This window comes from Candoia aspera, chromosome 4, assembly GCF_035149785.1.
Source record: "Candoia aspera isolate rCanAsp1 chromosome 4, rCanAsp1.hap2, whole genome shotgun sequence".
NCBI lineage: Eukaryota > Metazoa > Chordata > Lepidosauria > Squamata > Boidae > Candoia > Candoia aspera.
This window is the reverse complement of record NC_086156.1, coordinates 89,875,934-89,945,192: the sequence shown is the minus strand read 5'-3', so window position 1 is coordinate 89,945,192 and position 69,259 is coordinate 89,875,934. Positions and strand designations below refer to the sequence as shown.

Genomic DNA, 69,259 nt, shown 5'->3' with positions numbered 1-69,259 from the left:
GAGGACAGAATTACATTGCTTATCTTATTAAATGATTATAATGACTCAATATCACTTAGAACAGACTGACATTTTAAAGACGTTCAATACATGACCAGGTTCAGTTAGCAACGTATATTTCCTTTGTAACAACTTCCTTAAACTTACGAATGTAGTAAAGAAATAAGTAAATGTATTTCATAAGTTATACATTATAGAGCTTTGACTGAACTAGTAGGCAAAAGATCAGTTTCTGAAATACTGAGTTAGACTGCTTCTTCTTTCATTGTTAGGAAACTATATTCATCTTCATCTTATAACAATATTTTTGTTTACTTGTAACTTTGAGAAGGTCTTTTAAATTATGGGGAAATAATGTGAACATGAAAAATTTGCCCAAAAACATAGAGAAAAATTAACAAGACATTTGGGAATATGCATAAAGAGAATAAAAAAGGACATTTTGCCTTTTTTAAAACTATGATATTATTTTTAAGGCAAAAAAATATAGACCATGAAACTACTGTTCCATTTTTGTTAGTGTTAAGATTCATAGGGTGGTTTTATCCTAAATGTTCTATTTTGAATGTTAATGAATCAGAATGGTCATTTCTTCAAATACTTCTTATTTCACTAATCAGATATAGGGAATGAATTAAAATCTGCTTCTGTCCTACAGAGAGATCATTTCAATGTAGAGATGTGCATTTCTTTCTTCAATTTTTCACATGTGGAAATTTGATTCATATTTCTGGTTTGAAAACAAAACAAAACAAAATCAATTTTAATTATTTACTTGATTAGTGTATAACAACAGTATGACATATTTATTATAATCAAGTATCTTCAGGGGGGAAATGGTCCCTACTGATTTGATAGGGTAAGATAAATTACTATGTTTCATTAGTAATTCTGTATCTAACAAGGATCATCATTTTTTTTAATATATATTTTACATTAATCATTGATAAATATTCATACACATATTTAAATAAACATCATTTCAAATTTCTACCCTTCCATTATATACCTATTTTGTATATAATATCCTGGCAGGTTATATTTGGAATTTTTTTTCTCTTACTATCTGTCTTTCAGAAATATCAAACAATATTTAATAATTGTGTTTGTACATGCAATTTAAATTATCTGCTCCCACAACTGCATAATTTCTATGTGGATCATACTTTTTAATTATTCCAAATTATTTCATGGTCTTAGGTTTAAAAAGGTTGGAGTGTGATACAAAAAACAATGCACCATGATCCATCTAGCTGCAAACATGGTTTTTCTCAACTTTAAAACCTAAATTAAATTTATGGGTTGACTTTTATAGGGTGAAGGAATTATTCAACTTTCTCACACAACCAAAGGGACCACCATAATATGTAGCAGAATGAGAACAGAATTAGAACTAAGTTATTTGAGAGGAATATGGCATCATATAGCCATTATTGTACATCAGTAATGGAAGGGTTTGGTTTTTCAGCTATTTTTAATTCCAACTCACATTTATGCTTCGTCCTGATTGGACGAAGCATAAATTCTTAAGCCTTATTATAAATTAATGTGATATATATAATTTCAGATATCTATAATATTTGCATTAATTTGAGATAAAAGAGAGCAGAATTTCCATTAACTGGGAAGAACCCAGATCAAAGTAGAACCATTTTCTTCTACAAATTGATACAGTCTCCAGGTTACTAAGTAGGAAGGAAAAGAAATAATTTGAATTGTAGTCAACATATTTATTCAGTGACTGCATCTTAGATAACAGAAGTGGAGTACTTTTATTTATTTGTTTGTTGTGTTCAAAAGTCTCCTGAGTTATAAGGTTGGAGGCCACTAGGTGGATGAGATTGAGGATCTAGTGCTTGGGTCAAATACAAAAGTAAGTTGAGTCATTCTTTATCTGTCTCACAACTTTCTTTCTTTCTTTTGTCTATTTAACAACCTTTTCTATTTCCACTGAAGATGTTTCATTATCTTCAATTTTACCATACTTTGGATCCTTCTTTGCATGTTTCTCCCTCCCTCCCTTCCTCCCTGCCTATATATTACTGTATAAATTTTAAATGAAAAGACTGCTTTGAAACATTTGAAGAATTTTAAAATAATATCAGATAATTGCATGTCTATTAATCTGTTTCTTATTAAAATGCAAAGCATAATTCTTTTCCCATTATTTCTGACCTGGTCCCATTATCTATCACAACATTTTCAAATCAAATGATATATGCATATGTATGTATCTATGTATTTACACATACACAGACATGTACATATACAGACAAATATCACAAAAAAGGAATGAAAGATTTGTTGTGAATCAGTTGATATGATTTTGATGTCGAGTGAGTCTTTCATTATCCCTTTAATTATTACTAGAGAAGAAATGAGAAAACTTAGCCAATGAATATCCCTTCCCCGTCCCGCATAATACTGGAACCAGGTGCCATCAAATAAAATTAAACATGGAAGAGTTAGAATATGCTGTATGTCAGAAATAGTTCAAACAGGTGGATCATTACAAAACAAAACTAAACTAAAAGGGAAATTCAAAGAGTTATGAATAATTGTGCTTTCAATATCTACCTACTAATTGCTGTGACAATTTCTTCAGGATTGAAGATGTCTTGTTCCTGAACACAAAATTGGTGAAGATTCAAAAAGGAAATGAATATTAATCTCATGCCCTCTCTAACAACTTCCTACATCCATATAGCTAGGCTCTATAGAAAGAGAATATTAATTTTATTTTATTTTCTCTGCAATGATTCCCTTTTGATGAAACCTAGTTGGAAATTAACAATCTTCCTTAATGGCTTCCTGATCCTTTATTGAAAATATGTTTCACACACAAGAGACAGGGATCACTTCAGAGATTCAACCCTATTCAAGAGCTGATTATATCAAAATAACGCTTGCATGCATTTTGCAAATGCTTAGACCCATGGCTGGGAGATGGACATGCTTCGGATAAGACGACCAAAGAGTTTCCAGCTGCTATTACAGGTTTCATGCATTAGAGAAGTTCTGCAAAGACTTTTCTGTATACAGCAGAGTTAAATCAAAGCATACAGAATGGTGAAGTCAGGGGCGAGTTCTTTTTCATTCATTTTCCAGTAAGTATTCAAAAAGCTGTGACAGTTTCAAAAAATGATTTGGGCTTATTTAAAGACATCCAGATTCTCCAGATATACTTCTTTCTTTGTTTGTTTCTTTTTCTTTTTCTTCTTTTCAGATCCACCCTAATGCAGGAAGTAGGAGAAAATGAGACCAAAGTGACTGAATTTATTCTCATTGGCTGGTCAGCGAGACCCAAGTCAAGGATGGTTTTAATACCCGTTTATATTGTTTCCTATTTTGTAGCAATGGCTGGAAATGGCCTCATTGTCATTGTAGTCATACGTGATCCACGGCTGCACAATCCCATGTACTTTTTCCTATGTAACCTCTCATTCATTGACCTCGGATTCACAACAACCACAATCCCTCAATCTATTGCTAATTGCTTAGTGGAAAGGCCTGTGATGTCTCTTGCTAGATGTTCTATCCAAATGTATGCTATTCTCTTGTTTGGGACAACGGAATGCTTCTTTCTGGTTGTCATGGCTTATGACCGTCTCATTGCCATTTCCAGGCCGCTGCATTATACATTCATCATGAGCAGGACAATTTGCATCCTATTGGCTGCTGTTTCGTGGCTGACAGCCTTTATGCTTACAGTAGTCCCTTGCCTTGCAAAGCCAGCGAGATTTTGTGGAAACAATGAAATTGACCACATTGGATGTGAAGTTAAGTCTATCATTAAGCTTATTTGTACTGATACCTATTCAAGCCAAATAATCATGTATTTCAGTGGCATATTTGCACTCATCCTTCCCCTTGGCTTTATCTTTTTTTCCTACATGCGCATTCTTCAAGCCATCCTAAGAATGCCGTCTGAAGGGGGCAGAATGAAGGCTTTTTCGACATGTGGGTCCCACCTCTCAGTAGTGACTATGTATTATGCTGTTGCCATATTTACGTATCTTCTTCCTCCAAATAAGAAGATGCATGAGATTGAAAAAATACTTTCTCTCTTTAATACTGTGCTAACCCCTGTGTTCAACCCCTTAGTTTATACCCTCCGAAATCAAGAGGTTCTGGGGGCACTGGGAAGAATTCTAGTTAAGAACAATCCTGGAATACAATATTGAACATTGATGTAGCTTTTTCACCTCTTTTCTTTGTAATGTTGAATGGTCTTTCCCTGACATATCTGTTGTGTATTTTCTATATGAGGCATATTACAGATCAATGGTAGAGTTCTATGAAATCAGTTTCCATTTCACTTTACTAACTGCAGCTTTAAAAATTAGCTGCAGCATTGTGCTTATTGCTGTTACTTTCACCAGGATCATGACCAAATGTTACAGCCTGCTGAATAGATTAATGGACATAACATTGTGAATTGCGTACTATTTCTTAAGAATAGAAAATATTTCTATATTAAGCAGAGGCTGAAAATTTCCATTTATAATTCTGAAAAAAAAATCCCACAGAAAAGCACAATCACATGCTGCTATTCAATAATTAGGGGATTTTCAAAGTTTAAAAACACAATTCTCAGAAATACATACACACAAACATTAGATAAACAGGATTCCGATATTATTGCCCACCAGAAAATGCAATGTCAATTTGTGCTATAGCTAAAGAAAGCGTTTCTATTCTATGATTAGAGAGGTTCTCTTGCATGCAAAAAGCTCAGGATCTAACACAATATTTCAGTAAGTATAAAAAACATAATTTAATCATTTTGGTATGTTCTGAAGTCAACAATCACATAAATATATATGTCTATGTCCATGTGTATGCATTCGTATGGTTTTTTTTGTCATTTTAGAAATGTGTATTTCACCAACAGAAATATACTGTTGGGAAGGATGTATTTGTTCAATCTATTGGTCATGTCTGAACTGTATATATGAGCAAGAGAAATGATAAGGAAGTGCCAAAGTGCCAATATCTGATGGATAATGGAAAAGGCCAGGGAGTTTCAGAAAAACATCTATTTCTGTTTTATTGACTATTCTAAAGCTTTTTACTTTGTGGACCATAACGAATTGTGGCAAGTTCTTAGTGGTATGGGGATACCAAGTCATCTTGTCTGCCTCCTGAAGAATCTGTATAACGACCAAGTAGCAACATTAAGAACAGACCATGGAACAACGGACTGGTTTCAGTTTGGAAAAGGAGTACAGCAGGACTTTATACTCTCACCCTACCTATTCAACTTGTATGCAGAACACATCATGCGACAAGCTGGGCTTGAGGAATCCAAGGCTGGAGTTAAAATTGCTGGAAGAAACATTAACAGTCCCAGATATGCCGATGATACCACTTTGATGGCTGAAAGTGAAGAGGAACTGAGGAGCCTTATGATGAAGGTGAAAGAAGAAAGTGCAAAAGCTGGCTTGCAGCTAAAACTCAGTAAAACCAAGATGATGGCAACCAGCTTGATTGATAACTGGCAAATAGAGGGAGAAAATATAGAAGGAGTGAAAGACTTTGTATTCCTAGGTGCGAAGATTACTGCAGATGCTGACTGCAGTCAGGAAATCAGAAGACACTTAATCCTTGGGAGAAGAGCAATGACCAATCTCGATAAAATAGTTAAGAGCAGAGACATCACACTTAACAACAAAGGCCTGCATAGTTAAAGCAATGGTGTTCCCCGTAGTAACATATGGCTGCGAGAGCTGGACTATAAGGAAGGCTGAGCAAATTCTGAGAGTGCCTTGGACTGTAAGAAGATCAAACCAGTCCATCCTCCAGGAAATAAAGCCAGACTGCTCACTTGAGGGAATGATATTAAAGGCAAACCGGAAATACTTTGGCCACATAATGAGAAGACAGGACACCCTGGAGAAGATGCTGATGCTGGGGAGAGTGGAGGGCAAAAGGAAGAGGGGCCGACCAAGGGCAAGGTGGATGGATGACATTCTAGAGGTGACGGACTCGTCCCTGCGGGAGCTGGGGGTGTTGACGACTGACAGGAAGCTCTGGCGTGGGCTGGTCCATGAAGTCACGAAGAGTCGGAAGCAACTAAATGAATAAACAACAAACAACAGATCTGTGGTAGAGTTATATGAAATCAGTTTCCATTTCACTTTATTAACTGCAGCTTTAAAAATTAGCTGCAGCATTGCGGTTATTGCTCTTACTTTCACTAACATCTTGACCAAATGTTACATCCTACTGAATAGATTAATGGATACAACATTGTGAATAGTGTAATGTTTCTTAAGAATAGAAAATGTTTCTTTATTAAGCAGTGGTTGAAAATTTTTCATTTATAATTCATATATATATTCACATGCTGTTATTCACTAATTAGGGGATTTGTACAGTTTATAAAGAAAATTCTCAGGAACACACACCCACACAGAAACATTAAATAAATAAGATTTTAATATCATTGCCCATCAGAAAATGCAATGTCAACGTCTATAGCCATAGAAAGCTTTTCTATTCTACTATTAGAGTGGTTCTCTTGCATGCAGAAAAGCTCAGAATCTAAGACATTTTTTTCAGTAATTATAGAAAGACTTAATCATTTTGTTATGTTCTGAAGTGAAGATGTCTGTCTATATGTGGATGTCCATGCATGCACAATCACATACACATACAGTGTATTTCTATGCCTATGTGTGTGCATTCATATGGTCAAGTTGTCATTTTTTAAACATGTATTTCAGCAACCAAAATTCTATATAAGATAGGTCTTCAGCTGTTAGAAAGGATGTAATTGTTCAATCTATTGGGCCCAACAGAAGAGGATGCTTGCATTTCAAGGTTGAACTTTGGGTAGTGAAATGACTGCAAGCAGATAACTAAGCTCAGAGAACACCTAGGACTCCACAATCTATTGGTCATGTCTGAACTGTATATATGACCAACTGAAATGATAAGGAAGGTAGGACTTCAACTATTGGAAAATGATGGACTGCAACACCATTGTGTTAATAGGAATCACACACCTGTTAAGACAATGGTTGTCTAATGGTAACATGCTCAACCCTATACTATCCAAATGTTTTTGGCCACTTGAATGTCTTATATAAAGCCCTATAAAATAGCTGTTCTTTACTTTCAAGCTCACTTTTGTCTGAACTGTTAGATATGGATAAGTTCAGAAGCTAGAGCCAGTTTGGTGTAGGGGTTAAGTCTCCAGGCTAAATACAGGGAGAGTGTGAGTTCTAGTCCTGTCTTAGGCATTAAACCAGGTGGGTGACCTTGGCCCAGTCACACCCTCTCAGCCCTAGGAAGGAGGCAATGGAAAACCACTTCCAAAAGTCTTGCCAAGAAAACTACAGGGACTGGTCCAGGCAGTCACCAGGAGTAAACACTGACTTGAAAGCACACATAGACATTCACACAGAGACATACAGACACACAAACATAGGTTTAATTAGATATTGGGGAACATGCCTAAAAAGAAGAAAGTGTGTGAGTGTATCTATATTTGGGTATATGCATAAACATATTGCAGTTATGACTGGTTGACTGACAATATAACAAGTAGTGTACTTTGACCGTGAAGGAGAAATTGTCTCCTCTAAACATGAAAAGGTTCTGCTGCTTCCTTAATTTTCTTGAAATGGAATTCCAATATCAATTTTCTGAATTGCACTGGAAGTATAACTGCATCATTCAGCTAAGGTAAAGGTAAAGGTTTCCCTTGACGTAAAGTCCAGTCGAGTCCGACTCTAGGGGGCGGTGCTCATCTCCGTTTCAAAGCCTTGGAGCCAGCGTTGTCCATAGGACACTTCCGGGTCATGTGGCCAGCATGACTCACGGAACGCCGTTACCTTCCCGCCGAAGCAGTACCAATTAATCTACTCACATTTCCATGTTTTCGAACTGCTTGGTGTGCAGAAGCTGGGACGAGCAACGGGAGCTCACCCCGCCGCGCGGTTTCGAACCGCCGACCTTCCGATCGACAGCTCAGCGGTTTAACCCGCAGCGCCACCGCGTCCCTTGAAATGGAATTCCAATATCAATTTTCTGAATTGCACTGGAAGTATAACTGCATCATTCAGCTACTGAGAGGTAATTTGAATGAATTTCTGTTGAATCAAAAATGTAGTTGCTTAACATTATACACTTAATTTGAGATAAAATTAAAATATATCTGTAATTCTTATTAAAATATATTTATAAACTATTGTTTTCATTTTTAAAGAAGAGATTTTTATAGAACATCAATCACAGTAATTGTGAATATGATTTCAAGGTGCAGGGCTGTCTTTTTTTTCAGTTATACATGTTATTTGATAATATTTTAATCATACCTAATTGTGTTCATTATTATTTACATTAAACTGTATAAGTAGCACACTGAGATATAGTGCTAACTGCAGAAGCACAGAATTATATTGCTACTCCTCTTAATAACTTAGAACAAACTGAAATGTTTACATGTTCAGGATAGGACCAGCTTCAATTACCAACAAGTATTTCTTTCAAAGAACTTCCTTAGAATTGCAAAGTTAACAAAGGAAAGAAGTGAATGCTTTTCATAAATTACAAATTATGAAATTGTCACTGAAGTTCCATATTGACAATTAGCCTTCTGTTTCTTATTCACTGCTAGAAATTACATCTCATAGTGATATTTTTTTTCAGTTTCTCTTTGAAAATATTTTCTAAATTATGGGAAATAATATGGACATGGGAAAATAGCAGAAGTAACTGCATCACTACAAAATTTATGTTTAAAGCTGAAAGTAAAATAATAATAATAATAATAATAATAATAATAATAATAATAATAATAATAAATCATTTAGGAATGTCCCTATAGGGAATAAATAGTATATTTTACATTTTTAAAAATATGCTGATACTGTTTTTAAGTTAAAGGAAAAAAAAAACCTTACTGACAGTGAAACTACTGTTACTTATCCATTAGTACTAGTATTACAAAGATGGTCCTATTGAAGATGTGGCCTCATCTTCTGAATTTTATTGAATCAGCCACACCATTTCTTCAAATATCACATGTTGTATGAATCAGATATAGAATCTAAATTAAAATATGCTTTTGTTCTACAGGGAGATGATCTCAAAATAGTATTTTGCATTTACTTCTTCAGTTTTCTATATGTGGACTTTTGATTCATATTTCTCTTTTGAAAAAAAATGCAAATTATAAATGTCTAGTTTTAATTAATGTATTCTGTTGACTTCCAAACTGTAGAATGACCAATATAAAAGAAAACAAGGATCGTCAGAGGCAAAATGGTCCCTGCTGAATTTATAGGGTAAAGAAAGATGATTACTGCATGTTCTTACAGATTCTGAAGCTAAGGAGGATCATTGCTTTTAAAGAATATGTTTTTCATATTGATCAATTATATTCATTCATATATTTAATTAAACATCATTCCAAATTTCTTCTCTTCTCTTTTATACCTACTTTGTGCATCATATCCTGGTACGTTATATCTGGAAATGCCTCTTTCTTACTATCTCTCTCTCAGGGGAAAAAAAAAAAAAAAACCTTTAATGATTTTCTTTATGAAATAACGATTCTCACTCCCACAACTGAAAAAAAGCGGATCAGACATTTGAAGTATTTGATATTATTTTAGCATTTTATGTTTAAAATGATTGGACCATGATACCAAGAACAGTATCCCAGGATCCAGGTGGCTTCCAATATAAATTCGGTGAACTTTGCAAACAAGAAGAAAGGAGGTTAAAAAGAGCAACAGGACTGAAAGAATTCTCCAACATTCCCCAATTATGTCGATGAAGATTCTCAGTCATCCAGATGGAATTGTCTGTAGGTTGAGTCATGGCAACTGGATTTCTTTCTTTTTGGTAGAAATGTTTCGCTGCTTGTCCAAGCATCTTCTTCAGTTTGGCAAAGGTTGGTGAGGGAACCCCATATATGTCTTCCAGGTGGCTGCATTGTCCCTACGCCTCAATGGCTGTTAAATGTGCCATGGAGGTGTGGATTGCCTTTGGGATGTCTTACTCCTAGATCCTTTGTTCATCCCCAAGTGGATCATTAAGAGTGGCCTTCCTGGCGGTCTTAATCTTCCTGGGGACTGATGAAAGAGCACCATGAAAAATGGGGAACAGGTTGTGTCTGAGTCCTCTGCCTCTATTGAGGGAAGGATTTTCCACTTTGGCATGAATGGATTCCTTAACCCCTCTCTCAAACCACCTATCTTCTCTGTCCAAAATATGAACATTGTTGTCCTCAAATGAGTGTCCTTTTTCTTCTAGATGTAGGTAAACTGCTGATTCTGGTTCTGTGGTGGTAGGCTACCCTATCGACCACCATCTATATCCTGGAGAAGCCATCCCCTGCATCTACAAACTCCCTAAGATCCACAAGGAAGGGGCACCTCTCAGACCCATTATCAGCAGCATTCATTAACATATAACATTGCCAAAACCCTTGCCACCATACTAGCACCTCTGGTTGGATACACTGACCACCACATTCATAACATGGAAGAATTTGTTGCTAAAGCTAGGGTCCTGAAACTGGATACAGATGAAACCGTAGTCTCTTTCAATGTTCCCTCCCTTTTCACCAGCATCCCCACCACTGATGCCTTAACTGCAGTTAGGAAGAGACTAGAAGAGAACAGCATTGAACTTTGATGTACTGTAGCACTTTCAGCTCTCTGTTTAAGTTTTAATGTCAATATACAGTACAGCAATTAAGGCTTCAGATGGACTACCTACCAGATCCTTGAGGAAAACCCCAAGCTCCTTCTCAACCCAACTGGTTCATCAGGTACCTGGGGTAGGCGATCTAACAGGCCCTCTCTCTCCATGAGGTAGGGTAACATCAGTAAGCCAAAAAGCAGATAGGGAGTGATATGACCATGAGAACAGACTGATGAAAAAGTCCTCCAAAAGCTTACCATGTTGTAAGTGCACCAAGACAAAACCCAGGTCTATTGTGAGACCCCTAGTATGTGTAGGACTTGTGAAATATTTGGGACTCTCTCTGACAGGATGCAACAAAGATGTCTCAAAACAATTATGGAAATAAATAAAACAAGATAATAATATGTGGGGAAACCTAAAACTTTCTTGGCTAGGGCCTATTAAGACAGTAAAAAAGATTATTCAATAAATATACAGTAAAAAAAGAATATACCACCAAAGTTATTTAAAGAAGATAAATACCCTAAAGAGAAAATTCATTTATTTTGCATCATCTTCTCCTACTCCCCAAAGTTTCAGCTTAACCACACTATATGTCTTCCTGCCTGTTTTCCATACATACAGAGGTGCAAATGGAATCCAAGCCACATACTGTGTGCTATTTCACAACTTTTCTGAAGGGAGAGTTCTGTCTTTTACATAATGCATAAAACAAAGATGTAATCTGAATATTGAAACTGCCAGAGATATTGAAGACACACATAAGGAAAACATAACTTTTTAACTTTTTAAAAATTCTTTTTCTGCATATTCCTGTCCTTATTCATACATGCAGAAACCCACAGCTTGGGCAGTGATATAAATACAAGATCCCAGTGTGTGGAATAAATAATCTCCACCCATTTCTTCCATTTCTGTTTGACTTCCCATAAGCCCTCAAACCATGATAGGACTGGCAAAGGTTCATTGCAGCAATATTCCATTTTCCATTTTCCATTGGCCAGGCAGACAGAAGTGTGCATGAGTTGAATGGTGCAGCTAATCCAGTCTGTTCAGTAGACTGTCAGCTGTCAGACTTTCATAGTCAGTTTTTTTTTTTTTTCTGTTTAATGAAATAACAAAAAAATAATTACCTACATGTGGTTTACAACTCCAATTTCTTTCCTGAATGGATTACTGAGAAAGGCTAGAATACAGCTCAGTGGTTGACTAGGTTTGCTGTTTGCAGAAGACAATTCGATTCATGGGGGAGATGGGCGGGGACAAATTGAATAAATAGATAAATAAATAGACTAGGGAGGTGGTTAGCTTCAAAACTGATCAATATAGTTTAGAATTCAATCTCTCCCTTTCTTCTGCCATCCTAATTGGGTTAGTGTATTCAGACAACATGCTGTCCCCTGAAATTTGTTATATTCATTATGATGGAGTTAAAGTATTTCGATCCTATATAATATACCTAATTTAATAGCTAAGTCTTTAAAATTCTGTGAATCATCTTAAAGTTTCTTTTACAAAGACAGATCACCAAAGAACACAGTGGTTAAGAAAATGCATCTTCATGGTAATGTCTGAACTTGAAGTGACTGTAACTTAAAATATGTTAGGAAACCTAGTTAACAAATGAATTGTAAGCAAGGTTGTTGGATAAGAACTTGTCCCAACGATGAAGATGTACATGGAATATATTAAAAACACTTTCTCAAGTGCAACCATGTTCACACTTGAAAATAAGCCCCATTCAAGACAGTTGGATTTAACTTTGACATGTAAAAATATACTGGTCTCTCTATTAATCAACCTTCATAAGAACTCATTATAAGGTCAGTGGTAAAACTGTTTCCTCTTTATATCTAGTATGTTAGTGACTTTTAGGAAGCGTCATGAATATTTTCTTCACTGCTTCCTTTACTTCTTTGTTCCTTAAACTATAGACTATGGGATTGACCAAAGGAGTGAGCAGAGTGTAGAAGAGGGAGAGCAGTTTCTTCCAGTTACTCGTTGAACTCAAGTTTGGTAAGACATAAACCATCATCAGGGAGCCATAGAAGCAACTAACCACTGTGAGATGAGAGGAACAAGTTGAGAATGCCTTTTGTTTTCCCTTTAGGGATGGGATTCTCAAAATGTTCTTAATGATGCAAACATAAGAGGTCAAAGTTATAATAAATGGTGCCAGAGTTCCTATGAAGGAGATAACGAAAGCTGTAGTTTCCACCAAACTGGTATCATTGCATGAGAGTCTTATCAGTGGGATCAAATCACAGAAAAAATGGTTAATTTTGTTGGGTCCACAGAACCTCAACTGAGATACCAAGAATATGATAAAACTGATAAACAATGAACCACTTATCCATGACCCAGTAATAAGCAGGATGCAAACCTTGCTATTCATAAGCATTGCATAATGCAATGGTTTGCATATCGCTAAATAACGATCATAAGACATCACCGCCAGAAAATAGCATTCTGTAGTTGCAAGATACCCAAAGAAATAAAGTTGTGCAAAGCATCCACTCATAGTAACAGTGCTCTTTCCACTTAGAAACCTGGCTAGCATCCTCGGCATAATGGTGCAACTGTAACAAGTCTCCAGGCAGGATAGGTTTCCCAGGAAGAAATACATGGGAGTGTGAAGCTGTCGGTCCATGATCACTAGAAGGATGATGAGAATGTTCCCAGTCATAGTTACTATATAGATGGGTAGAAAGAGTATAGAAAATAAAGCCTGAAATTCCCCAGTGTTGAAATCAAGAAGAATAAACATCACAGGAACTGTCTGATTTTCTCCACTGGGATTGTTTTTTACAGACATCTAAATAAAAACAAACAGCAACAGTGAATTTCACAGGAATTATTTTAAATTATCATTTACTTAGGGTTTTTCTTGAAAATATCCAGATTAACTTGGAAGTCGTCAATAGTGATGTAGTTCACTATATTCTTAGTTTTTAGTGGAAGCCATTCCAATTGATATATACACTTAATTTAGTTTCTCAGCTTTTATTTATGTATTATAAGAATGAATGCAATTCTCTCAGGAGCTCGTAAACCTGGCATATAGCTGAGGACAAGGAAAAAGAAGAATGAATAAGTTGTGTATTTAGCGAAACAATTGCTGGATACAAGAATCACATCAAAATAATTCTCTGGCAAATTTGTTCTCTCAAAGTTTATTTTGCCATTTCTGACTGTTTCACAAGATGTACCAATTTGGAGCTTATCAGAGATGAAAGAATATTTTTTTAAAAAAAATATGCATATCAATATTTTGGCTCATTTTAATTATATGTCATACCTGAAAACCTGTGAGACCTTCAATGGTTGTATGTTGTATTGGTGCTAAGAACATAATCATGAGAATAAAAAAAAAAGCAAGCAAGAAAATTATCCACTAAACAAAGATGGACTTGAATTGGATATGTGGGTTTTAATTCCCATTATTCCTAATAATGGCCATGTTCACTGAAAAATCCTTGGAGCTGAAGTTCATGCTCCCGGAGAGCACCCGGCCTAGGAAATGAATGACTGAGATTGCAATGTTTTCCCTGAGTATTGTTCAGAAGAATCAGTAGGATCAGTACAATGTATGGGACATTGTAAGAAATAATATTTAAGCAGGGGACTATGCGGGAAAGGATAGGAGGATAGGAGGATAAGCCCTACTTACAGCAACATGATGTCTTGCAGAGTCACTTGGTGGATGGATTCAGGTGATTTTGGCAAAAATACTACGTTTTTAGTCCAAAAATATATGTGGGCAAAGTTTGTAGATACATATGCTACTCAAGTAGAATTTATTCTTTCACCTTTTGATGATGCCTTCAGTTGTTGAAATGTGAGTCCTAGGGAGAGAAACTTGATTCCTCAAATAAATAAATAAATTAAATTAAATTAAACACTTCATATATATATATATATATATATATATATATAGAGAGAGAGAGAGAGAGAGCGAGATAACATTTCAAAAGCCTGGAATGTTTCACTTAGATTATACTGAAGGCCATTAGCTTTGTGCTAAAGAGTGCAGAACAATTATTACCTTAAAATTAGTATGTCCTAGAAACTTGTTGATTTGATTTTTCCTTACCACAGGATATTCTGGTCATAGACAGAATTAGGGGAAAAACAGAAAACAAAACATTGTATGATGCCTCCAACACACGGTTGCTCACTATGGATGCTATTTGGAAACTATCCTGTTAATGAACATCCTGCATTCAATACTTCAGAACATCTATCCAGAAGAATCTTTGAAAATATGTACTTTTTATTAGAGTGTAGATGAGGATATATGTTTTCTGTGAATGAAATATTCATTTATGTTTTCTCAAAACAAACATATCTATTAATCTGTAAAAAAAGTCAATAACTAACAATGAGGGAGAAAATCACTTGGGAAATGATGACTTCCATATTATTAGTGTTAACTCCCAATGGTTTCATTACATCAAAAGCTATGAAATACCTGTCTGAAAACAAATAGTTCATCCATTTGAACGGAAGTTTTAGCTGTTTTCTTTCCTGTTTTCTTCTATTTCTCCAGATATCACTAAGCATGGGGACAGGCAATCCAGGTGGCCTGAGATAAGCTGAGTCTCACATACAGTATATCTAAGAAAGGAGTCTACTTCTAGCTTCTTATCTCCATCTCTGTATCCCTAACATTGTTGGGTCTCTACTCCTGATTTCTAATAGATGTGACATTCAAAAGAGTAGATACGCTACCAAGTTTTGCTCAGTAGTTATCTGCAGAAGAGACAGCTAAAGACAGCCAAAGACTATACAGAATGATAGTGCCAAAGACTATACAGAATGAATAGTCTCCTTAGAGTGTGTGTGAACTGTTCCAACTTCAATGTCAAGAGGGCAGACAAATAGTTTCCTATTTTTCTGTCTCTCCAGTGAAATGGGCTAATTACATTTTCATTGCCTGCATTCCTATTGGTACATATTTGGAAGTGAAGACTGTTTGATTAATTTTGAAATAGTCATGAACGGGAAAAAATTCTTATCCAGAATCATAAAGCATTCCTATGATGAAACGGAAGATACAGATACTTCTCCTTTTTTTGCAGAGTGTTAGCAAGTTCTGAGAAGCATCTTGAAAGCTTTCTGTACTGCCTCGTTGATTTCTTTGTTTCTCAGCTGTAGATGAGGTGATTGACTATCGGAGTAAGCATAGTGCAAAACGGTGCAATTTCTTCCACTCACTCCATGAATTTATATTTGGTAAGACATAGACAGTCATCAAGTAACCATAAAAGCAGGAAATCACTGAAAATAGTGTAGTCTGTAGTCTGTAGTTTAACCATGGCTTATTGAATTGAATTGAATTCAATTGAATTGATGTTCCATGCTGAAGGGAAAGATGGCGACCAGGAGCGGATTCTAGTCGCATCTCCAGGCGGCTCCAGGAGGAGAAATCCATGTTTTTAGGAGACTGCTCCCCTAACCCCTTTGTGTCAGTGTGGGGGTTTGTGGGGGAACGTTGTGGGCCAATTTGGCCAGTTTTAGGGGGATCCCAGCTGTAAATACCTTGGACAGTGGTGGAGATGCTGGACCCTGGACCTCCCCCTGGGTGGAGAAGCGAGGCAGCGGAGCACAGAGCGGTGAGGCAACAGGGCACAGAGCGGTGAGGCAATGGGGTGCGGTGGAGCATGGCAGGCCCCGGGGGACCTCCCAAGGGTTGGGTGAGTTGGCAACCCTCTATTGCCCCTCAAATGGCCCTGGAGGGATCCAGTGGCCTCAGAAACGCCGGCGGGCTGTCCATGAGACAGTGAATTGTGATAGACCCTGTCATAAGGCCCTGCAGAGTGTTGTAGAGCATGGCAAGGCCTAGTGGAGTGGAGGTCTGGTGGGCGAAGCACGGTAGGCAGAGGTGCAGTAAGCTGAGGTGTAGTGGTGGAGCCTAGCGGACCTCTGGCAGGCCTGGTGGACTTGGTGGTTGGGGTGGAACCTTCAACCGCCTCCCGCGGTGAATCTGCCTGCTGGATCCCCGCTGACACTGCTTCTGCCCGCCGTAACCTTGCTGAGATGGTGCTGCTAGCTACTGGAACCTCACTGAGATGGTGAATCCCAATAGCGGCTCCTAGCCTTGAGGAGTGGGGCATGCCAGTTTGATGGACTTCTTAGTGAACATCGCGGTGGAGGACTGGTTGCTCCCCAATTACTGGGGGGTGGCAGAGGGTTTTAGGTCCCCTAAGTGTGAATGGGGTGCTCCCCATTGGGGAGAGATGAGTGGGGAGTCCTGGTTTTAATTTATGTAAGAGTATCCCTCCTAAGTGAGAGATAGGGGAGGGTAGGAGTGGATGGGGTGCCCCCGTGATCAGTGAGAGGTTGGAGGGTGCAGTGAGTGTGTGTATATATGTATGGGTGGTGGCTAGGCCCAAACAGTGCTGAGAGCGAGAGCTGGTGCACTGGGAGGGCCTTCCATCACTTGCGGCCAGTTATGTGTGAGAGGCTGGGTATGTGGGGGAGGGGACTCGTTTCAACCTAGGGTTCCGGAGGTCTGGGAATGGAGGCAACTGGCTTGGAAACTCTGGGGGCTGTAGGGAAGGGTCACTTTATCGAGGTGGTGATGGGCCGGGGACGTTATGGTGGGAACCGGAGGCAGGCCATCTTTGGGGAAGACACCCCCAGTGTTTGTTACCAGTGGAATATTCTAGCCCTCCGTGTTCAGACCCAGGCCCTGGTCAGTGGATCCTTGAGGGCCCTGGCTTCCGACTGCTGCTGCTTAATGCCAGGTCAGTTAACCATAAAGCCCCCCACATATGCGATTTAATCACAGAGGAGGGGGCTGACCTGGCATGTATTACTGAGACCTGGCTGGGCACATTTCTTTCAGAAATGTGCCTAGCCAGGTTTCAGGTGTGGCACCAGCCGAGATGCCAGGGCAGGGGAGGAGTGGTGGCCATTTTGATCCTACAGCCTCTAGTGGCCTTCAGGGTCACTGCTCCACAAGTGGCTGGTTGTGAGACCCTGTTCTTCAAGTTGGGTGCCGAGAACAGTTGGGAGTGTTGCTGCTGTACCATCCTCCCTGCTGCATGGCAACCTCCCTGCCTGAGCTGCTGGAGGTCATCTCGGGGCTGGTGGTGGAGTACCCGAGGCTCATGGTTCTGGGGGACTTCAATCTGCCATTTCTGGGGCTTGCCTCAGAGGTGGCTCAGGAGTTCATGGCCACCATGGCGGCCATGGGCTTGTCCCAGATTATTTGGGACCCGACTCGAGACAGTGGCCTCACCTCAGACTTGGTTTTCTTGGAGCAGTGGCAATGTGATCTGAGGGGAGAGTTGGATCTGTCCCCATTGTCATGGTCAGATCATGCCCTGGTGGCCTTGAGATTCTCTGGTGCTGCCCCACTCTGCAGGGAGGCAGGACCCATTTGATTGGTCCTCCCCTGGTGACTGATGGACCCAGTAGGGTTTCAGAAGGAGCTGGGGGTTATACCCGAGGATCTACTGCATGGTCCAGCGGAGTCCCTAGCCGTGGCCTGGAATAGGGAGGTGGTAGGGGCCTTGGACAGGATCACGCCTGTGCAACCTCTCTTGCCTCATCTGACCCACCACTCCCAGTGGTTTACAGAGGAGTTGCAGGTTTGGAAGAGGATTAAGAGACATCTAGAATGCTGCTGGAGAAAGACAAGGAGCGAATCTGACCATACACAAGGTAGAGCCACCCTTAAGGACTACCTTGTGGTGGTAAGAGTGGCGAAACACCCATATTTCTCTGCTCTTATTGCATTCTTAGAATGCCACTCAGTGGCCCTGTTTAGGATTACCTGATCCCTCTTGGGTAAGGGGGATTCGATGATCTATTTACAGGGCCATGCAGAGGAGTTTTCTGAGCATCTGCAGGATAAAATCGCTCAGATTCATTCTAAGTTGGACTCTAAGCATGAGGCACAGTCTGCGGAGATGCCCAGGGAATATACTTACCCTATTATCTGGGGGTGGTTTGATCCTGTTAGGCCTGAGGAGCTGGACAGGATCCTCCGGACTGCAAATGCAACCACATGCCATCTTGACCCTTGACCCTCCTGGATTTTAAAATCAGCCCGGGAGGTGACTTGTGATTGGGTCCAGGTGATGGCTAATACATCCTTGAGGGAGGAGGAGTTTCTGGCTGCCTTCAAGGAGGCACTGGTACACACCCTCCTCAAGAAGCCATCCCTGGACCCTACTATACTGGGCAATTTTCACCCTGTCTCCCACCTTCCCTTTTTTGGAAAGGTGGTTGAGAAAGTGGTTGCATTGCAGCTCCAGAGGATTCTGGAAGAAACAGATTATCTGGACCCCTTTCATGGTATCCTTTTGTGTCAGTTCAGGGAGTTGGGAGTGGGTGGCATAGTTTTGTGCTGGTTCACCTCCTGCCTCCAGGGCCGGTCCCAATCAGTGGTGATAGGAGAGGAGAGATCTGCCCCTCAACCAGTCCATTGTGGGGTGCCACAGGGTTCGCTTCTCTCTCCTTTCCTATTCAACATCTACATGAAACTGCTGGGCGAGATCATCCATCACCACAGGATGAGGTATCATGAATATGCTGATGTTACTCAGTTATATATCTCTGTCTCGGGTGAGGTAAGTGAACTACAGTTAGCTCCAGGCCTTGTTAGTACCGACTGTACAGATGTCCGCCACCTTTGGCTGCAAAGGATGTAATCAATCTGATTTCGGTGTTGTCCATCTGGTGAAGTCCATGTATAAAGACGTCTCTTAGGTTGTTGGAAGAGAGTGTTTGTTATGCAGAGCGAATTGTCTTGGCAAAATTCTATCAGCCTATGTCCTGCTTCATTTTGTTCTCCCAGGCCATACTTACCTGTAATTCGAGATGTCATTTGACTGCCCACCTTAGCATTCCAGTCTCCTGTGATGAAAATAACATCTCTTTTAGGCGTGTTGTCCAGTATGTGCTGCAGATCCTCATAGAACTGCTCTACTTCAGCTTCTTCAGCATTTGTGGTTGGGGCGTATATTTGGATCACTGTGATGTTAGATGGCTTGCCCTGAATTCGAATTGAGATCATTCTGTCATTTTTTGGATTGTATCCAAGCACTGCTTTAGCCATTTTACTATTAATTATGAAGGCTACTCCATTTCTTCTGTGGTCCTCTTGTCCACAGTAGTAGATCTGGTGGTCATTTGATGTGAAGTGGCCCATTCCCATCCATTTCAGTTCACTGACGCCCAAAATGTCTATCTTTAATTTTAATTTAATTTTCTATATACACCCTTAAAATAATTGTTCCCCATTGTCATGTGTATACATTTCCTGCAACTCACTATTTTCTAAATTTTAGAAGTGGAATAACTTTAGAAGCTAATGAGGCACCGGGGAATATGCCTAAAGAGAACAACATATGTGAGTATATTGTGTATATACATACACATATTGTGATTTTGACTGATTATACTGTATAAACATCACATTTAAAATGGAAGAAAAGTTGTTTGCTACTGACCGATGAACAGATTCTGGTCCTTACTTAATTGTCATCAAAAGGATTTCCAATATTAATTTATCTACTACAACATAAAGTGTTTCTCCAAGATCCAGTTACTAAGAGGTATTTAAAATAATATCTGTTCAGTTAAAAAAAAGTCTTTAAAATAATACTTAGTTTGAGGCATAATTTGAAAAGGTCTCTATTTCTCATTAAAATGGATGTATATTGTATTGTTTCGTTTCTAAAGAAGAGAACTTGATAGGACATAGAACACAGTCATAGCAAACATGCACTCAAGGAAATTACTGCATTTCTTTGAATTATATATTTTATTTCACCGTATTTTTTTTTGTAATAATACCAACTTTCTTCAGTATTTTTCACAATAATTTACTCCATATGGAGCCCACTGAGATATACTGCTAACTCCATGAGGACAGATTTGCATTGCTTAGCTTATTAAACGATTATAATGACTCAATATCACTTAGAACACACTGACATTTTAACGATGTTCAATACATGACCAGGTTCAGTTAGCAACGTATATTTCCTTTGTAACAACTTCCTTAAACGTACAAATGTAGTAAAGAAATAAGTAAATGTATTTCATAAGTTACACCTTATAGAGCTTTGACTGAACTAGTAGGCAAAATATCAGTTTCTGAAATACTGAATTAGACTGCTTCTTCTTTCATTGTTAGGAAACAATACTCATCTTCATCTTATAACAATATTTTTGTTTACTTGTAACTTTGAGAAGGTCTTTTAAATTATGGGGAAATAATGTGAACAGGAAAAATTTGCCCAAACTATATAACTACAAATATAGCCTTAAAACATAGAGAATAAATAACAAGACATTTGGGAATATGCATAAAGAGAATAAAAAAGTACATTTCGCCTTTTTTAAAACTATGGATATTATTTTTAAGGCAAAAAAATATAGACCATGAAACTACTGTTCCATTTTTGTTAGTATTAAGATTCATAGGGTGGTTTTATCCTAAATGTTCTATTTTGAATGTTAATGAATCAGAATGGTCATTTCTTCAAATATTTCTTATTTCACTAATCAGATATAGACAATGAATTAAAATATGCTTCTGTCCTACAGAGAGATCATTTCAATGTAGAGATGTGCATTTCTTTCTTCAATTTTTCACATATGGAAATTTGATTCATATTTCTGGGTTGAAAACAAAACAAAACAAAATCAATGTTTTAATTATTTACTTGATTAGTGTATAACAACAGTATGACATATTTATTATAATCAAGTATCTTCAGGGGGGAAATGGTCCCTACTGATTTGATAGGGTAAGATACATTACTATGTTTCATTACTAATTCTGTATCTAACGAGGATCATTGTTGTTGTTTTTTAATATATATTTTACATTAATCATTGATAAATATTCATACATATATTTAAATAAACATCATTTTAAATTTCTACCCTTCCATTATATAGCTATTTTGTATATAATATCCTGGTATGTTATATTTGGAAATTTTTTTCTCTTACTATCTGTCTTTCAGAAAAGTCAAACAATATTTAATAATTGTGTTTGTACATGCAATTTAAATTATCTGCTCCCACAACTGCATAATTTCTATGTGGATCATCCTTTCAATTATTCCAAATTATTTCATGGTCTTAGGCTAAAAAAGGTTGGAGCGTGATACAAAAAACAATGCACCATGATCCATCTAGCTGCAAACATAGCTTTTCTCAACGTTAAAAACTAAATTAAATTTATGGGTTGACTTTTATAGGGTGAAGGAATTATTCAACTTTCTCACGCAACCAAAGGGACCACCATAATATGTAGCAGAATCAGAACAGAATTAGAACTAAGTTATTTGAGAGGAATATGGCATCATATAGCCATTATTGTACATCAGTAATGGAAGGGTTTGGTTTTTCAGCTATTTTTAATTCCAACTCACATTTATGCTTCATCCTGATTGGACAAAGCATAAATTCTTAAGCCTTATTATAAATTAATGTGATATATTGAATTTGTTTCAGTATCTTCAATTTTACCATACTTTGGATCCTTCTTTGCATGTTTCTCTCTCCCTCCCTTCCTTCCTGCCTATATATTATTATATAAATTTTAAATGAAAAGACTGCTTTGAAACATTTGAAGAATTTTAAAACAATATCAGAGAATTACATGTCTATTAATCTGTTTCTTATTAAAATGCAAAGCATAATTCTTTTCCCATTATTTCTGGCCTGGTCCCATTATCTATCACAACATTTTCAAATCAAATGATATATGCATATGTATGTATCTATGTATTTACACATACCCAGACATGTACATATACAGACAAATATCACAAAATAGGAATGAAAGATTTGTTGTGAATCAGTTGATATGATTTTGCTGTCGAGTGAGTCTTTCATTATCCCTTTAATTATTACTAGAGAAGAAATGAGAAAACTTAGCCAATGAATATCCCTTCCCCGTCCCGCATAATACTGGAACCAGGTGCCATCAAATAAAACTAAACATGGAAGAGTTAGAATATGCAGTATGTCAGAAATAGTTCAAACAGGTGGATCATTACAAAACAAAGCTAAACTAAAAGGGAAATTCAAAGAGTTATGAATAATTGTGCTTTCAATATCTACCTACTAATTGCTGTGACAATTTCTTCAGGATTGAAGATGTCTTGTTCCTGAAAACAAAATTGGTGAAGATTCAAAAAGGAAAAGAATATTAATCTCATGCCCTCTCTAACAACTTCCTACATCCATATAGCTAGGCTCTATAGAAAGAGAATATTAATTTTAATTTCTTTTCTCTGCAATGATTCTCTTTTGAGGAAACCTAGTTGGAAATTAACAATGTTCCTTAATGGCTTCCTGATCTTTTATTGAAAATATGTTTCACACACATATTTCACACAAGAGACAGGGATCACTTCAGAGATTCAACCGTATTCAATAGCTGATTATATCAAAATAACACTGTGACAGCTTCAAAAAATGATTTGGGCTTATTTAAAGATATCCAGATTCACCAGGTATACTTGTTTGTTTGTTTGTTTGTTTTTCTTCTTCTTTTCAGATCCACCCTAATGCAGGAAGTAGGAGAAAATGAGACTGAAGTGACTGAATTTATCCTCATTGGCTGGTCAGGGAGACCCAAGTCAAAGATGGTTTTAATACCCCTTTATATTGTTTCCTATTTTGCAGCAATGGCTGGAAATGGCCTCATTGTCATTGTAGTAATACGTGATCCACGGCTGCACAATCCCATGTACTTTTTCCTATGTAACCTCTCCTTTATTGACCTTGGATTCACAACTTCCATAATCCCTCAATCTATTGCTAATTGTTTAGTGGAAAGGCCTGTGTTGTCTCTTGCTAGATGTTTTACCCAAATGTATGCTATTCTCTTGTTTGGGACAACGGAATGCTTCTTTCTGGTTGTCATGGCTTATGACCGTCTCATTGCCATTTCCAGGCCACTGCATTATACATTCATCATGAGCAGGACAATTTGCATCCTATTGGCTGCTGTTTCATGGCTGACAGCCTTTATGCTTACAGTACTCCCTTGCCTTGCAAAGCCAGTGAGATTTTGTGGAAACAATGAAATTGACCATATTGCATGTGAAGTTAAATCTATCATGAAACTCATCTGTACTGATACCACTTCAAGACAAATAACCATATATTCCAGTAGCACATTAGCACTCATTCTTCCCCTTGGCTTTATCCTTTTTTCCTACATGCGCATTCTTCAAGCCATCCTAAGAATGCCCTCTGAAGGAGGCAGAATGAAGGCTTTCTCCACATGTGGGTCCCACCTCTCAGTAGTGACTATATATTATGGTATTGCCATATTTACATATCTACTTCCTCCAAATAAGAAGATGCATGAGATTGAAAAAATAATTTCTCTCTTTAATACTGTGCTAACCCCTGTGTTCAACCCCTTAGTTTATACCCTCCGAAATCAAGAGGTTCTGGGGGCACTGGGAAGAATTCTAGTTAAGAACAAGCCTGGCATACAATATTGAACATTGATGTAGTGTTTTCAGCTGTTTTCTTTATAACGTTGAATGGTCTTTCCCTGACATATGTGTTGTGTATTTTCTATATGAGGCATATTACAGATCAGTGGTAGAGTTCTATGAAATCAGTTTCCATTTCCCTTTACTAACTGCAGCTTTAAAAATTAGCTGCAGCATTGTGGTTATTGCTGTTACTTTCACCAGGATCTGGACCAAATGTCACAGCCTGCTGAATAGATTAATGGACATAACATTGTGAATAGCATACTATTTCTTAAGAATTGGAAATATTTCTATATTAAGCAGAGGCTGAAAATTTCCATTTATAATTCTGAAAAAAAAAATCCCAAAGAAAAGCACAATCACAGTTGTTATTTCACTGATTAGGGGATTTTTAAAGTTTAAAAACACAATTCTCAGAAATACATACACACAAACATTAGATAAACAGGATTCCGATATTATCGCCCACCAGAAAATGCAATGTCAATTTGTGCTATAGCTAAAGAAAGCTTTTCTATTCTACGATTAGAGAGGTTCTCTTGCATGCAAAAAGCTCAGAATCTAACACAATATTTCAGTAAGTATAGAAAACATAATTTAATCATTTTGGTAGGTTCTGAAGTCAACAATCACATACATATATATGTCCATGTCCATGTTTATGCATTCATATGGTCTATTTGTCATTTTAGAAATGTGTATTTCACCAACAGAAATATGCTGTTGGGAAGGATGTATTTGTTCAATCTATTGGTCATGTCTGAACTGTATATATGAGCAACAGCAATGATAAGGAAGGTAGGAATTCAGCTATTGGAAAATGATGGACTTCCTCACCATTGTGTTAATAGGAATCACAGACCTGTTTAGACAATGGTTGGCTAATGGAAACATGCTCAACCCTATACGATCCAAATGTTTTTGGCCACTTGAGTGTCTTATAGAAAGCCCTATAAAATAGCTGTTCTTTACTTTCAAGCTCACTTTTGTCTGAACTGTGAGATATGGGTAAGTTCAGAAGTTAGAGCCAGTTTGGTGTAGGGGTTAAGTCTCCAGGCTAAATACAGGGAGAGTGTGAGTTCTAGTCCTGTCTTAGGCATTAAACCAGGTGGGTGACCTTGGCCCAGTCACACCCTCTCAGCCCTAGGAAGGAGGCAATGGAAAACCACTTCCAAAAGTCTTGCCAAGAAAACTACAGGGACTGGTCCAGGCAGTCACCAGAAGTAAACACTGACTTGAAAGAACACATAGATACACAAACACGCACACGCACACACACACACACACACAGAGGTTTAATTAGACATTGGGGAATATGCCTAAAGAGAAGAAAGTGTGTGAGTGTATCTAAATTTGGGTATATGCATAAACATATTGCAATGTTGACTGTTTGACTGACAATATAACAAGTAGTGTACTTTGACTTCAGCAAAGGATCGTTACCTTGTCGTGGTGCTGGAGCTTGAGCACCTCAATGATGCCATGAGTTAAACTGTGAAGGGCCACCCAAGACGGGAAGGTCATGACAGAGAGGTCAGACTAAATGCGATCCCTGGGGAAGGTAATGGCAACCCACCCCAGTATTCTTGCCATGAAAACTAAATGGATCAGTACAACCAGAGATATGTCGGTATACCATCGGAAGATGAGACCCCGAGGTCGGAAGATGGTCAAAATGCTACTGGGGAGGAACAGAGGATGAGTTCAACAAGCCCCAGACGTGATGACGCAGCTAGCTCAAAACGGAAAGGACGGCTAGCAGCCAACGGTGCTGGTGGTGAACGGCAAATCCGATGTTCTAAGGATCAACACACCATTGGAACCTGGAATGTAAGATCTATGAGCCAGGGCAAATTGGTTATTGGTGAAGCCAGGGCAAATTGGTTATTGGTGAAATGTCAAGATTAAAGATAGACATTTTGGGCATCAGTGAACTGAAATGGACTGGAATGGGCCACTTCACATCAAATGACCACCAGATCTACTACTGTGGACAAGAGGACCACAGAAGAAATGGAGTAGCCTTCATAATTAATAGTAAAGTGGCGAAAGCAGTGCTTGGATACAACCCAAAAAACAACAGAATGATCTCAATTCAAATTCAGGGCAAGCCGTCTAACATCACAGTGATCCAAATATACGCCCCAACCACAAATGCTGAAGAAGCTGAAGTAGAGCAGTTCTATGAGGATCTGCAGCACATACTGGACAACACGCCTAAAAGAGAAGTTATTTTCATCACAGGAGACTGGAATGCTAAGGTGGGCAGTCAAATGACACCTCGAATTACAGGTAAGTATGGCCTGGGAGAACAAAACGAAGCAGGACATAGGCTGATAGAATTTTGCCAAGACAACTCACTCTGCATAACAAACACTCTCTTCCAACAACCTAAGAGACGGCTTTATACATGGACTTCACCAGATGGACAACACCAAAATCAGATTGACTACATCCTTTGCAGCCAAAGATGGAGGACATCTGTACAGTCGGTAAAAACATGACCTGGAGCTGACTGTAGTTCTGAACATGAACTTCTTCATGCACAATTTAGGATCAGACTAAAGAGATTAGGGAAGACCCACAGATCAGCTAGATATGAGCTCACGAATATTCCTAAGGAATATGCATTGGAGGTGAAGAATCGATTTAAGGGACTGGACTTAGTAGATAGGGTCCTGGAAGAATTCTGGACAGAAGTTCACAGCATTGTTCAGGAGGTGGCAACAAAATACATCCCAAAGAAAGAGAAAACCAAGAAGGCAAAATGGCTGTCTGCTGAGACACTAGAAGTAGCCCAAGAAAGAAGGAAAGCAAAAGGCAACAGTGATAGGGGGAGATATGCCCAATTAAATGCAAAATTCCAGAGGTTAGCCAGAAGAGATAAGGAATTATTTTTAAACAAGCAATGCGCGGAAGTGGAAGAAGACAATAGAATAGGAAGGACAAGAGACCTCTTCCAGAAAATTAGAAACATTGGAGGTAAATTCCAGGCCAAACTGGGTATGATCAAAAACAAAGATGGCAAGGACCTAACAGAAGAAGAAGAGATCAAGAAAAGGTGGCAAGAATATACAGAAGACCTGTATAGGAAGGATAACAATATCGGGGATAGCTTTGACAGTGTGGTCAGTGAGCTAGAGCCAGACATCCTGAAGAGTGAGGTTGAATGGGCCTTAAGAAGCATTGCTAATAACAAGGCAGCAGGAGATGACGTCATCCCAGCGGAACTGTTCAAAATCTTGCAAGATGATGCTGTCAAGGTAATGCATGCTATATGCCAGCAAATTTGGAAAACACAGGAATGGCCATCAGATTGGAAAAAATCAACTTATATTCCCATACCAAAAAGGGGAACACTAAAGAATGTTCAAACTATTGAACAGTGGCACTAATTTCACATGCCAGTAAGGTAATGCTCATGATCCTACAAGGTAGACTTCGGCAGTTCATGGAGCGAGAATTGCCAGATGTACAAGCTGAGTTTAGAAAAGGCAGAGGAACTAGAGACCAAATTGCCAATATCCACTGGATAATGGAAAAGCCAGGGAGTTTCAGAAAAACATCTATTTCTGCTTTATTGACTATTCTAAAGCCTTTGACTGTATGGACCATAACAAATTGTGGCAAGTTCTTAGTGGTATGGGGATACCAAGTCATCTTGTATGCCTCCTGAAGAATCTGTATAATGACCCGGTAGCGACAGTAAGAACAGACCACGGAACAACAGACTGGTTTAAGATTGGGAAAGGAGTAAGGCAGGGCTGTATACTCTCACCCTACCTATTCAACTTGTATGCAGAACACATCATGCGACATGCTGGACTTGAGGAATCCAAGGCTGGAGTTAAAATCGCTGGAAGAAACATTAACAATCTCAGATATGCAGATGATACCACTTTGATGGCTGAAAGTGAAGAGGAACTGAGGAGCCTTATGATGAAGGTGAAAGAAGAAAGTGCAAAAGCTGGCTTGCAGCTAAACCTCAAAAAAACCAAGATTATGGCAACCAGCTTGATTGATAACTGGCAAATAGAGGGAGAAAATGTAGAAGCAGTGAAAAACTTTGTATTCCTAGGTGCAAAGATTACTGCAGATGCTGACTGCAGTCAGGAAATCAGAAGATGCTTAATCCTTGGGAGAAGAGCAATGACAAATCTCGATAAAATAGTTAAGAGCAGAGACATCACACTGACAACAAAGGTCCGCATCGTTAAAGCAATGGTGTTCCCCGTAGTAACATATGGCTGCGAGAGCTGGACCATAAGGAAGGCTGAGAGAAGGAAGATTGATGCTTTTGAACTGTGGTGTTGGAGGAAAATTCTGAGAGTGCCTTGGACTGCAAGAAGATCCAACCAGTCCATCCTCCAGGAAATTAAGCCAGACCGCTCACTTGAGGGAACGATATTAAAGGCCAAACTGATATACTTTGGCCACATAATGAGAAGACAGGACACCCTTTAGAAGATGTTGATGCTAGGGAGAGTGGAAGGCAAAAGGAAGAGGGGCCGACCAAGGGCAAGGCTGATGGATGATATTCTAGAGGTGACGGACTTGTCCCTGGGGGAGCTGGGGGTGTTGACGACCGACAGGAAGCTCTGGCGTGGGCTGGTCCATGAAGTCACGAAGAGTCGGAAGCGACTAAACGAATAAACAACAACAAGTGTACTTTGACCGTGAAGGAGAAATTGTCTCCTCTAAACATGAAAAGGTTCTGCTGCTTCCTTAATTTTCTGGAAATGGAATTCCAGTATTAATTTTCTGAATTGCACTGGGAGTATAACTGCATCATTCAGCTACTGAGAGGTAATTTGAATGAATTTCTGTTGAATCAACAATGTACTTGCTTAACATTATACACTTAATTTGAGATAAAATTAAAATATATCTGTAATTCTTATTAAAATATATTTATAAACTATTGTTTTCATTTTTAAAGAAGAGATTTTTATAGAACATCAAGCACAGTAATTGTGAATATGATTTCAAGGTGCCGGGCTGTCTTTTGTTTTCAGTTATACATGTTATTTGATAATATTTTAATCATACCTAATTTTGTTCATTATTATTTACATTAAACTGTATAGGTAGCACACTGAGATATAGCGCTAACTGCAGAAGCACAGAATTACATTGCTATTCCTCTTAATAACTGAGAACAAACTGAAGTGTTTACATGTTCAGGATATGACCAGCTTCAATTACCAACAAGTATTTCTTTCAAAGAACTTCCTTAGAATTGCAAAGTTAACAAAGGAAAGAAGTGAATGCTTTTCATAAATTACAAATTATGAAATTGTCACTGAAGTTCCATATTGACAATTAGCCTTCTGTTTCTTATTCACTGCTAGAAATTACATCTCAAGGTGATATATTTTTTCATTGTCTCTTTGAAAATATTTTCTAAATTATGGGAAATAATATGGACATGGAAAAATAGCAGAAGTAACTGCATGACTACAAAACATATTCTTAAAGCTGAAAGTAAAATAATAATAATAATAATAATAATAATAATAATAATAATAATAATAAAATCATTTAGGAATGTCCCTATAGGGAATAAATAGTATATTTTACATTTTTAAAAATGTGCTGATACTGTTTTTAAGTTAAAGGAAAAAAAAAACCTTACTGACAGTGAAACTACTGTTACTTATCCATTAGTACGAGTATTACAAAGATGGTCCTATTGAAGATGCGGCCTCAATTTTGAATTTTATTGAATCAGCCACACCATTTCTTCAAACATCACGTGTTGTATGAATCAGATATAGTATCTAAATCACAATATGCTTTTGTTCTAAAGGGAGATGATCTCAAAATAGTATTTTGCATTTACTTCTTCAGTTTTCTATATGTGGACTTTTGACTCATATTTCTCTTTTGAAAAAAAAAATGCAAATTATAAATGTGTAGTTTTAATTAATTTATTCTGTTGACTTCCAAACTGTAGAATGACCAATATAAAATAGACAAGGATCGTCAGAGGCAAAATGGTCCCTGCTGAATTTATAGGGTAAAGAAAGATGATTACTGCATGTTCTTACAGATTCTGAAGCTAAGGAGGATCATTGCTTTTAAAGAATATGGTTTTCATATTGATCAATTATAAATATTCATTCATATATTCAATTAAACATCATTCCAAATTTCTTCTCTTCTCTCTTATACCTACTTTGTGCATCATATCCTGGTACGTTATATCTGGAAATGCCTCTTTCTTACTATCTCTCTCTCAGGAAAAGAAAAAAAAAACTTTAATGATTTTCTTTATGAAATAATGATTCTCACTCCCACAATTGAATAAAAGCGGAACAGACATTTGAAGTATTTGATATTATTTTATCATTTTATGTTTAAAATGATTGGACCATGATACAAAGAACAGTATCCCAGGATCCAGGTGGCTTCCAATATAAATTCGGTGAACTTTGCAAACAAGAAGAAAGGAGGTTAAAAAGAGCATCAAGACTGAAAGAATTCTTCAACATTCCCCAATTATGTCGATGAAGATTCTCAGTCATCCAGGTGGAATTGTCTGTAGGTTGAGTCATGGCAACTGGATTTCTTTCTTTTTGGTAGAAACGTTTCGCTGCTTGTCCAAGCATCTTCTTCAGTCTGGGCAAAGGTTGGTGAGGGGACCCCATATATGTCTTCCAGGGTGGCTTCATTGTCCCTCCACCTGAATGGCTGTTAAATGTGCCATGGAGGTGTGGATTGCCTTTGGGATGTCTCACTCCTAGATCCTTTGTTCATCCCCAAGTGGATCATTAAGAGTGGCCTTCCTGGCATTCTTAATCGTCCTGGGGAGTGATGAAAGAGCAGCATGAAAAATGGGGGACAGGTTGTGTCTGAGGACTCTGCCTCTATTGAGGGAAGGATTTTCCACTTTGGCATTCCTTAACCCCTCTCTCTAACCACTGATCTTCTCTGTCCAAAATATGAACATTGTTGTCCTCAAATGAGTGTCCTTTTTCTTTTAGATATAGGTAAACTACTGATTCTGGTCCTGTGGTGGTAGGTTGCCCTATCGACCACCATCTATATCCTGGAGAAGCCATCCCCTGCATCTACGAACTCCCTAAGATCCACAAGGAAGGGGCACCTCTCAGACCCATTATCAGCAGCATTCATTCAGTGACATATAATATTGCCAAACACCTTGCCATCATACTAGCACCTCTGGTTGGTTACACTGACCACCACATTCATAACTTGGAAGAATTTGTCACTAAAGCTAGGGTCCTGAATCCAATACAGATACAGATGAAACCAAAGTCTCTTTCAATGTTTCCTCCCTTTTCACCAGCATCCCCACCACTGATGCCCTAACTGCAGTTAGGAAGAGACTAGAAGAGGCCAGCATTGAACTTTGATGTACTGTAGCACTTTCAGCTGTCTGTCTATGTTTTAATGTCGATATACAGTACCTCTGATAAATTTCTTTATATAGCTTTTGTATACTTGTTATTATACTGTATGTTTTGATAATGAAATGAAGGCACATTATGAAACAATGATAGAGATACGTGAAGTTAATTTCCATTCTACTTCATGGACTTCATGTTCTGTTATTATTTTACTTTCACCCCTCTTGTGCTGCACAGTAACAATCAGTTGAACTGTTCAGTGGACTTAATACATTTTATGAATGATTGTTGAACATAGGAAACAGTTCCATGTGAGTATTTTTATTCTACTCTTGTCATGCCTCATGGAAAAGAAAATTATCTAAGGTTCAGTCTTATCTTCCAAATGCAAGTGTTTCATGTTTCCCATCATTTCATCATTTAAAAAAAAAAATCGATATCTTCCAAGGACATATCATAGAATGATATTGACTAGTTCTGTTAAAACTCATCCAACTGCAGCCAGGATGAACATCCATCTATTTTCCAGGACTGATTCTTTATATATGCATATGGGTCTAGAGCAGTTTGATGTAATATTGAATGAATTAATGAATTAACATTCATGATTGCTTGCTTTGTCTTTTAATGGTCATGACTTTTAATATTAAGCTGCTCAGAGTTGTTTGGAGTCAGGTGGCCTCTAAATAAATAAATATTTAAAAAAAAAAAAACATAGGTACAACAATTCTAACATTTAGGGATGTTGTTAAATTAGCACATTTTTCCAATATATATATATATATATTTAATTCAATTAAAAATGGGGATAGAATTCTTAAAAAAAAGAAAGGAAACTCCTGATTTTTTGTTAATAAAGGAGAAAATGTATGTCTTCAGTATTAGTATTTATTATATATATTAGTATAGTATTACTAATATAGTATATAATATATATAGAATAGTATAAGTATATATTATATATATTAGTATAGTATTACCATTTGCATTTAATTTGTCTTCCTGTGCATGATTTTTTCAATCTTTTCAGGAAAAAGGCATTATCCATAATAGAAATAAGGTCCTTTTCATCTCATACGTTTTCAGTGTTTGGCTACATTTTGTATGTCTTTACAGATAATAGGAACACAGAATATGGAGAAGGCAAATAAGACTGCATTGACTGAATTTATCCTTATTGGCTTTTCAGGTCGAACAAAGTCAAGGTTGGGGTTAATGGTTTTCATGGTAATTGTGTACACTGTAACGGTGGTGGGAAATGGCCTTATCGTCTTGGTGATCACAATGGATTCTCATCTCCACAAACCCATGTATTTTTTCCTCAGTAATTTGTCCTTCCTTGACATAAGCTATTCAACATCTTCAGTCCCACAGGTCATTGCAAACCTTCTGGTGGACAAACCTTCCATGACTTTTTCAATGTGTTATCTTCAAATGAGTAGTGGTGTCTGGTTAGGTATAACTGAAAGTTTCCTCTTGGCTGTTATGGCTTATGACCGGTATATAGCAATTTCTGCTCCTCTTCATTATTTGATAATCATCAGCAAGAAATTGTGTATTCAGTTGGCAGCTGGGACATGGGTTGCTGGCTTAGTTCTAGGGGTCATCCCCATTTATGTGATGCCGGCTCGCTTTTGTGGGGACAATGTGATCGATCACTTTGCCTGTGAACTCAAAGCCATTTTCAAGCTTATATGCTCAGATGCTTCCTTGAACCAAGTGACTATGTTCATCACTGGAGTTCTCACCTTCCTTGGCCCCTTTGCCTTTATTCTTTTCTCCTACTTGCGGATTGTTACAGCAATTCTGAGAATTCACTCTGCAGGTGGAAGATTAAAAGCTTTCTCTACATGTTTATCACATTTGATGGTAGTAACAATTTTCTATAGCACAGCTATATTCTCATATCTTCGACCTCAAACTAAGAGCGTGCAAGAGATCGACAAAGTAGTTTCTCTCTTCTGTGGAGTACTTACTCCCATGTTAAACCCCTTGATCTATACACTCAGAAATAAAGAGGTTATAGGGGCTTTAAAAAAGCTTACAGGTCAAAAACTTCGAACTTAGAGTTGGAGAAATATTTAATATTCATGTTAATGTTGTTGGTTTTCTGTAAGGCTTTTTCCATTTGTATGTGCTTCCTTGACGTTTGTACTAATTTTTTATTATTCTGGTTTCTAAATAAATCATCCATGCTAGTCCCAGTGCTATATTACTCTGTATACATGGATAAAATGTTTCAATCAAAATGTCTTCAAAACTCTAATATATACCATGCCAAAATACCATTTATATCATTTTGGTTAACCAGCCTTCCCTCCCAATATAAGCTGATTTATATTGCTTAAGTATATAGTTTACTTCCTCTTAGTTGAATGGAGTTTCTTCAACAAAGATATCCTTATCTTCAGCATGGTATTAATATTTTCAAGGGTCTGATATTTAAAACTGTTTGCCACCCAACATGAAGAAGGCTGAGAGAAGAAAACTGAGGCAACTGCTCTAATAATTTTGAAGAATGAGAATGAAACCATTTGAAACACTTCTGAGGGTAGGAAAAGCAGATGTTTTGTTGCAGGTTGCAGTTAGTCATGGTAATAATGGCAATATTATTTCTGACCACAAAAAAAAAAAGAAAAAATGCAGTAGAACCCATTGATGACAATGCTGGCTCCAAGAAGCCCCAAAAGAGTTAATAATGTTATGATATTCTGATTCACTGCTGAGCAATGTCATCCTGATTTCTGTATCTGCAATGTGTGATAAATTAGTTAATAGGTAAGTTCTGAAGTAGAGAGGAAAAGCTTTAAAAGAATATAAACGTCTGAAAATATTAAATCTTGAAGTTGAGTTAATATAAGAAGTTGTTGTTGTTTATTCGTTTAGTCGCTTCCGACTCTTCGTGACTTCATGGACCAGCCCACGCCAGAGCTTCCTGTCGGTCGTCAACACCCCCAGCTCCCTCAGGGACGATTCCGTCACCTCTAGAATATCATCCATCCACCTTGCCCTTGGTCGGCCCCTCTTCCTTTTGCCTTCCACTCTCCCTAGCATCAGCATCTTCTCCAGGGTGTCCTGTCTTCTCATTATGTGGCCAAAGTATTTCAGTTTGGCCTTTAATATCATTCCCTCAAGTGAGCAGTCTGGCTTTATTTCCTGGAGGATGGACTGGTTTGATCTTCTTGCAGTCCAAGGCACTCTCAGAATTTTCCTCCAACACCACAGTTCAAAAGCATCTATCTTCCTTCACTCAGCCTTCCTTATGGTCCAGCTCTCGCAGCCATATGTTACTACGGGGAACACCATTGCTTTAACTATGCGGACCTTTGTTGTCAGTGTGATGTCTCTGCTCTTAACTATTTTATCGAGATTTTTCATTGCTCTTCTTCCAAGGATTAAGCGTCTTCTGATTTCCTGACTGCAGTCAGCATCTGCAGTAATCTTCGCACCTAGGAATACAAAGTCTTTCACTGCTTCTACATTTTCTCCCTCTATTTGCCAGTTATCAATCAAGCTGGTTGCCATAATCTTGGTTTTTTTGAGGTTTAGCTGCAAACCAGCTTTTGCACTTTCTTCTTTCACCTTCATCATAAGGCTCCTCAGTTCCTCTTCGCTTTCAGCCATCAAAGTGGTATCATCTGCATATCTGAGATCGTTAATGTTTCTTCCAGAGATTTTAACTCCAGCCTTGGATTCCTCAAGGCCAGCTTGTCGCATGATGTGTTCTGCGTACAAGTTGAATAGGTAGGGTGAGAGGATACAGCCCTGCCGTACTCCTTTCCCAATCTTAAACCAGTCTGTTGTTCCGTGGTCTGTTCTTACTGTTGCTACTTGGTCGTTATACAGATTCTTCAGGAGGCATACAAGATGACTTGGTATCCCCATACCACTAAGAACTTGCCACAATTTGTTATGGTCCACACAGTCAAAGGCTTTAGAATAGTCAATAAAACAGAAATAGATATTTTTCTGAAACTCCCTGGCTTCTTCGATTATCCAGCGGATATTGGCAATTTGGTCTCTAGTTCCTCTGCCTTTTCTAAACCCAGCTTGTACATCTGGCAATTCTCGCTCCATGAACTGCTGAAGTCTACCTTGCAGGATCTTGAGCATTACCTTACTGGCATGTGAAATGAGTGCCACTGTTCGATAGTTTGAACATTCTTTAGTGTTTCCCTTTTTTGCTATGGGGATATAAGTTGATTTTTTCCAGTCTGATGGCCATTCTTGTGTTTTCCAAATTTGCTGGCATATAGCATGCATTACCTTGACAGCATCATCTTGCAAGATTTTGAACAGTTCAGCTGGGATGCCGTCGTCTCCTGTTGCCTTGTTATTAGCAATGCTTCTTAAGGCCCACTCAACCTCACTCTTCAGGATGTCTGGCTCTAGCTCACTGACCACACCATCAAAGCTATCCCCGATATTGTTATCCTTCCTATACAGGTCTTCTGTATATTCTTGCCACCTTTTCTTGATCTCTTTTTGTTCTGTTAGGTCCTTGCCATCTTTGTTTTTGATCATACCCATTTTTGCCTGGAATTTACCTCCAATGTTTCTAATTTTCTGGAAGAGGTCTCTTGTCCTTCCTATTCTATTGTCTTCTTCCACTTCCGCACATTGCTTGTTTAAAAATAATTCCTTATCTCTTCTGGCTAACCTCTGGAATTTTGCATTTAATTGGGCATATCTCCCCCTATCACTGTTGCCTTTTGCTTTCCTTCTTTCTTGGGCTACTTTTAGTGTCTCAGCAGACAGCCATTTTGCCTTCTTGGTTTTCTCTTTCTTTGGGATGTATTTTGTTGCTGCCTCCTGAACAATGCTGCCAACTTCTGTCCAGAGTTCTTCCGGGACCCTATCTACTAAGTCCAGTCCCTTAAATCTATTCTTCACCTCCACTGCATATTCCTTAGGAATATTAGTGAGCTCATATCTAGCTGATCTGTGGGTCTTCCCTAATCTCTTTAGTCTGATCCTAAATTGTGCAAGAAGAAGTTCGTGATCTGAACTACAGTCAGCTCCAGGCCTTGTTTTTACCGACTGTACAGATGTCCGCCACCTTTGGCTGCAAAGGATGTAATCAATCTGATTTCGGTGTTGTCCATCTGGTGAAGTCCATGTATAAAGCCGTCTCTTAGGTTGCTGGAAGAGAGTGTTTGTTATGCAGAGTGAATTGTCTTGGCAAAATTCTATCAGCCTATGTCCTGCTTCATTTTGTTCTCCCAGGCCATACTTACCTGTAATTCGAGGTGTCATTTGACTGCCCACCTTAGCATTCCAGTCTCCTGTGATAAAAATAACATCTCTTTGAGGCGTGTTGTCCAGAAGATGCTGCAGATCCTCATAGAACTGCTCTACTTCAGCTTCTTCAGCATTTGTGGTTGGGGCGTATATTTGGATCACTGTGATGTTAGATGGCTTGCCCTGAATTCAAATTGAGATCATTCTGTCGTTTTTTGGGTTGTATCCAAGCACTGCTTTTGCCACTTTACTATTAATTATGAAGGCTACTCCATTTCTTCTGTGGTCCTCTTGTCCACAGTAGTAGATCTGGTGGTCATTTGATGTGAAGTGGCCCATTCCAGTCCATTTCAGTTCACTGACGCCCAGAATGTCTATCTTTAATCTTGACATCTCACCAATAACCACATCCAATTTGCCCTGGCTCATAGATCTTACATTCCAGGTTCCAATGGTGTGCTGATCCTTAGAACATCGGATTCGCCATTCACCACCAGCACCGTCGGCTGCTAGCCATCTTTTCGGCTTTGAGCTAGCTGCGTCATCATGTCTGGGGCTAGTTGAACTCATCCTCTGTTCCTCCCCAGTAGCATTTTGACCATCTTCCGACCTGGGGGTCTCATCTTCCGATGGTATACCGACATATCTCTGGTTGTACTGATCCATTTAGTTTTCACGGCAAGAATACTGGGGTGGGTTGCCATTACCTTCCCCAGGGATCGCATTTAGTCTGACCTCTCTGTCATGACCTTCCCGTCTTGGGTGGCCCTTCACGGTTTAGCTCATGGCATCATTGAGGTGCTCAAGCTCCAGCACCACGACAAGGTAACGATCCTTTGCTGAAGAGAATGACCCTGGATCTAGCAAATAAGACACCATCTAACAGACTGGAGCATCCTGCCCGCTTTCTCAGGAGTTATAAAATCAAACTTGCTCCAGATAAAGCCATACCTGTCCTGATTACCAGGAAACACACTGAGACAATGACTTGGTCTCTAATATTTATTAGTAGTACTTAACAAGAATCCTAACAAACTGAGGAAGCATGGGAAAACCCAGCCATATAAACCCCAAAGGTTAAGGCGGTCCCGATCTGTGTCTCTTTGAATGGCTGAACAGTTCCTCAGTGCTACGCATGCGCTTGACAGTCTGGGTGGGAGCCCCCTGGTCGCCATCCTTACTCATGACAATACCTCAGGCACCTCATCTGGATACATTTAGTGAGAATCCAATTCTGAGTGAATCTGAATGACTTTATATCCCAAATAGTAAGAATATTCCTCAAAGCATACCTGCAGATGGTCCTGTGATCCCTCCCTCCCCAGCAGGGACTAGGTCAGGTGGCTATTGGCAGATATGATAAGGACAAAGAAATAACATCACATTGCTACCCTTATCACCCTGATATAATCCCTAAGATGTGCAGTTCGATTTGCTCTTTGCCTTCTTCCAATGGTGCTCTAGGCTTGTCTTCATGTTCTTCATCTCCTGGAGCTGCTCAGTGAATCAAGGTACACAGTGGGATTGGTCGAAGAGAAGAGGCAAGGCAACCTAAGTCTTCATCCACCCACCCAAGCTAGACAGCAGTTAAGGCTTCAGATGGACTACCTACCAGATCCTTGAGTAAAACCCCAAGCTCCCTCTCAACCCAACTGGTTCGTCAGGTACCTGGGGTAGGCGATCTAACAGGCCCTCTCTCTCCATGAGGTAGGGTGACATCAGTAAGCCAAAAAGCAGATAGGGAGTGATATGACCATGGGAACAGACTGATGAAAAAGTCCTCCAAAAGCTTACCATGTTGTAAGTGCACCAAGACAAAACCCAGGTCTATTGTGAGACCCCTAGTATGTGTAGGAGTTGTGAAATATTTGGGACTCTCTCTGACAGGATGCAACAAAGATCTTTCAAAACAATTATGGAAATAAATAAAACAAGATATTAATATGTGGGGAAACCTAAAACTTTCTTGGCTAGGGCCTATTAAGACAGTAAAAAAGATTATTCAATAAATATACAGTAAAAAAAAAAGAATATACCACCAAAGTTATTTAAGGAAGATAAATACCCTAAAGAGAAAATTCATGTATTTTGCATCATCTTCTCCTACTCCCCAAAGTTTCAGCTTCACCGCACTATATGTCTTCCTGCCCGTTTTCCATACATACAGAGGTGCAAATGGAATCCAAGCCACATACTGTGTGCTATTTCACAACTTTTCTGAAGGGAGAGTTCTGTCTTTTACATAATGCATAAAACAAAGATGTAATCTGAAAATTAAAACTGCCAGAGATATTGAAGACACACATAAGAAAAACATAACTTTGTAACTTTTTAAAAAAATATTTTTCTGCATATTCCTGTCCTTATTCATACATGCAGAAACCCACAGCTTGGGCAGTGATATAAATACAATATCCCAGTGTGTAGAATAAATAATCTCCACCCATTTCTTCCATTTCTGTTTGACTTCCCATAAGCCCTCAAACCATGATAGTACTGGCAAAGGTTCATTGCAGCAATATTCCATTTTCCATTTTCCATTGGCCAGGCAGACAGAAGTGTGCATACGTTGAATGCTGCAGCTAATCAGGTCTGTTCAGTAGACTTTCAACTGTCAGACTTTCATAGTCAGTTTTCTTTTTTTCTTTTTAATGAAATAAAAACATTTTACCTACATGTGGTTTACAACTCCAATTTCTTTCCTGAGTGGATTACTGAGAAAGGCTAGAATACAGCTCAGTGGTTGACTAGGTTTGCTGTTTGCAGAAGACAATTCGATTCATGGGGGAGATGGGCGGGGACAAATTGAATAAATAGATAAATAAATAGACTAGGGAGGTGGTTAGCTTCAAAACTGATCAATATAGTTTAGAATTCAATCTCTCCCTTTCTTCTGCCATCCTAATTGGGTTAGTGTATTCAGACAACATGCTGTCCCCTGAAATTTGTTATATTCATTATGATGGAGTTAAAGTATTTCGATCCTATATAATATACCTAATTTAATAGCTAAGTCTTTAAAATTCTGTGAATCATCTTAAAGTTTCTTTTACAAAGACAGATTACCAAAGAACACAGTGGTTAAGAAAATGCATCTTCATGGTAATGTCTGGACTTGAAGTGATTGTAACTTAAAATATGTTAGGAAACCTAGTTAACAAATGAATTGTAAGCAAGGTTGTTGGATAAGAACTTGTCCCAACAATGAAGATGTACATGGAATATATTAAAAAACACTTTCTCAAGTGCAACCATGTTCACACTTGAAAATAAGCCCCATTCAAGACAGTTGGATTTAACTTTGACATGTAAAAATATACTGGTCTCTCTATTAATCAACCTTCATAAGAACTCATTATAAGGTCAGTGGTAAAACTGTTTCCTCTTTATATCTAGTATGTTAGTGACTTTTAGGAAGCGTCATGAATATTTTCTTCACTGCTTCCTTTACTTCTTTGTTCCTTAAACTATAGACTATGGGATTGACCAAAGGAGTGAGCAGAGTGTAGAAGAGGGAGAGCAGTTTCTTCCAGTTACTCGTTGAACTCAAGTTTGGTAAGACATAAACCATCATCAGGGAGCCATAGAAGCAACTAACCACTGTGAGATGAGAGGAACAAGTTGAGAATGCCTTTTGTTTTCCCTTTAGGGATGGGATTCTCAAAATGTTCTTAATGATGCAAACATAAGAGGTCAAAGTTATAATAAATGGTGCCAGAGTTCCTATGAAGGAGATAACGAAAGCTGTAGTTTCCACCAAAGTGGTATCATTGCATGAGAGTCTTATCAGTGGGATCAAATCACAGAAAAAATGGTTAATTTTGTTGGGTCCACAGAACCTCAACTGAGATACCAAGAATATGATAAAACTGATAAACAATGAACCACTTATCCATGACCCAGTAATAAGCAGGATGCAAACCTTGCTATCCATAAGTATTGCATAATGCAATGGTTTGCATATCGCTAAATAACGATCATAAGACATCACCGCCAGAAAATAGCATTCTGTAGCTGCAAGATACCCAAAGAAATAAAGTTGTGCAAAGCATCCACTCATAGTAACAGTGCTCTTTCCACTTAGAAACCTGGCTAGCATCCTCGGCATAATGGTGCAACTGTAACAAGTCTCCAGGCAGGATAGGTTTCCCAGGAAGAAATACATGGGAGTGTGAAGCTGTCGGTCCATGATCACTAGAAGGATGATGAGAATGTTCCCAGTCATAGTTGCTATATAGATGGGTAGAAAGAGTATAGAAAATAAAGCCTGAAATTCCCCAGTGTTGAAATCAAGAAGAATAAACATCACAGGAACTGTTTCATTTTCTCCACCTGGATTGTTTTTTACAGACATCTAAATAAAAACAAAGAGCAACAATGAATTTCACAGGAATTATTTTAAATTATCATTTACTTAGGGTCTTTTCTTGAAAATATCCAGATTAACTTGGAAGTCGTCAATAGTGATGTAGGTCACTATATTCTTAGTTTTTAGAGGAAGCCATTCCAATTGATATATACACTTAATTTAGTTTATCAGCTTTGATTTATGTATTATAAGAATGAATGTAAATCTCTCAGGAGCTCATAAACCTGGCATATAGCTGAGGACAAGGAAAAAGAAGAATGAATAAATTGTGTATTTAGCCAAACAATTGCTGGATACAAGAATCACATCAAAATAATTTTCTGGCAAATTTGTTCTCTCAAATTTTATTTTCCCATTTCTGACTGTTTCACAAGATGTACCAATTTGGAGCTTATCAGAGATGAAAGAATATTTTTTTTAAAAAAAAAATGTGCATATCAATATCTTGGCTCATTTTAATTATATGTCATACCTGAAAACCTGTGAGACCCTTAATGGTTGTATGTTGTATTGGTGCTAAGAACATAATCATGAGAATAAAAAAAAAGCAAGCAAGAAAATTATCCACTAAACAAAGATGGACTTGAATTGGATATGTGGGTTTTAATTCCCATTATTCCTAATAATGGCCATGTTCACTGAAAAATCCTTGGAGCTGAAGTTCATGCTCCCGGAGAGCACCCGGCCTAGGAAATGAATGACTGAGATTGCAATGTTTTCCCTGAGTATTGTTCAGAAGAATCAGTAGGATCAGTACAATGTATGGGACATCGTAAGAAATAATATTTAAGCAGGGGACTATGCGGGAGAGGATAGGAGGATAACCGTATAAGACAGCCCTAATTAGCAACATGATGTCTTGCAGAGTCACTTGGTGGATGGATTCAGGTGATTTTGGCAAAAAAACTACTTTTTTTAGTCCAAAAATATATGTGGGCAAAGTTTGTAGATACATATGCCACTCAAGTAGAATTTCTTCTTTCACCTCTTGATGATGCCTTCAGTTGTTGAAATGTGAGTCCTAGGGAGAGAAACTTGATTCCTCAAATAAATAAATAAATAAATTTAAATTAAACACTTCTTATATATATATATATATATATATATATAGAGAGAGAGAGAGAGAGAGAGAGAACGTTTCAAAAGCCTGGAATGTTTCACTTTGATTATACTGAAGGCCATTAGCTTTGTGCTAAAGAGTGCAGAACAATTATTACCTTAAAATTAGTATGTCCTAGAAACTTGCTGATTTGATTTTTCCTTACCACAGGATATTCAGGTCATAGACAGAATTAGAGGAAAAACAGAAAACAAAACATTGTATGATGCCTTCAACACACAGTTGCTCACTATGGATGCTATTTGGAAACTATCCTGTTAATGAACATCCTGCATTCAATACTTCAGAACATCTATCCAGAAGAATCTTTGAAAATATGTACTTTTTATTAGAGTGTAGATGAGGATATATGTTTTCTGTGAATGAAATATTCATTTATGTTTTCTCAAAACAAACATATCTATTAATCTGTAAAAAAAAGTCAATAACTAACAATGAGGGAGAAAATCACTTGGGAAATGATGACTTCCATATTATTAGTGTTAACTCCCAATGGTTTCATTACATCAAAAGCTATGAAATACCTGTCTGAAAACAAATAGTTCATCCATTTGAAAGGAAGTTTTAGCTGTTTTCTTTCCTGTTTTCTTCTATTTCTCCAGATATCACTAAGCATGGGGACAGGCAATCCAGGTGGCCTGAGATAAGCTGAGTCTCACATACAGTATATCTAAGAAAGGAGTCTACTTCTAGCTTCTTATCTCCATCTCTGTATCCCTAACATTGTTGGGTCTCTACTCCTGATTTCTAATAGATGTGACATTCAAAAGAGTAGATATGCTACCAAGTTTTTGCTCAGTAGTTATCTGCAGAAGAGACAGCTAAAGACGGCCAAAGACTATACAGAATGAATAGTCTCCTTAGAGTGTGTGTGAAGTGTTCCAACTTCAATGTCAAGAGGGCAGACAAATAGTTTCCTATTTTTCTGTCTCTCCAGTGAAATGGGTTAATTTTCATTGCCTGCATTCCTATTGGTACATATTTGGAAGTGAAGACTGTTTGACTAATTTTGAAATAGTCATGAATGGGAAAAAATTCTTATCCAGAATCATAAAGCATTCCTATGATGAAACGGAAGATAAAGATACTTCTCCTTTTTTTGCAGAGTGTTAGCAATTTCTGAGAAGCATCTTGAAAGCTTTCTGTACTGCCTCTTTGATTTCTTTGTTTCTCAGCTGTAGATGAGGTGATTGACTATCGGAATAAGCATAGTGTAAAACAGGGAGCAATTTCTTCCATTCACTCCATGAATTTATATTTGGTAAGACATAGACAGTCATCAAGTAACCATAAAAGCAGGAAATCACTGAAAATAGTGTTGTCTGTAGTCTGTAGTTTAACCATGGCTTATTGAATTGAATTGATGTACCATGCTGAAGGGAAAGATGGCGACCAGGAGCGGATGCTAGTCACAGCTCCAGGCGGCTCCAGGAGGAGAGATCCACGTTTTTAGGAGCCTGCTCCCCTAACCCCTTTGTGTCAGTGTGGGGATTTGTGGGGGAATGTTGTGGGCCAATTTGGCCAGTTTTAGGGGGATCCCAGCGGTAAATACCTTGGACAGTGGTGGAGATGCTGGACCATGGACCTCCCCCTGGGTGGAGCAGCGAGGCAGCGGAGCACAGAGCAGTGAGGCAACAGGGCACAGAGCGGTGAGGCAATGGGGTGTGGTGGAGCATGGCATGCCCCGGGGGACCTCCCAAGGGTTGGGTGAGTTGGCAACCCTCTATTACCCCTCAACTGGCCCTGGTGGGATCTGGTGGCCTCAGAAACGCTGGCGTGCTGTCCATGAGACAGTGAAGTGATAGACCCTGTCATAAGGCCCTGCAGAGTGTTGTAGAGCATGGCAAGGCCTAGTGGAGTGGAGGCCTGGTGGGCGAAGCACAGTAGCAGAGGTGCAGTAAGCTAAGGTGGAGTGGTGGAGCCTAGCGGACCTCTGGCAGGCCTGGTGGACTTGGTAGTTGGGGTGGAACCTTCAACCGTCTCCCATGGTGAATCTGCCTGCTGGATCCCCGCTGACACTGCTGCTGCTGCTGGAACCTTGCTGAGATGGTGCTGCTGCCTACTGGAACGTCGTTGAGATGGTGAATCCCAGTAGCGGCTCCTAGCCTTGAGGATGGGGATGTGCCAGTGTGATGGACTTCTTAGTGAACATCGCGGTGGAGGACTGGTTGCTCCCCAATTACTGGGGGGTGGAAGAGGGTATTAGGTCCCCTAAGTGTGAGTGGGGTGCTCCCCATTGGGGAGAGATGGGTGGGAAGTCCTGGTTTTAATTTATGTAAGAGTATCCCTCCTAAGTGAGAGATAGGGGAGGGTAGGAGTGGATGGGGTGCCCCCGTGATCAGTGAGAGGTTGGAGGGTGCAGTGAGTGTGTGTATATATGTATGGGTGGTGGCTAGGCCCAAACAGTGCTGAGAGCGAGAGCTGGTGCACTGGGAGGGCCTTCCATCACTTGTGGCCGGTTGTGAGTGAGAGGCTGGGTATGTGGGGGAGGGGACTCTTCAACCTAGGGTTCCGGAGGTCTGGGAATGGAGGCAACTGGCTTGGAAACTCTGGGGGCTGTAGGGAAGGGTCACTTTATCGAGGTGGTGATGGGCCGGGGACGTTATGGTGGGAACCGGAGGGCAGGCCATCTTTGGGGAAGACACCCCCAGTGTTTGTTACCAGTGGAATATTCTAGCCCTCTGTGTTCAGACCCAGGCCCTGGTCAGTGGATCCTTGAGGGCCCTGGCTTCCGACTGCTGCTGCTTAATGCCAGGTCAGTTAACCATAAAGCCCCCCACATATGCGATTTAATCACAGAGGAGGGGGCTGACCTGGCATGTATTACTGAGACCTGGCTGGGCACATTTCTTTCAGAAATGTACCTAGCCAGGTTTCAGGTGTGGCACCAGCCGAGATGCCGGGGCAGGGGAGGAGTGGTGGCCATTTTGATCCTACAGCCTCTAGTGGCCTTCAGGGGCACTGCTCCACAAGTGGCTGGTTGTGAGACCCTGTTCTTCAAGTTGGTGCCGAGAACAGTTGGGAGTGTTGCTGCTGTACCAGCCTCCCTGCTGCATGGCAACCGCCCTGACTGAGCTGCTGGAGGTCATCTCGGGGCTGGTGGTGGAGTACCCGAGGCTCATGGTTCTGGGGGACTTCAATCTGCCATTCCTGGGGCTTGCCTCAGAGGTGGCTCAGGAGTTCATGGCCACCATGGCGGCCATGGGCCTGTCCCAGATTATTTGGGACGCGACTTGAGACAGTGGCCTCACCTCAGACTTGGTTTTCTTTTCGGAGCAGTGGCAATGTGATCTGAGGGGAGAGTTGGATCTGTCCCCATTGTCATGGTCAGATCATGCCCTGGTGGCCTTGAGATTCTCTGGTGCTGCCCCACTCTGCAGGGAGGCAGGACCCATTTGATTGGTCCTCCCCTGGTGACTGATGGACCAAGTAGGGTTTCAGAGGGAGCTGGGGGTTATACGCGAGGATCTACTGCATGGTCCAGCGGAGGCCCTAGCCGTGGCCTGGAATAGGGAGGTGGTAGGGGCCTTGGACAGGATCACGCCTGTGCAAACTCTCTTGCCTCATCTGACCCACCACTCCCAGTGCTTTACAGAGGAGTTGCAGGTTTGGAAGAGGATTAAGAGACATCTAGAATGCTGCTGGAGAAAGACAAGGAGCGAATCTGACCATACACAAGGTAGAGCCGCCATTAAGGCCTACCTTGTGGTGGTAAGAGTGGCGAAACACCCATATTTCTCTGCTCTTATTGCATTCGCAGAATGCCACTCAGTGGCCCTGTTTAGGATTACCTGATCCCTCTTGGGTAAGGGGGATTCGGTGATCTATTTACAGGGCCATGCAGAGGAGTTTTCTGAGCATCTGCAGGATAAAATCGCTCAGATTCATTCTAAGTTGGACTCTAAGCATGAGGCACAGTCTGGGGAGATGCCCAGGGGACGTACTTACCCTATTATCTGGGAATGGTTTGATCCTGTTAGGCCTGAGGAGGTGGACAGGATCCTCCGGACTGCAAATGCAACCACATGCCATCTTGACCCTTGACCCTCCTGGATTTTAAAATCGGCCCGGGAGGTGACTTGTGATTGGGTCCAGGTGATGTCTAATACATCCTTGAGGGAGGGGGAGTTTCTGGCTGCCTTCAAGGAGGCACTGGTATACCCCCTCCTCAAGAAGCCATCCCTGAACCCTACTATACTGGGCAATTTTCACCCTGTCTCTCACCTTCCCTTTTTTGGAAAGGTGGTTGAGAAAGTGGTTGCATTGCAGCTCCAGATGATTCTGGAAGAAACAGATTATCTGGACCCCTTTCATGGTATCCTTTTGGGTCAGTTCAGGGAGTTGGGAGTGGGTGGCGTAGTTTTGTGCTGGTTCACCTCCTGCCTCCAGGGCCGGTCCCAATCAGTGGTGATAGGAGAGGAGAGATCTGCCCCTCGACCAGTCCATTGTGGGGTGCCACAGGGTTCGGTTCTCTCTCCTTTCCTATTCAACATCTACATGAAACTGCTGGGCGAGATCATTTGTCACCACGGGATGAGGTATCATGAATATGCCGATGATACTCAGTTATATATCTCCGTCCCGGGTGAGGTAAGTGATGCAGTTGCTGCCCTCTCCAAGTTCCTTGGGGCTGTCGGGGTCTGGATGGGGAACAACAGGCTTCAACTGAACCCTGGTAAGACAGAGTGGCTGTGGGTTGATGGTTCCTCTGTATCTGGGAAGTTATCATCTTTAGTTCTGGATGGGGTTGCACTGCCCCATTCAGACCTGGTTCATAATCGGGGGATCCTCCTGGACTCGCCACTCCTGCTCGATGAGCAGGTGGCAGTTGTGGCCAGAAGGGCCTTTGCACAACTTTGTGTTGTGCACCAGTTACACCCTTTCCTGGATCAAGAGGCTGTCCTAACAGCCAGGAAACGCGCTGAGACAAGGAACTGGTCTCTAATGTTTTATTGCTAGTACATAACAGGAATCCTAACAAACTGAAGAAGCGTGGGAAAAACCCAGACATATAAACCCCAAAGGTTAAGGCGGTCCTGATCTGTGTCTCTTTGAATGGCTGACCAATTCCTCAGTGCTACGCATGCGCTTAACAGTCTGGATGGGAGCCCCCTGCTTGCCATCCTTACTCATGACATCGACCTTCCGAACAGTCACTCATGCCCTATTGCAATGCGCTCTACATGAGGCTACCCTTGAAATGTGTCCAAAAGCTTCAACTGGTCCAGAATGAGGCCGCGCAAGCAGTTTTTGGTGCCCCAAGATCGGCACACATGACACCACTGCTGCGCTAGCTGCACTGGGTACCAGTTTGCTTCTGGGTCCAATTTAAGGTGTTGGTTATGACCATTAAAGCCCTACATGGCATGGGGCCAGGTTACCTGAGGGAACGCCTCATCCCCATAACATCCACCCGCTCCACCTGGTCATGCAGCGAGGGCATGCTACGAACCCCGCCGATAAAGGAATTCCACCTGGCGGGGTCCAGGAGGTGGGCCTTCTCTTCAGTGGCACCTGCCCTTTGGAACATTCTGCCCCTGGAGCTGAGACAGGCCCATTCATTCCCAGACTTCCGGAAGAACCTAAAAACCTGGTTCTGCTGCCTCGCTTGGGGTGGGAGTGGCACCATATTGTAATTTATGTGTTTTAACTTTGATTGTAAACCGCCCAGAGTCCCCTTTTTGGGGGAGATGGGTGGTGATGGAAATTTGAATATATAATGAAAGAAATGAAATAGCAAGCAAAGAATGTCTAGATCACAGGGGAAAAAAATGGTTGTGTTGAGTCCACAGAAGCTTAGCTAAGATACAAGAATACAAGACGACTTACAAACAATGAGTAACTTATGCATGATCCACTCATAAGCAGGATATTTTGCTATTCATAAGCATAGCATAATGCAATGGATTGCATATTTGTCAGCCCTCAAAGGTAGACCAAACTTAAAAACCAAAAACATGCAAGCTAATACTACTTGTATTATAAGGTTATAGTAACAGAATCTTGCAAATCTGAAAGTACTCCCCCCCTTTTTTTTTCCTTCATAAGTACTAGGGAGGGTCATGACTGAGACACTTTCACAAATTACATTTCTGCCCCAGACACAGATTTTGTTTGTCTGACTGTTGTCTTGGTTGCAGCTCTTCCTCCTATTCCTCAAGGTTATTCTTTCATCCCTTTACCATAGCTAAATAATGATCATAAGACTTCACTGCCAGAAAATAGCATTCTGTAGCTGCAAGATACCCAAAGAAATAGCATTCTGTAGCTGCAAGATACCCAAAGAAAGTTGTGCAAAGCATCCACAATTAGAAGTACAGTAGTGCTTTACTCTGAAACCTGGCTATCAATTAATAATAAAATAATAATAATAATAATAATAATAATAATAATAATAATAATAATAATAATAATAATATTTTCTGGAACTTTTAAGATAGTAGCAATATTGTAGTGCTCATGATGGAGGTGGTGGTAGTAGAAGAGGTACTATATTATGGAAACAGTGATCTCAGAATTGACTAAGGAGTTGGAGTTGCTCTTCAGAAAAGATTCTTCCAGCCATTATCATGATCTTACTTGTACTGTGGCCAAGGATTATGGATACTTATTTAGACTTAGATGACTATTCCTAGTGCCTGGCATTCAGATACTTCCCCTCTAAAGTAAGCCACTTGATTATTTTTAATGCATATTTGTCATTGCAGAGGTGGAGAAGAAGGTGGTATAGGAAGATATATCTTCCTCCCCATTCCAATTATCCATAATCCACCAAGAGCTATTTGAAGAAAGTAGGCACAGATGCTGGGGAGGATGACATCCAAGAAAGTCATTCTAGAATGTTCATTTCTTCTTTGAAGTCTCCAAGGTCGCTAAAAACAGTTTTGTGAGATCAGAGGACCACCATTTTCTTTGCAAGGAGAGCAGAAGTTCAGAGTCATTGTTCTAGGCCTTCACAGCTTGTCCAGCAGCTGATTATGAGTTGAGGAATTGCAAGTGTAGTTGCAGGAGGCAGATAGACTACAGCTTAATATCTGAGAGAAATGTATCATGTATTGGCTGCAGTTATCTACTCGTTGTTGTTTATTCGTTTAGTCGCTTCCGACTCTTCGTGACTTCATGGACCAGCCCACGCCAGAGCTTCCTGTCGGTCGTCAACACTCCCAGCTCCCCCAGGGATGAGTCCATCACCTCTAGAATATCATCCATCCATCTTGCCCTTGGTCGGCCCCTCTTCCTTTTGCCTTCCACTCTCCCTGGCATCAGCATCTTCTCCAGGGTGTCCTGTCTTCTCATTATGTGGCCAAAGTACTTCAGTTTTGCCTTTAATATCATTCCCTCAAGTGAGCAGTCTGGCTTTATTTCCTGGAGGATGGACTGGTTCGATCTTCTTGCAGTCCAAGGCACTCTCAGAATTTTCCTCCAACACCACAGTTCAAAAGCATCGATCTTTGCAGTTATCTACTACACTGTATAAAATTCCATCACAATTTTTAGCTATGTGTCATATATTTTCACAAAAATGCCTTCTGCTGAATAGCATACAGATGTCCTAACAGTCAGAAATCATGCTGAGATGAGGAGTAGGTCTCTAGTATTTATTACTGGTACATAAAACAGAAAATCCTAACAAACTGAAGAAGCGTGAGAAAACCCATACAGATAAACCCCAAAAGTTAAGGCGGGTCTGATCTGTGTCTCTTTGAATGGCTGCTTAATTCCTCAGTACTATGCATGCATTTTCCACCCTGGATAGAGACCCCCTCCTGCTCACCATCAGTACTCATGACATAAGCCATGAGCATCAGTGGGGCCAAGATATGCTCATTTACAGTTTACCGTAATGGAAACAATTCTGATCTTGCTTTTAAGTAAAACTAATCCCAAGTCAAATATTGGATAGGAAGATTGAATGCATGTGTTGCTTCATTCCTATAATTGAATTATTACTTATCAGTCATCTTTAAAAAAAAAAAAATCAAGAGTATTTTATATAATATTTTCATAGATACACACATATGTATTATGTTTAATATAATGTAATATAGTTATTAGCTCAAGATTGTGTGCCTTGAATTCTCTCAAAACATTGTATGAGTAGTATAAAAGGCCATTTTGAAATGATAAACTTTAAGTGATATCTACAATAAATGTTGAATCCATTAGTAGTGAAAAAGGAGAAGGAGAGAACTGGAGGAGAGAGAAGGAAGCATCAATCTTCAGTAATAGAATTACATTGATTCTCTCATTCAAAGCCTGTTCTATTAATTTAAAGTGCTGAAGGGAAATCATATTCCAAATGCTGGTGATCTAATTCATTATAAATAAATGTTATCCAACCATAGAACCGAAAGAATGTTGTAACTATAATCTGAAGGATATCTGTACTGTATATATTAATATTGTGAGGTACTTTGGTGTTCTGGTTAAAGACACTGGGCTGGAAAGTGGATGACCATGAGTTCTAGGCCTGTAGTTACCAGGAGTCTAGACTGACTCGAAGGCATACACACACAAACACAGACACACACAGACACACACAGAAACACATCATTCACTAAAAATATTGTAAATTAACACAGCTTATTTCTAAGGATTACCTTTACCTCTCTGTTCCTGAGGCTGTAAATGAAAGGATTGACCATAGGGGTAAGAACGGAGTACAAGAAAGAGAATCCCTTATTCATATCTTTGAATCTGCCAGTGGTTGGCAAAATGTAGACAAACATTAAGGATCCATAGAAAATGGAGACCACAGTGAGATGGGAAGAACAGGTGGAAAATGCCTTTTGTCTCCCATACACAGATGGGATTTTGAAGATTGCTTGGATGATAAAAGCATAAGATGAGACTGTTAAGAAAAATGTAGGTAGAATTCCTAGAGATGAGGTTATCAAAGCAACACTTTCAATCACCCAAGTGTCATTGCAGGAAAGTCGTACCAAGGGTGTGAAATCACAAAAGAAATGGTCAATTTTGTATTGATCACAAAATGTAAGCTGTGTCAACAAGGATGTTAAAATTGTGATAAGCAGAAATCCTATTATCCATGACATTGAAACTAGCAAAATACATGTTTTGTCACTCATAAGCGTGACATAATGCAAGGGTCTACATATGGCTAGATAACGATCATATGACATCACTGCCAAGAGGTAACATTCAATAGCTGCCAGAGTGATAAAAAAGTGCATTTGTAAAATACAGCCCCGAAGAGAAATTGTCCTGTTTCCTGTAATAAAACTGGTCATCATTTTGGGTAATATAGTTGAAGTGTAGCAGATCTCCAAGCAGGATAGATTTGAAAGAAAGTAGTACATGGGGCTGTGGAGATGCTTCTCTGCCACAACCAGAGCGATGATGAGAATGTTTCCAAATATAGTCACAATATAAATGATCAGAAATAACACAAAGAGAGGAGTGTTCAAGTTCTCAGTGTTCCCAAACCCAAGGAGGATGAACTCTTTGATGCCTGTTCTGTTCTGCCATTCTGAAGGTTTTGTAAGCTGCATCTGACAATAAAAGATGAGATGTTGAGGAACTCAGAATTTAGGGACCATGAAGGCATCCCCATGTTTCTAGCAATATTGTATGAAATCAAAACTGTTTTAGAAAGATAGGTAGATAGGGATAATGGACAGACATGCAGACTCCTATTAAGTCATATTTACTCAAGACCTTGTAAAACCAAGACTCATGACTAGCCTGATATCCTTGTTTGAGTTTTTCTCTAAATCTGATAAGTGGACCAGATAATTTTGCAAATTATAAAGTGTATCTAGTACAATATAATTTGCCAAATTATAGTCTAATACACTTCAATCCTTCTCTAAAGGGGATATATTCCTATTGCAAGAAAATTTTGATTTAGCAATTAGGCACCAGATTTGGATTACATTACTTGTATTTTATTAATACTGTTACTTTTAAAATAACTGACTAAGTTTCTTAAACAAAAAACAGCACCATCACCTTTTTTACCTTCTAAACTTGGTGGGATTTTCAAGATTGTTTCTGCTGATGGAAAAGGTACGAAAATTTTCACATCATACCACTAATATATATGTATGTATGTGTGTATGTCTGTGTGTGTGTGTGTATTAGTGATATGATATGAAAAAAAAGACATATAAGCAGAATACCTATGGTTAATGTTCTGAAAATTGAAGTTGCAGCGTTCAAGCTGTCACTATTAGAAGGTCTTCCAAGGCTGTGAAATTGCAAAATAAACATTCAATACTTAATTGGCTGCAGACAGGGAATATAACTCAGTTAGATCACTTTGTATTCTTGATGCTACGAAGTACAAGACAACCAGAATAGCCCCAAGAGTAAGGTTTGCCTCCAGATGATAATTGGTCTAGCAGAAAGTAAGGCTTGAGGGAGGGAGGAAAAAGGAGGGGGGGGGGGGGGAAACATGCAAAGAACCTGGAGAAAAATACACAGGATTTTCCCCCTATCTCTTTCTCCCTCTCTCTCTTTTACATGTTCAGTCTCTGCCAGTTAGAGGGAGTGTTTCTGTACCAATAGATTTGGGATTGCCAGAGAAGCTGACTCAAAGAGAGTGTTAGAAAATTCTACACTTTGGAAATTCTGAGAGAATGAAATTTTAAAATATTTTCATTTTTATTTGAACTCCACTATTCACATTTTTTTTTTGTATTTTTAAAATGTAACATAGGACAATGGTATTCCCCAAAAGAAGAAAGTAGTAGGAATCAAATAATACAATTATATAAGGATTCCATGGATTGATGATAATTTAGTCCAAGCTACTGACCAGGATAGAAAATCAGTATTAGACCATCAAGCATCCACAACCCAGACACCAAGGCAATTCATTCCACTCTCTCACAATTTATATTAGGAGAAAATCAACTTCTCTTTCATTTAGATTCATTTTTTTCCCCTTGTCTCTCCTAACTTCTGCATGAAAAAGTTTCAGATAATAGCTACAGTATAATACCACACCCAAATATTTTCTTCTCCTAGCTGAACACCTTCAGTGATTTATCAAAGTCCTAAAATGTTGCACACAGATCTGGACAGTATAACCTATGTGTGGTATGACCAACAAAGTGGAAAACATGGCATCTCTTGAGCATGACACTCTATATTGGTCAATGCAGACTCAAATTGCTTTTGATTTTATTTTTTTTAATTTCTGCAGTTGCATCTCGTTGTTGGCTCATATTCAGCTTACAAAATATTAAGGCACCCAGATGTTCACATGTGATGCTATGTGGTATGGTTTCCCATCCACCAACCTGTACTCCTGCCTTTGATTTTCTTCTTATCTATATATAAAATTCTGCGTTTGCCCCTGTTGAAATTAATCTTTTTGGTTTCTGTCTATTCTAACAGCTTATTGTGGTCCCCTTGATAGTATCCAAGGTGTTGCTACTTTCCAAATGTTTGTCATTGGCACCTGGATTATCACATTTTCTAAACCTTCATCCAAGCCAGGTATAAATATTTTGAATATCAAAAATATAGAATGGAGCTCTGTGGTACACTCCTTGACACTTGCTTCCAGCTTTAAGTGGAGTTATTGACAGCAAATTTGTATTATTCAAAGAACTATGAACCTAGTCCCGTAGTTACCTAAACTGCCAGCTCTATCCAAAAAAGATATATTTTGTTTGGCATTCTTTATTTTTCATAACTCCATGCTGGCTTCTGTCATTTAATGCATTCTTTCCTAAATGCTCAGAAGCTGACTGGTTAATAATCTGTTCCAGAGTTTTGCCCAGTATAGATATCAAGGTTAACTGTCTAGGATTGCCCAGATACTCCATTTTTTTTAAACATAGAAGTATTTTATTTATTTATTTATTTATTATTCAAATTTCTACTACAGCCCATCTCCCCCCAAGGAGGGGGACTCTGGGTGGTTTACAGTAAAATTATCATTTTAAAAGTGAAGGGGAAAAAATTACAAAGTCAACATCCACATTTTTTCCCCCTTTCCCAGACCTCTAGCAGTCCTCTAGTGGTAGGTCCATTCTTGATTTTTAGATTTTTTTTAAAGAAAAGAGAAATGTGTTCCAGGTTAAGCTCCACAAACTTCTTGAAGGCTCTTGAAAATAACTGGTCTAGTTCAACAGATGAAAATAATACATGGCAAGCAGATGAACCCTAGTTCATAAAGTTCAGTATTTACTGAACTTTATTGCCATTTCTTCCAATTGTTCTGCTCAGTGGGTCCATTCTATAGGAAGGAAAACAACTGCCACTTGAAAGTTAGGAGAGCCCAGCAGGAGGTAAATTGTCCAAAGCAGGTCTTTGATAGCCAGCAGCCTGGACTGAACAACTGGCAAGTCACTGTTCAAACATCCCAATGGATGTTTCTGCAGGATTTTCTTAACACATTTGGAGTCCAGATGGCACAACAGACAAACTTTAAGAACAAATAAAATAACAGAAAGATGATCAGTCTCCTTGGATACAAATTAATGTAAGAAGGTTGCTAGTATTATTGTGACATCTAATATAATAGATGTAGTTTTCTGTGATATATAACCAGTGAAGTTAGAAACTGTTATTCATTAATATTTCATACTGCAGTAGTTTATTTATTTATTTATTTTAATTCATTCAATCATCTCTGATTCTTGGAGACTGGCTGGACAAGTCCTTGCATTTTTCTTGGCAAGGTTTTTCAGAAGTGGTTTGTCATTGCCTACTTCCTAGGGCCAAGAGAAAGTGACTGGCCCAAGGTCACCCCACTGGTTTTGTGCCTAAGGTGGGACTAGAACTCATGGTCTCCCAGTTTTTAGCCTGATGCCTTAACCACTACACAACACTGAGTTTAAAATTACTAGGTGTCAAATCGTAAAACATTACTATTAAAAAGTGACATCCTTTAAACCAAAACAACCAAAAGAAGTATAACTGGATTGAATATATATTTATTGAATATTTCTTTATCCAGAAATAAATAAACAAATAAATCCATATCTCATATAATTGTATAGCACTAATCATTCAGGATTTTAGTCCTTGAAACATGAAATCAATATATGAGTAATAGAAAATATCATTCCAATATAGTAGAATTTCAGTGATATCCATAGCAAATGTTGCATCTGTTTTGTAGTGAAGAAGGAGGAGAAGAGAAGCTAGAGGAGAGAGAAGGAGGTATTAATATTTAGTAGTACATTTTTTTCTTTTTTTAATTTTCCCATTTTTGAACCAATTCCAATTTAAATTGCTGAAGGGAAAACTGTATTCCACAAATCATTAGAAATAAAAGTAATTAAGCATATACAGCAGAAAGACTATCTTGATATTGCATCTCTTGATGTTAATAAAAGTCAGAAAATCTCCTACACTTGAAGAATTTTTTTCTAAGGATTTCTTTTATGTCTTTATTTCGTAGGCTGTAAATGAAGGGATTGACTATGGGGGTAAGAACTGAATACAGGAAAGAGAAAGCCTTTTTCATATCTTCAAAGTTTCCAGTGTTTGGCAAAATGTAGACAAACATTAAAGATCCATAAAAAATGGAGACCACAGTGAGATGGGAAGAGCAAGTGGAAAATGCCTTCTGTCTCCCATTCACAGATGGGATTTTCAGAATTGCTTGGATGATAAAAGCATAAAATGAGACCGTTATGAAGAATGTAGACAGAAGTCCTAGAGATGATGTTATCAAAGCAACCCTTTCAATCATCCAAGTGTCACTGCAAGAAAGTCTTACCAGGGGTGTGAAATCACAAAAGAAATGGTCAATTTTGTATCGATCACAGAATGTAAGCTGTGTCAACAAGGATGTTAAAATTGTGATAAGAAGCAATCCGTTTATGCAAGATATTGAAACTAATAAGATACATGTTTTGTTGTTCATAAGTGTGACATAATGCAAGGGTCTACATATGGCTAGGTAACGATCATATGACATTGCTGCCAAGAGGTAACATTCAGTAGCTGCCAGAGTGAGAAAAAACTGCATTTGCAAAATACAGCCCCAAAAAGAAATTGCCCTGTTTCCTGTAATAAAACTGGCCATCATTTTGGGTAATATAGCTGAAGTGTAGCAGATCTCCAAGCAGGAGAAATTAGAAAGGAAGAAATACATAGGGGTGTGGAGACGCTTCTCCACCACAACCAGTGTAATTATGAGAAGGTTCCCAGATAAAGTTACAGTGTAAATGATCAGGAATAATATGAAGAGAAGAATGTTCAGGTTCTCAGTGTTCCCAAATCCAAGGAGGATGAACTCTTTTATCTTTGTTGTGTTCTGCCATTCTGAGGACTTTTCAAGCTGCATCTATTAATAAGACATCAGGTATTGAGGATCTGGAAAATTATGGACCATGTAGGAATATCCAAATATCTATCAGGTTTGCATAAAATCAAAATTTGTTGAATTATGTGAAACATTTTTTTACAAATATATTCACTTTCTATGAGTTGTAGCAAAATTTGCACGGATCCTCCCCCCTTCCAAAAAATAGAGCTGCCTCCTTATTAAGTTGTATTCACATAAGGCCCTCTGAAATTACAAAGAACTGATAGTAGGACTACATTGATTTCTTTTATTGTAAATATTTCCTCCAAACAGAATTAATTGACCAGGTTATTTACAAATTGCACATCTGTTGAATATAAAGGAAAAAAAAATACCTTTTTCAAGAAAACTGTATACTAGCCACACATTAGCAATTAAAAAGCAGATTATAAAGTCATGATTTTGATTTACAATATTACTTTTTTAAACATTCTGAGCTTAACTTAAAATATGTTAGGAAAACCAGTTAACAAATGAATTGTAAACAAGATTATTGGCTAAGAATCTGCCCTAACGATGAAGATATATATGGAATATATGAAAAACACTTTCTCAACCTTCAACCATTTTTGCACTTGAGAATGAGTCCTATTGGAGAAAAGTGGATTTGATCCTGACATTTAACATATACTGGTTTCTCTATTAATCATCTTTCATAAGACCCCATTATAAAGTCAGTGGTAAAACCGTTTCCTCTTTATATCTAGTATGTTAGTGACTTTTAGGAAGCGTCATGAATATTTTCTTCACTGCTTCCTTTACTTCTTTGTTCCTTAAACTATAGACTATGGGATTGACCAAAGGAGTGAGCAGAGTGTAGAAGAGGGAGAGCAGTTTCTTCCAGTTACTCGTTGAACTCAAGTTTGGTAAGACATAAACCATCATCAGGGAGCCATAGAAGCAACCAAGCACTGTGAGATGAGAGGAACAAGTTGAGAATGCCTTTTGTTTTCCCTTTAGGGATGGGATTCTCAAAATGTTCTTAATGATGCAAACATAAGAGGTCAAAGTTACATTAAATGGTGCCATAGTTCCTATGAAGGAGATAACAAAAGCTGGAGTTTCCACCCAAGTGGTATCATTGCATGAGAGTCTTATCAGTGGGATCAAATCACAGAGAAAAATAGTTAATTTTTTTGGGTCCACAGAAGCTCAGCTGAGATACCAAGAATATGACAATGAACCATTTATCCATGACCCAGTAATAAGCAGGATGCAAACCTTGCTATTCATAAGCATTGCATAATGCAATAGTTTGCATATCGCTAAATAACGATCATAAGACATCACCGCCAGAAAATAGCATTCTGTAGTTGCAAGATACTGTTGGGGTTTGCGCATACAACGCATTGTGGTGTTCTGTGCAATATATTACAATCAATCTACAGACCTTACAACCACTACTCCAACAACCAATACCCATGGTGCACTGTTGTTTATACACCCATTAGTGCTGTGTCATGCCACACCCTACAGGTGTGGGTGCTGAGCTGATAAGACTAGCAGCCCAGCTGTACTCCATGCACACAGACATAAAATACTATACAGAGTATACCCTGACAGATACCCAAAGAAAGTTGTGCAAAGCATCCACTAATATCAATAGTGCTCTCTGCACTTAGAAACCTGGCTAGCATCCTCAGCACAATGGTGAAACTATAGCAAGTCTCCAGGCAGGACAGGTTTCCCAAGAAGAAATACATGAGAGTGTGAAGCTGTTGATCAATGATCACTAGAAGGATGATGAGAATCTACCCAGTCATAGTTACTATATAGATGAGTAGAAAGAGTATGGGAAATAAAGCCCAGTAGGGCCCAGAAGGTGAATTGTCCAAAGCAGGTCTTTGGTAGCAGGTAGCCTGGACTGAACAACTGGCATTCCAAAATAATAGAATTTAAGTGATATACATAGCAAATGTTAGAACTATTTAATAAAAGAGAAGAAGAAGAAGAGAAAGAAGAGGAGAAAGAACGAGGTACTAACCTTAAGTAATAAAATTATATGGACTTTCCCATTTTGAGCCCATTCTCTTAATTGAATTTCCTGAAGAGAAGACTGCATTCCCATTCTGTATTAAAAATAGATGTCAACAAACACAGATAACCGAAATAATATATTGTTATTGATTTATATCAAAGATGATCAGAAAAAACCCTTAATGTGAAGAATTCTTTTCTGAGGATTTCCTTTATGTCTTTGTTTCGTAGACCGTAAATGAAAGGATTGGCCATGGGGGTAAGAACTGAGTACAGGAAAGAGAAGGCCTTTTTCATTTCTTTGAATCTGCCAGGAGTAGGCAAAATGTAGACAAACATTAAAGATCCATAAAAAATGAAGACCACAGTGAGATGGGAAGAGCAAGTGGAAAATGCCTTTTGTCTCCCATTCACAGATGGGATTTTCAGAATTGCTTGGATGATAAAAGCATAAGATGAGACCGTTATGAAAAATGTAGGTAACATTGCTATTGATGATGTTATCAAACCAGCACTTTCAATCATCCAAGTGTCACTGCAAGAAAGTCTTACCAGGGGTGTGAAATCACAAAAGAAATGGTCAATTTTGTATTGATCACAGAATGTAAGCTGTGTCAACAAGGATGTTAAAATTGTGATAAGAAGCAATCCATTTATGCATGATATTGAAATTAACAAGATACCTGTTTTGTTGTTCATAAGTGTGACATAATGCAAGGGTCTTCATATGGCTAGGTAACGATCATATGACATTGCTGCCAAGAGGTAACATTTGGTAGCTCCCAAAGTAGAAAAAAAATGCATCTGTAAAATACAGCCCCAACGAGAGATTGTTTTCTTGCCAGTAAGAAAAAAGGCCAGCATTTTAGGTAATATAGTTGTGGTGTAGCAGATCTCCAAGCAGGAGAGATTAGAAAGGAAGAAGTACATAGGGGTGCGGAGATCTTTCTCCATCATAACCAGTGTGATTATGAGAAGGTTCCCAGATAATGTTACAGTATAAATGATTAGAAACAATATGAAGAGAAGAACATTCAAATTCTCAGTGTTCCCAAATCCAAGGAGGATGAACTCTTTTATCTTTGTTGTGTTCTGCCATTCTGAAGACTTTTCAAGCTGCATCTATTCATAAGACATCACGTGTTGAGGATCTGGAACTTTTACGGACCATTTAGGCATCTTTACATTCAAGACTGGCAGTAATATGTGAAAAAAAAATTAGAGATAGATCCAATTTCTATGAGATGTAGCTAAATTTGCATTAATTCCACAAAAATATAAAGCTGCCTCCTTACTAAGTTGTATTCACATAAGGCCCTCTGAAATTACGAAGAACTGATAGTAGGACTACATTGATTTCTTTTATTGTAAATATTTCCTCCAAATAGAATTAATGGACCAGATTCTTTACAAATTGCACATGTGTTGATTTTAAAGGAAAAGTTTACCAGTTTCAAGAAAACTGTATATTAACAATTAAAAATCAGATTTTAAATTCATGAATGTCTTTGACAATATTACTTTTTTTCAATATCCTGAGCTTAAATATTTAAATAGAAAGAATCCTTTTCAAGATTATTTCTGCAGATAGGAATGATAAGAAGATAATAATAATGAAAGGAAATAATAAATGGAGGAAATTAGACACATAAGCAGAATACCTATGATCCTTGTTTTGAAAGTTGAAGTTCTAATGTTCCAGTTATCATTAAAAGTAAGCTCTTCAGGGCTGTGAAGTTATAAAAGAAACAGGCAATGTTTTATTGGCTATTGGTAGTGAATGGTATCATTCAGCTCAGTTGCATCCTTCGCTTGTTCTTTTGTACAGTAAGTACAAAACAACCAGAGTTGCCCCAAGAGGGGAAAATTTGCTTCCAGAAGATAATTGGCCTAGGGGAAAGGAATGTTTGGGCGAGGGAAGAGAAAGGAAGAAAAGAAGAGGAGGGGAGGGGAGGCTTTTTTTTCCCTTCTCCCTCACCTTTGCCCCTTTCTTTTCTTAACATTTCCAATATCTGCCAATCAGGGAGAATAATGCTGCTCCAATTGCTTTAGGATTACGCAGGGAAGTTGACTCAAGAAGAATGCTAGATCCTGCAACTGTTTGGAAATTCTGAGATAGAATTAGTTTATTTTAATATTTTTATTTTTATTTAAACTCTACTATTCACACTATTCTCTCTTTTTTTAATGTAACACAGAACATTGGCATTCCCCAAACAGTATAAATTAAATAGAATGTAAGAGTTGGGAAAGAGCTTGGTGATATTCTGTTTATAGTCCCTGAGCAGTGCAAAGATCCAGCACCTCCCATGGATTTTATTAATTCATTAATTCATTAATTAATTGTTCACATTTATACGGCTGCCCATCTCATACAAGGTGACTTTGGGCAGTGTACAATAATTAAATAAAATCAGTGAATAAATAAAAAGTGACCTTTTTTCCCTTCCCATATGCAAAACTTGCATTTCTCACTTTTGCCATGTACGTGGTTGGTTTCTTCCATTGCTACATCTTGCCATGATTCTCATGAAACCTGCTAATATCTAAGGTATTTGCTACCTTCCTACTCTATGTCATATGTAACCTCAGTTATCATATCCTCCAGGTCATGTCTAAATATCCTGAATAAAAAAGGGCCTTTGAGACATCCCTAGACCGTTCCAGTTTAAGGTGAAGCACTGTAATGCACTTTTGGGGGCATAATTATTCAAAGAACTATTTCCACAGCATCCCCATGATGAATTGCATTCCATATTCTATCAACAAAGGAGATCTCCTTAGTTTGGCATTTATTTGTTTTTTTTAGAATTCCATGCAGGCTCCTCTCAGGGAAAGCATTTTTTTCCCTACATGCTCTGTAACTGACTGTTTAAGTACCTGCTCCTGAGTTTCACACATTATTGACATGGAGTTGATCAGTTTGTAATTACATTGGTACTTCTTCCCACTTATTGGAATGGAGCAACATTTGCCCCTCTCTAGTCCAATGGCACTATGTACATTCTCATGATTTTTTTCAAAGAACACAGAAAAGGGCTGCAAGTTGACCTCTACAAGACTTCTTGAAGACTCTTGGATGGAGTTGGTCTAGTTCAACATTTAAAATTCATTCATGGTAGCCAGGTGAACCCTAACCCTATCTTCCCTAAAGCTGAGGTGTTCCTTCCTTCTTTTGTCAAATGTTCTCATTAGTTCTGTTGGGAACCAGTTCCCCCTTGAAAAATGGTTGTTGAGGATCTCAGCCATCTACCTAGTGAACTGTTAGTGTCCTATTATCTTTTTCTAGGAATGAGTCCACCCTTCATTTTTTCTTCTTTTTATCACTAATGTAGTAAAAAAAAGTATCTCTTTTCAATTTTGTCTTGTTTTTGGCTTTCCCTGTAAATTTTAGTTCCCTTTGTGCTTTAGTCCTTCCCTTTCTATAGATATTGATTACTTTCTGGTGATTCTCTTTGGGGTTTATATCCATTTTCAATTTCCTATTCATCACTTCTTTAACTCTTACCCAAGTTTTGATTTCCAAATGCATTCAGCATGTTTTTTTCTAAAATACAGCCCTCCAGTTGTTTGTTTGTTTGCCACTGTACATCCAGTAAGCTATTTCTCAGAAATATCCAGTTCTCCTGCTCTCCCATTGATCAATCCACTGACTGGAGAAGCAACTGCAAATATTCTTGAATTCCCAATAATATTGGTCAAGACACCTGTCTCTGATTCGACTATATTTGGTAGTTATATTCAATAGCTGTCAAAAAAAATCTAAATAAATGGCATTCCCCAGATTCTATCTACCCAAAAGTTAATGAATAATGCTAAGATTTTCTTTACTCAAAGTGCAGGAATATCCTGTTTTGTTGAAATTAATAAATGTGAAATCATTTTTTTTTCTGAATTCATCATTTATTAACATATAATAAATGATGAATTCTGGATCTCTCTGAGCTCTGCTGCAGCAATTATTGCTGGTAGTATCCTCATTGCATAATTATTATAGCACTTGCCTGAGATGAACAGGATCACTCCTTGAAAACCCAACAGATTTTTTTATTACTTTTTTTCCCCTTCTTCTCTGAACTTTTAACATCTCCATGGACATTTTGGTTGTTACTGTTGTTGTTATCTTTCTAATTAAGCCTTCCAGTTTACCCCTGAAATTTTGGACTGTTCTTTTTCTTTTTAACCCAGCTCCAAAATATTCATTTGTCTCATTGGGGAACTTGGGTAAAACCCACATACCTCAAGAAACAGTTAAAATGATGAAATAGTACACCAGTGATTTTTTTTTTAAGAAAGTAAAATTTATAGCTGAAGAAAACAAAAATATCCCTTTTTAAAGCAAACAAACAAACAAACATTTTTGCTTTTTAAGCCAGTGATGCTCCATATTACTGAAAGATTCCTAAAACAGAACTTGCAGGAAATATTACTGAACTAAATCCAAGAATATGCAAGAAAGGAATATTAACTTTTAAGCTATTTGTGGTCCCTTCATACATACATATTTTGACATGTTAACTTTCTATATACAAATTTATTGAACTTAATTCATATTCATGCCACAGCAACCAGGTGTTACAAATATCGAAGACATACCAATAGAAACAGAAGCTGGACAATCAGTGGTGCTGGCAGTGGAAGCATGAGGTCACAGTACTAATGCAGTAGCCATGATCAAAGATGTCAAAGAGTATTGAGTTCATCCTGTTAAAAGATCTCTGAGCCCAAAAGAGCAACTCAACCTTCTAGTCGCAGGTCTTTTGCATTCTAACAGCAGCTCAATTTTAAGAGGTCAGCAATCCATGGAAATGGGGCCTGAACACAGACTTTTTTTGTTTTTGTAATTACTACCATTAATCTGTTACAGTTATCTGTGAAATAATGCACATCTAATACAATCTAGCCTTCTCCAAGAAAGGCAAATAATAAGACATTACTTTCCTAACATAGACAATTGGGAGTGTACCAAAGCAGAAGAATTTCCTCTGGCCACCTGGGCTGAGTATCTGGCAAGTCATTGCTGAAGCATCCCAATCCAGGCAGGGTTTTCTTAAGCTGGTTCAGAGTACAGCTGGCACAGTAGGCAAGTTTAATGACCAATGAAAATTACAGAAGGAATGATCAGTCTCCTTGGATACATGTTAGTGTCAGAAGGATTTTGGTATTTCTGTGATATTAATAGGAAGAAATGCAGTTATCTGTGATGCTAAAGCAAGAGAAGACAAAGCTTGTTATTCATTAATTCTTCATAATGCCATGGTTTACAAATCATGTGATCAAATCACAACACTTTATTGTTATAAAGTGATATCTTGTAACACCAAGGAGCTGAAAACTAGAACTGGATCATACAGGCATTAACTGAATATTTCTTTCCCCAGTATGTAAAGTACCCAAGATCCTGGATTAGAATTATTCCTGGAGAAATTAGGCTACACAATTATAGGAAACATGAAGTAAATATATTTCTTGAATTAATAAGAATCACGATTGTTATTAATTCAAGATTTTATATTTGAAGTCTCCAAAATCTATATATGAATGCTACAGAATATTATTTCAAAATCGCAGAATATATGTGATAGCCATAGAAAATGTTTGTTTGTTTGTCTGTTTGCTAAATTTACGTGGCCTCCCATCTCACTGAACTTGACTCTGGGCAGTATACCACCAACACTTAAAACAATGTCACAGATTAAAAAAAAAAAACAACTTTAAAATATAAATAAAAGCAAGATTGTGAAAGAAGAACATCCACTTAAGCCCAATATTTCCATTGTGCAGACTCCCCATTGGTTCCCCAAGGCTGCTGGAAGAACCATGTTTTCAGGGCCTTCTGAATGGCTAACAGGGATGGGGCTAACCACATCTCAGGGGGGATAATATTCCAGAGACAGGAGCCACAGCAGAAAAGGCACATCATCTGGGTCCCATCAGATGGAACTCTTTAGCAGACAGGACCCACAACTTACCCTTCCTGCCGGACCTGATGGGATGGATAGCAGATGTGAACAGGAAGGGGCAGTCCCTCAGGTAGCCTGGCTTCATGCTATGTAGGGCTTTAAAGGTCAAAACCAGCACCTTGAATTGCACCCAGAAACAAAGTGACAGCCAATGCAGCTCACAGAGCAGAGGTATAATGTGTACCAGCCTAGGGGCATACATAATTGTCTGCACAGCCTCATTGTGCACCAGTTGAAGCTTCTGGATACTCTTCAAGGCCAGTACATCACAGTAATCCATTCTGGAGGTGACCAGAGTGTGAGTAATTGTGACACAGTTGGCATACAACATGAAGCTGTGCAAAGGCCCTCCTAACCATGACTGCCACCTGCTCCTTGAGCAGGAGTCATGAGTCCAGAAGAAATGTTGAATATATTTAGTAATACATAAAAAGTAAAAGAGAAGCTGCAGAATAGAGAAGGAAGAATTGATTTTCAGAAGTAGAGTTATTTTGATTTTCACATTCTGGGTCCATTCTCCTTATCTAAATTACTGAAAGGGAAACTGTATTCCACAAAGCAATAGAAATAAATGTCATTAAGCATATGCAGTGGAAAGAACATATTTATACTGTGTCTATTGATATTAAAAAGGTTCAGAAAATCTTCCAAATTTGAGAAATTGTTTTCTAAGGGTTTCCTTTATTTCTTTGTTTCTTAGGCAATAAATGAAGGGATTGATCATGGGGGTAAGAACTGAATAAAGGAAAGAGAAGCCCTTTTTCATATCTTTGAATTTTCCAGTGGTTGGCAAAATGTAGACAAACATTAAGGATCCATAGAAAATGGAGACCACAGTGAGATGGGAAGAACAGGTGGAAAATGCCTTTTGTCTCCCATCCACAGATGGGATTTTCAGAATTGCTCGGATAATAAAAGTGTAAGATGAGACAGTTATGAAAAATGTAGGTAAAATGGCTATAGATGAGGTTATCAAAGCAGCACTTTCAATCACCCAAGTGTCATTGCAGGAAAGTCGTACCAAGGGTGTGAAATCACAAAAGAAATGGTCAATTTTGTATTGATCGCAGAATGTAAGTTGTGCCAACAAGGATGTCAAAACTGCAATAAGCAGAAATGCTATAAGCCATGACATCAAAACTAGCAAGATACATGTTTTGTCATTCATAAGTGTGCCATAATGCAAGGGTCTACATATGGCTAGGTAACGATCATATGACATTGCTGCCAAGAGGTAACACTCAGTAGCTCCTGGAATGAAAAAGAATTGCATTTGTAATATACAGCCCCAAAAAGAAATTGTCTTTGTGTCTGCAAGACAATTGGCCATAATTTTGGGTAATATAGCTGAGGTGTAGGAGATCTCCAAACAGGAGAGATTTGATAGAAAGAAGTACATAGGGGTGTGGATATGCTTCTCTGTCACAACCAGTACAATGATGAGAAGATTCCCAGATAAAGTCACAGTATACATGATTATAAATAACATGAAGAGAAGAACGTTCAAGTCCTTAGAGTTCCCAAATCCAAGGAGGATAAACTCCTTGATGTCTGTTGTGTTCTGCCATTCTGAAGGTTTTGCAAACTGCATCTATTAGTAAAACATAAAATGTTGAGGACCTGGAAATTTATGGACTATGTAGGCATACCCACATATCTTCCAGTATTGGATAAATTTAAAACTGGTATTCATGTGTGAAACTTTTTTTTTTTTTTGCAAATATATTCACTTCAATTTAGCTTTAGCAAAATTTGCATCCCGACCACAGAAAAGAAAGTTGCTTTCTTAATAAGTCATATTCACATAAACCCCAGTGACAACATGAATAACTGACAGTCATGAATAGATTGATTTCTTCAAATTTAAATATTTCCTCCAAATTTGGTGAATGGACTATACTGTTTTCCATCATGCGTATGTCTTTGATTTAAAGGGAACATGTTGCTAGAAGGGGAAAGGGAAGGGGAAGGAGAAGGAGAGGAGAAGGAGAAGGAGAAGGAGAAGGAGAAGGAGAAGGAGAAGGAGAAGGAGAAGGAGAAGGAGAAGGAGAAGGAGAAGGAGAAGGAGAAGGAGAAGGAGAAGGAGAAGGAGAAGGAGAAGGAGAAGGAGAAGGAGAAGGAACTTGAATCCACATTTGAATTACATGCATTTCATTGATAATATTACATTCTTAAAAAAATTCTTACCTTAAGCCTCTAAATAAAGAGTATCCATCTCAGGTTGTTTTCTGCTAATAGAAAGGATAAGAAAACACTAATAAGGAAATGAAATGAAAAAGGACATGTGCACTATGCTTCATGTTCTCCAAGCTGAAGTTACAAAATTTCAGTTATATTTGCAGGATGTGATATTTCAAAAGAAATGGGAAATGTTTTATTGCCCATTGATAGTGAATATTGTCACTCTATTCAGTGTCATCCTTCTTTTGCTCCTGCTGGCTTAAAGCAAGTACAAAACAAACAGAATGGTCCTGAGAGAAAAGTTTTCTTCCAGAAGATCATTGGCGTAATGGGGACACATTTTTGAAGGATGAAGGAAGAACTTGCATGCACACACAGACACATGTGCACACACAAATTTCCCAAAGAGAATAATAATTATATATATTTTTTTAAAAGTTTTTCTCTCAAGCACACACATCTGAAGTATCTGCCTGTCAGGGGATAATGTTGATTCTCCAATCAGTTATGGATTACCTAGAAAAGTTGACTCAAAGAGAATGGACTATTAGAGTTTGGAACTTTTCAAAGAGAATCCATTGCTTTTAATACAAATATCTTTATTTAACTGTATTGTTAATATTAATCCATTGATTTTCTTTTAAAACCAATGAAATGCAGATAATGACATCCCCCCAAAGAAGGAGATGGTAGGAATAAAATCAAAGAATAATAGAATGGCAGGTTTGACATGGGTCTTGATAATCTAGCCAAGTTCATGATCAGGGCAGAAATCCGCTGTTACAACATCTCCAGCATGTAGCCATCCATCCATCCTGTTAAATATTTCAGTGGAGAGTTCAGAGTCTCCCAAGACACTCTGTTGCATTTTCAAACAACTCATATCATCAGGATTTTTTTTCCCTTAATGTGCATTTGAAATCTACTTCCTTGTAGATTAAACTCATGATTTTTTGTTGTATGTTCTGGAACATCTCTGCACAATTCTATCCCATCTTTTGTAGGATACTCTTCAGATACTTCATGAATATTGTAATATCCCACAATCCATCCCTTGCACCCCACTCCCCTCTTTTCCCAGGTAAACACCTTCAGTGTCTCTGACTCTTCCTCCTAGATTTCTCCTTCCAGTCCAATTTTTGTCTACTGTACGTTGCTGTCTTGTGGATACCCTCCAGTATATCAGTGTCCTAAAATGTGGCACACAGAGCCAGAGACAAAGATCTAGGTATGGTCTCATCAATTCAAAACAGAGAATAATATGAGTTCCCTTGATTGTGACACTATTTTTCTGTCGATGCAGGCTAAGATTGCCTTTTCATTCTTTCCTTTTCTTTTTCTCCAGCTATATCTCACTGTGGGCTGATGTTCAGTTTGTGAAAATTTAAGGCAACCACATGTAGTTCACACAAAATGTTAACTAGTACGGTTCCCCCCCCCACATCCTTTATTCTCATCTCTTTGATTATTTCTTACCCATCTGTAAAATTCTGCATTGCTCCCTGTTGAAATTCATTTGCTCTCTGCCATAGCTACAGCTTGCCATGATTTTCATGACCATGAAAATGTCTAAGGTATTTGCTCCCCTCCCACTTTGTGTCATATACACCCTGATTATCATATCATGCAGATCATATGTAAATATCTTGAATGACAAAGAGCCTTTGGGACATCCCTTGACCCTTTCTTCTAGTTTGATATGGAGCCAATGACAAATACCTTTGGGGTATTATTACTCAGGCAACTTTGTCCACAGCATTTCCATGGTCACCTAAACTGCTTCCTCTGTCAATCATGAAGATCTGTAGAGTTTCAAATGATTTAATTTCTACAACTCTGGGCAGGCTCTCCTCAAGGAATGCCTTTTTATTCCTTATATGCTCAATAACTGACTATTTAATAACCTGTTTCTGACTTTAACCCATTATTGACATCAAGTTGACCAGTTAGTAATCACTCTCTCAGCCCTAGGACTGAAGGTACTGGCAAAGCCACTTCTTAAAGGTAGCAAGTCTCCAGATAGGACAGGATTCCCAGGAAGAAATACATGGGGGTGTGAAGCTGTTGGTCTATGATTATTAGGAGGAGGATGAGAATATTCCCAGTCATAGTTACAAGGTAGATAGGTGGAAAGAGTATAGAAAATAAAGCCCAGGAGGTCCCAGAGGGAGGTAAATTGTCCAAAGCAGGTCTTTGGTAGCAAGCAGCCTTGACTGGCAATTCAGAATAATAGAATTTAAGAGATATCCATAGCAAATGTTAAAACTACTTAATAGTGGGTAAGGAAAAGAAGAAGAAATGCAGCAGAAAGGAGGAGGTACTAATCTTAGTAAAGGTAAAGGTAAAGGTTTCCCTTGACGTAAAGTCCAGTCGTGTCCGACTCTAGGGGGCGGTGCTCATCTCCGTTTCAAAGCCTTGGAGCCGGCGTTGTCCATAGGACACTTCCGGGTCATGTGGCCAGCATGACTCACGGAACGCCGTTACCTTCCTGCCGAAGCGGTACCAATTAATCTACTCACATTTGCATGTTTTCGAACTGCTTGGTGTGCAGAAGCTGGGACGAGCAACGGGAGCTCACCCCGCCGCG

General features: G+C 38.7%; 7 protein-coding genes across 7 annotated transcripts; 2 read left to right on the top strand and 5 right to left on the bottom strand.

Moving 5' to 3' along the window:
* Window positions 1-12,526: 12,526 nt before the first annotated feature.
* LOC134496487 (olfactory receptor 6B1-like) lies at window positions 12,527-13,480 on the bottom strand. Its single transcript, XM_063302218.1, has one exon. It carries the CDS (start codon window positions 13,478-13,480, stop codon window positions 12,527-12,529), a length of 954 nt encoding a protein of 317 aa, XP_063158288.1.
* A 9,730-nt stretch (window positions 13,481-23,210) lies between these two features.
* On the top strand, window positions 23,211-24,158 carry LOC134496486 (olfactory receptor 13H1-like). Its single transcript, XM_063302217.1, has one exon. The coding sequence runs from the start codon at window positions 23,211-23,213 to the stop codon at window positions 24,156-24,158; it is 948 nt and encodes a 315-aa protein (XP_063158287.1).
* An 8,504-nt stretch (window positions 24,159-32,662) lies between these two features.
* Window positions 32,663-33,595, top strand: LOC134496485 (olfactory receptor 13C7-like). Its single transcript, XM_063302216.1, has one exon. It carries the CDS (start codon window positions 32,663-32,665, stop codon window positions 33,593-33,595), a length of 933 nt encoding a protein of 310 aa, XP_063158286.1.
* Window positions 33,596-40,169: 6,574 nt separating this feature from the next.
* Window positions 40,170-41,123, bottom strand: LOC134496484 (olfactory receptor 10A4-like). The gene has a single exon (XM_063302215.1). The coding sequence runs from the start codon at window positions 41,121-41,123 to the stop codon at window positions 40,170-40,172; it is 954 nt and encodes a 317-aa protein (XP_063158285.1).
* Window positions 41,124-50,831: 9,708 nt separating this feature from the next.
* Window positions 50,832-51,770, bottom strand: LOC134496483 (olfactory receptor 2AP1-like). The gene has a single exon (XM_063302213.1). It carries the CDS (start codon window positions 51,768-51,770, stop codon window positions 50,832-50,834), a length of 939 nt encoding a protein of 312 aa, XP_063158283.1.
* Window positions 51,771-55,564: 3,794 nt separating this feature from the next.
* LOC134496482 (olfactory receptor 2AP1-like) lies at window positions 55,565-56,530 on the bottom strand. Its single transcript, XM_063302212.1, has one exon. It carries the CDS (start codon window positions 56,528-56,530, stop codon window positions 55,565-55,567), a length of 966 nt encoding a protein of 321 aa, XP_063158282.1.
* Window positions 56,531-65,116: 8,586 nt separating this feature from the next.
* LOC134496481 (olfactory receptor 6F1-like) lies at window positions 65,117-66,082 on the bottom strand. Its single transcript, XM_063302211.1, has one exon. The coding sequence runs from the start codon at window positions 66,080-66,082 to the stop codon at window positions 65,117-65,119; it is 966 nt and encodes a 321-aa protein (XP_063158281.1).
* Window positions 66,083-69,259: the final 3,177 nt, after the last annotated feature.

Excerpts from the sequence above, each read along its gene's own strand:
- LOC134496487 (XM_063302218.1), bottom strand. The coding sequence starts at position 13,480 with ATGTCTGTAAAAAACAATCCCAGTGGAGAAAATCAGACAGTTCCTGTG.
- LOC134496486 (XM_063302217.1), top strand. The coding sequence starts at position 23,211 with ATGCAGGAAGTAGGAGAAAATGAGACTGAAGTGACTGAATTTATCCTC.
- LOC134496485 (XM_063302216.1), top strand. The coding sequence starts at position 32,663 with ATGGAGAAGGCAAATAAGACTGCATTGACTGAATTTATCCTTATTGGC.
- LOC134496484 (XM_063302215.1), bottom strand. The coding sequence starts at position 41,123 with ATGTCTGTAAAAAACAATCCAGGTGGAGAAAATGAAACAGTTCCTGTG.
- LOC134496483 (XM_063302213.1), bottom strand. The coding sequence starts at position 51,770 with ATGCAGCTTACAAAACCTTCAGAATGGCAGAACAGAACAGGCATCAAA.
- LOC134496482 (XM_063302212.1), bottom strand. The coding sequence starts at position 56,530 with ATGCAGCTTGAAAAGTCCTCAGAATGGCAGAACACAACAAAGATAAAA.
- LOC134496481 (XM_063302211.1), bottom strand. The coding sequence starts at position 66,082 with ATGCAGTTTGCAAAACCTTCAGAATGGCAGAACACAACAGACATCAAG.